This window comes from Notolabrus celidotus, chromosome 14, assembly GCF_009762535.1.
Source record: "Notolabrus celidotus isolate fNotCel1 chromosome 14, fNotCel1.pri, whole genome shotgun sequence".
Taxonomy (NCBI): domain Eukaryota; kingdom Metazoa; phylum Chordata; class Actinopteri; order Labriformes; family Labridae; genus Notolabrus; species Notolabrus celidotus.
Genome location: NC_048285.1, coordinates 24,729,078 through 24,790,025, shown reverse-complemented (window position 1 = coordinate 24,790,025; position 60,948 = coordinate 24,729,078). Strand labels below are relative to the sequence as shown.

General features: G+C 41.2%; 4 protein-coding genes and 1 long non-coding RNA gene across 6 annotated transcripts in view; 2 read left to right on the top strand and 3 right to left on the bottom strand.

Annotated features, from left to right (window-relative positions):
* Nucleotides 1–577: 577 nt before the first annotated feature.
* On the bottom strand, nt 578–38,011 carry nectin3a (nectin cell adhesion molecule 3a). Its single transcript, XM_034700993.1, has 6 exons — nt 37,589–38,011; nt 15,414–15,761; nt 10,806–11,105; nt 8,691–8,808; nt 7,350–7,501; nt 578–5,199 (listed from the first exon to the last, which is right to left on the bottom strand). Exons 1-6 carry the CDS (start codon nt 37,674–37,676, stop codon nt 4,544–4,546), a joined length of 1,662 nt encoding a protein of 553 aa, XP_034556884.1. The 5' UTR covers nt 37,677–38,011; the 3' UTR covers nt 578–4,543.
* A 5,692-nt stretch (nt 38,012–43,703) lies between these two features.
* On the bottom strand, nt 43,704–47,581 carry LOC117825741 (diablo homolog, mitochondrial-like). The gene is made up of 6 exons (XM_034701671.1): nt 47,448–47,581; nt 46,942–47,059; nt 46,723–46,845; nt 44,864–44,974; nt 44,590–44,686; nt 43,704–44,241 (listed from the first exon to the last, which is right to left on the bottom strand). The coding sequence occupies exons 1-6, from the start codon at nt 47,489–47,491 to the stop codon at nt 44,033–44,035; spliced, it is 702 nt and encodes a 233-aa protein (XP_034557562.1). The 5' UTR covers nt 47,492–47,581; the 3' UTR covers nt 43,704–44,032.
* Nucleotides 47,582–47,603: 22 nt separating this feature from the next.
* LOC117825742 overlaps nt 47,604–60,948 on the top strand; it is a 14,535-nt gene continuing 1,190 nt past the window's right edge. The window contains exon 1 of one of the 2 annotated variants that reach the window (XR_004633891.1): nt 47,604–47,753. This is a non-coding gene — a long non-coding RNA (uncharacterized LOC117825742). Of the gene's footprint in view, nt 47,754–59,092; nt 59,236–60,948 lie in introns of those variants that run through there. The other variant, XR_004633890.1, reaches the window with a different exon arrangement.
* Nucleotides 50,064–53,402, top strand: LOC117825740 (odorant receptor 131-2-like). The gene has a single exon (XM_034701670.1). It carries the CDS (start codon nt 52,037–52,039, stop codon nt 52,973–52,975), a length of 939 nt encoding a protein of 312 aa, XP_034557561.1. The 5' UTR covers nt 50,064–52,036; the 3' UTR covers nt 52,976–53,402.
* LOC117825739 (diablo homolog, mitochondrial-like) lies at nt 56,005–58,120 on the bottom strand. Its single transcript, XM_034701668.1, has 6 exons — nt 57,741–58,120; nt 57,468–57,591; nt 57,219–57,344; nt 56,964–57,074; nt 56,732–56,828; nt 56,005–56,480 (listed from the first exon to the last, which is right to left on the bottom strand). Exons 1-6 carry the CDS (start codon nt 58,100–58,102, stop codon nt 56,275–56,277), a joined length of 1,026 nt encoding a protein of 341 aa, XP_034557559.1. The 5' UTR covers nt 58,103–58,120; the 3' UTR covers nt 56,005–56,274.

The window sequence follows — 60,948 nt, the reverse complement described above, 5'->3', positions numbered from 1 at the left end:
AACTAAAAACCACAACATGCACTACATGCAAGTTGTGATTTTTTTCTTTGAGGTTTTGTGCAGTTTAGAAATATTTCTTTGTAAGTAAGCTCTCCCCTGTGTATCTGTAAATCTGTTCAAACACATACGTGTAAACTATTAAAAGCCCCTGAGGAGTTTCTAGTTGGTTATAAAACAGACTGATATTTACTGCTAAGCCTTTTTATGACCAATGAAAACAAACAAGACCCTTAGCAACAACTGAAAATCTCTATGTTGTAATTTTTAATGTCTGAAACCAACGCAAGAGGGTAGGTGTCGCACCAGATTGACACAGTTTTACTTTTTCAGCAGCAAATATTCACATTGGGCTGGAAAATGAAAGCAGGATTAGTTTTTGTTGCTCAGAAAACACTACCAAGGCATGTATAAGAAGAGCTCAGCAAAGAGATAAGAGGTATCCACAGGGGGCGCTAAAATCAACACAAACAGAAAGCCCTCCATAGGAGCTTTAATTAACGAGGTTCTCCTACAACAGCTGTTGTGATTAGAGGGAAATTAAAAACTCCTCTCTGAAAGCAGAGTCCCAGGACACGTCTGAGTGCAATAATGACAGTAATTTATTGCAAACAAAAGGAACAAAATACAATCTGTCACACTTCCATGTCTGATTCCTGCGAGACATCAATCATTCAGATAACAACTTACAAAATAATTGGTCAGAAACTCCCGAGAACAAATATAACAATGAAGTGAAAACAGCATCATCCTTTTTGTTTTCATGAGACAAAAGCTGCTCAAACGCTCGCAAGAAAAACTAATACTCTGTGAAAATTACAGACCTCATACAAAAAATAAGATTTTTTTCCCCAATAATAATAAAAAACAGCCAGCATATTTACAGGACAATAATATTTTCTATGAATCTGGCTTTGCGTAAAATCCCAGTGAAACAATTTTCTCAGTAACTAACTTGTTACACGTGTCCTTTCGAAGTACATAAGGCGTGACAATTAACCTCTTGTCAATTTTGATGTTTTGATACCAGCAAATCTTAAATATAAAGATGGAAGACTTATAAACGGAGCAGTCAGTCCTCCTCTGCAATCCTTTATATTAATGCTTTCAGTAATTGTCGTTGTCTCAAAGTTTCTGTGCATTTTTCAGCCCATCTAAGGCACCAACTATTCAGTAGGGGAGACCAGAACAAACTGTACACCAACATACAAACCAAAAAAGCTAATCCTACCTATTAGCATTATGTACATGAATATAAACATTAGTGATGAGAAAAAAAAATGAATGTAGAAAGTGGCGAATAACTTAATTTACATGCATAACAGTTGGTGGGTGACCAAAGCTGAACTTTACAAACACATTCATCAGTTCAGCTCGTTTTGTCAAGACAGCTTTAAGAGAAGAAAGATACTTTTGGGAGCAGAGACAGCAACTTTACCAAATTAGAAACAAGTTGACAGCTATGAATCAGCTGATTAGAAAAAAATGTGTGCATGCAGACACGGATAAGCTATATATCACTGAGCTCGAGCCATTCAGTTGCCAAGTGCGATGAGAGGAAAAAAATGAAAAGTTAATTAAAAGCTGAAGGCTTGAGGTGAGGGCTGCTCCTTGAATGTGGGCTGCAGTGGCAGATGTGCGGCGGGCGGGTGCGTGTGTGTGCGATGATGAGAGTGAGAGCGGGATTAAAGCAGTTTATTCTCAGACTTCCAAACCTTCGACCCAGCTTGGGAAAAAGAAGGGCGGAGAAGGGTTAAAAAAGGAGGGGGGGGGAATAAATATGCACCCAGAATCTATAAAAACCCCAATAAGAAAGACCTCAAAAATATACCCAACCCCCTCTGACTGTAACACACATATACTGTATGGTTCCGTCTCTGAGCAACAAACAGCCTGATTGACTAAGCAGGGATCTTTCCAGAAAGGGTCTGTTTCCCCTTTCATGTGCGGCTTTGCAGAGGTCGCTTTAATTCATGTATCATTCCTGAGGAAACAAAAAAAGAAGGAGCTCTAAGTGGAAAAGTGTAAGGTCAAATCAAGCAGTGAGAGATGAGCTCACTGATGATGTCACCTCTTTGTTTCAGCTCAACATCACTGGGTTTTGTTGTTTGTAGGAAAAAGGAGAAAAATATACATATCCCTTGGGGAGCCATTCCACAGACAGCTTTAACCTAGCTGGTTCTTTTCACTCAAGGATTAAATTTCTACTTTCCATGATCGCTGAATATCCTCAGAGACACTTGCCGAGGAGCCAAACCCCAACATTACAGCCGGCTCTGTGATCAGAAGTGATGTCAGCTGCTCACGATGTGTTCCAACTCTGCTGTGAGGTATCCGCGCAATCACACTTCAAACACACACACAACCTAAAGCTGAAGGATCGGTTTATTATTGCTCCTTTTCTGACCTCCTCTGTAGCGTTTATTTTGCTTATTTACAGTCATGGATCGCGACTGTGGAGTGTCAGTGAAACGGTCGGTGGTTTATGAAGCCACATAACTGGAGATGATGACAGCTGAGATAGTCACATATGGTATTTATAACACATTTCTTTGATCTTGTGTTTAAAATAAAAAGCTGTAATGACCAATTGGTGTTGGTCGTGCAGACAGAAATCAGAGGATACGGAGGAGGGAAAGTGGAAAAGACAGCGATGCAGCCTGTTATCATGGATAAGTGGAGAAAGCTGAAGTCTGCCTGGCTCTGTTTGATGTTTGCTGACAACTGTAATGACAGAGTTGTGCTTCTGAGTGGACTGACACTTTCTAGTAATGATCATATATTTGATTTTAGTTACAATCAGTGAAATCAGGTAAATTCACAGCCCACTTTTAACACTCTTCATGCTCTATAGCTATAGCTGTTAATGTTTCCCATTCAGCAATTATCTCTCTGTTCATTTTTCATACAAGTTTCAGAGCTCGCCATATAAAGCCGTGATCCAGATCACCTCCTCAGATTGAGGAATAGAGAGTAAACAAATTCCTGCTCATCATCTGGCACAGTTTCATGTTATTGCTATCAGCCTCACTGTTTACGGTGCATCATAAACCGGCAAGACACTTGATGGCTGTGTTATTGATCTTACTGCTACTACCGCTGCTGTGAGAATTCATCCAAAGTTTGTCCACAAAACAAAATATTCTCTTGCATTTCATGGAAGACAAAGAAGCAGCTGCAGTGAGCTGCGTGATGAAGGTCTGCAGACGGCACAGTGAGAAAATACTTGTGCTATGTACAGCATGAAACCTCATCGTGTTTTTAAACCATCATCCACTGATGTCTTTATTAAAACAAGGTGGGGTGCCGGTTAAGCTCAGCTTGGTGGAGCAGGTGCCCCATGTACGGTAGGCTGCAGGCTTCATTGCACCGGTCTTAGGATCGATTCCCAGTCCCAGCATGATTATGTGCACGTCATCCCCATCTCTCTCTCTCTCCCCCCACATGTCCTGTCTCTCTCAAGCTGTCCGATCTAATAAAGGCAAAAAGCCCAAAAAATAATCCTGAAAAAAAACAACAAGGTGAGAGTGTTCGGTTGCGCTGTAAACAGACACACCAGCTGTTCCTCTTTGTTTATGACAAAGCAGCTGTTGGAGGAGTGTTTTCTACAGTTATGAACAGCAGTTGCAGTTTCTTGACTATCGAAGGGTGTCAACAAATAAACTTGCACCAAAACTTCCAGAACAGAGATATCTTTGAATTAAATTAGCCAGAGTGAAGCTGAAAGTAAGAGCTCTTTCACAGAAGGAAGCAACCTCTTTTTTTTTTTTTTAACTGTGTGTCATTTTCTCTGTCGGGTTACAGGTTTGCCATTTTATTATTTATTTACAGAAAATACTAAAAGTTTGCAAAAGCAGCCAATGAACCTCCCCAGAGGTTTACAGGACAGGGGTGTTATGAAGTCACAAGCGCCAGTCTGTCTTTCCTCAGTAACAGTTTGTGTAATTCTCCCTTTGAACCACGTAACGGTCAAACCTTCCCTTTAACCTGATGGTGCGTTTTATTCTTGAAAAATAAATCATGCAATATCATTTGCATTAATACTGACTGTCATGATGATTGTTTCGCCTGTGCAGTAAAAACGCTGCAAGCAATCAAGATTGGGGTTTTTCAAAATGCCACAGAAGTTGTGAGGTTTTATGGAGAGCAAAGCTCAGACAGTCAGGGGGTATAAATACTTCACTAACAAGGGTCTGAATGCCTGACCTTTGACCTGTGTTGAAGACAGGTGCAAACACAAACAAGCAGAATACAAAAACCTCATTCACGTCAGTCAAAACTTCACCGTTATCAGAGTCTCTGGAGCCCACGCAGATAACATCAGGGGGGGATGTTTGTCAGCTCGTTTGTAGCTCCTTAAGATGCTACTGAAGTGTAACACATCCACATACAAATCCTTAAGGTAAAGTGGTTACAATCAAGGCAGAGCAGTACTGTTCAATGAGCTCACTGTGAAACTGAGCCGATAGATCGTCCTTTAACTGAAATGACACGATCTTGGATGATACTTCTTAATTTATTCTCAGTCTTTTTGTCTGCTTTTTCCTCAAACATACCACTCCCTGCGTGAGATCACAGATCCATCCATGTGGGACACGTAGTCGCTGTCTGTGCCATTGTCATAGGAGTCCTCCGGGAGGTAGGGGGAGCCGTTGGTCACAATGGTGCTGTGCACAGGAGGCCCACAGGGGTGCATGTTTTGGTTGTTGTAGTGATCAGGGTAGTAGTTTCCCTCCTTGAGGCCCCTGTGGTTATCCCCCCTGTCAGCCCAGTCATCCCTGTCCTTCCGCTCAGGGGTGTAGTCAGGGTAAATGATGTCCCCGCCCAGTTTGGGTTTCAGCTCCTGGCTGCCTTTGCTCGTCTTGTCGCCGTAGACTTCCTGCAGCTCGTGCGGCTGCAGCACATCCAGCTGAGACTCCTTCTGCATGTCAGAGGGTCCCAGGTACTGTTTGGTATAGTAGTCACCTCTGAAGGTCCTGCGCTGACGCATGAAGCAAGCCCCGCCCAGGATCAGCAGGAGAATCAGGAACAAAACTCCACCCACTGCCCCGCCTACTATGGTCCCCAGGCTGCTGTCGGGTAAGGAGGCCAGAGTCGGGGAGGTGAAGAGGGCTCTTTGCTGGTCCACGGCTGTACCCGCTCCAGAGGTGTCGTGGAGGTGGGATGCGGTGGTGCTCGGGGCGGCCGTGGTGGGGGGAGGATCTGCAGAGCAAACGTGATGAAAAGATTTAAACAGAGGGGAAGGACGGCAGATGGAGTGAGAGTGGAGTAATAAAAATAAAGAGGAGACGGCCCTCACTTTATGTTCTGTAACGATTGGCAAAGGAAGACTGAATGGTTTTTCGATTAATTTATAACAAAACTGCAGCGTTGGAGCGGAGACAAGCCTCTCCAGAGAGCGTGGAATCTGTTGAAAGCTACACGGTCCAGCAAGAAGCAGGAAGTGAGAGGGGCAGAGAGAGGTTAAGTGCTAAATGTCACTGTAAGTGTGGATGAGAGAAAGGGAAAGGAGGACAGAGGACATGCACTCATGAGCATCTGAGTGAGCGTGATTGGCTTCCCTCCCTTTCTTTTCTGAACCCTGCTGTGGGGAAGTCATGTGAGAAGATGAAACGCTGTGTGATCGATGAGAGGTTCCTGCATCTGATTTGTCCTCCGGTGGCTGGCGTTTGTGATAGCAGCCAGAGTCAGAGTGGGAAAAAAAATCAAGGCTGTGAGGGGCTCAAGGTTAGGATGAGTGTCTCCATTCTGACCTCCAGCCTCTGGGGCTAAGAGCAGCCTGATACCAAGAGTCGATCTCTGTGCAGGCACATCAAAGAGCCGACTACAAGCAATATGACTCACGTTCACAAAAGTCTGCATCTCCAGGAGGATTTTAAGCGGTAGTTATCTAAACTGGATTCCCTGTAGTGCTATAACTATTTCCACAATGTGTGTAACTGAGTAAGAATCCAATTACCTGCAATTATTCACTGTGAGTAAGCATGAAGGATCATGGGTAGGGTAAGAGCATGAGGGAGGATCATAGAGCAAATCAAGTTCGGGGGATTTGATACACTGGAGATCGTCAGTCATCAATCCAGCCCTGCAGCGCAACATCTTAACCCCATGTAGGTTATGAGTGTCTGCAAATGTAGAGCCAATCATCTTATAGAAGAGCAGCCAAAGCCTACAAAGCTGACAGACAACATGTGAAACGGCTACACCGAGCAGCCATAAAGGGGGGGAGGGAGTAAAGCTGAGCTCAACCTGGCTATCTCCACAGGGGAGGGATGTGAGAGGCTGCATGCCCGAGTCGTAATATCTGACAAGAGAAGCAAGATAATTGCCCAGTGTAAGTCAGTCCTGGACAGGATGTCAGCTGTGCTTTCGTTTGGAGCAGTACTCAGAAAGCCGGCCTGCACACAGATGGAGCCTGACAGGCCCTTTTTTTTGGGCTTTTCCATTTTTTTCCCTCCAGACAGTGAGAAACGAAAAGAGTCATGTGTGTGTGTAAAGTGAAGTACGGGTCCAAAAGCAGCAGTTGCTTTGTTTGGAGAAGGATTAAAAAGGAGCAGAGGAGGAATGAAAATAAAAAAGAGATGCAGAGTTCTCAGGGATCCACGCCCTGACTTCACCATAATGAACTTTAGTAGCAAACTGTGGACAGACAGAGGAGGAAGCAGACGGGAGTAGTTTACAACCTTGTGAGTTTTCTGACAAGAGTTTATGTCAACGAATCAACAACGCTGAGCAAATCCAAATGCGGGGACTCCCTCTTTGATAATCCAGGAAGTCTTCATCCTGGCTGATGAAGCTCTATGTGACGCTGAATGAAACTAAATAGCGGGATCACATTTCAAGCAGCTTTCAGGGCACAATTTACTGTGGAATAACAGATTCAGTGGACTACACACACATACGTCTGTGTACGGCAAATCTGTGAACATAATTCACGATGTTCCGCTGTGTAACCTGACCTTAAACAAAACAAAGAAAACTGCTACAAGAGTGCAAACTCGGCCGAACCAGCAGGGGTAAACACTCTCTTCCAATCTGACAAATCTAATGTTGCCAAAACCACAACAGTAGAAACGCTTGGTACTGATACTCTTTATCTGCTCTCCCTGCTCCTCTGTTGCCAGGAATGTGAAAGTGGATCTGGGCAGGGACATTTATGTAGCGGCTTAGCTCTGCTAGAAGTGTTGAACTGAGGGCCGATCGTACTGAGAGGCTAATCTTACATCAGAAAGGTTCAATGAATGTCAAGAGGCACAGATCTCGCTCTAAACCTCAGGGGTTAAAAGGTATTTTTTAAGTAAACAGATGGTTTAAAAAAAGCTGTTAAAGCACTTGAAAAAGTCAAAACATACCTTGTACCCAGAGGTTCACGTCTTTACTGCGGAGGCCGATGTCGTTGAGTACTTCACAGCGGTAAACCCCGGAGTCATTGCGCTCCAGCGGGCGAGTGAAAGCAAAGGTATTGTTTAAGATTTCAACACCCTCAGGCATCAATCCATCCAACCTGTGCAAAAACAAAAGAAGAATGTCAAAGTGTGCAGTTCATCACAAACAGAGTTATAAAAGCACACCTCTGTAAACTGTTTTGCTGGTTGTTGTGAGTCAAAGAAAGGCCTGCTGCAGCTATTCTATGATCACATGACTAAAATATGAGCTGACTGCGCTGCCATCAGTGGAGGGGAAAATCTTTCTACATTAAGAGAAGGTCTCAACGTCATGGAGGAGAAAAAAAAATAGGAAAACAAAGAGGCTGGGCTGTCTGGACTCTAGCAGGACTGTCAGCTCAATGAGACCATACTTCTAGCTTTCAAAGCAAGATGATGACAAAGAGCTGCCAATAGGCCAGTGTTGCTCTGATGAATGAGCCATTTGGAGCTATTTATTTATAGCAGCGAGTCGTCCCGATGGGTGCAGCAGTGCATTCGACAGCTCCAGTGTCCAGGCTCCCAAGTTATGCTGGAGGTAATTTATAGACAGAAGCTTCTCCACCTTGCTGCTTAATATAAGATTGTTTTAAACCCAGTTTAGATCCATGCAGCAGGACCAATCAGCAGCTCATCCGTCATGTAGTATTGCTACAAGGATACAAACTAAACATGCACGTTTCCTGGAAATGAATTTGATCTAATGACATATTTACAAATATGGAAAGTCACTCTTTGAGCAGCGTAGGATGTCTTTAAAATGTGTTACTACAGCCATGAGTGTGCTGATCATGAGTATTGATTTAAGACATTCGATGATGGCTTTTTTTACAGCCTAGATTATGTTGTATTATCTAACATTAGCTGCTGACAGCTTGATGACAGAAGTTCTTTCAAACTTTATAATAGAACAAAGACCGTCTGAAAGCACCTTTAAACAGTTCACTTCCTCTAACATTACTGAGAGCTGTGGAGGGATTTAGCAGCAGTATCCCCTTAACTTAGCACAGAGAATGTGGCCATGTTGACAGAATATGTCTGCTGGTTTTGAAAATTTCTGTCTTGAAATATGGACTTTCAGCAACACTAATCTGCAGCCCGAGAGCCTTTAAAGGATGCAAGCACTGATTTATGCTGAGCAGCAACCCGATGACACTAAATGTAAGGCTTTGCTTTTTTCATTTCTTTGAGTTATGAGCGACAACGTCTTGATCATGGATGAGATCTAGGATTTCTTCAAGAGAATGGCAGCTCTATAGGGATACTGACCTGATCCATGAGAAGTGACGGACAGGGGGGTTGGATTTAGCACCGCAGGTGAACTTCACACTCTCTTGACCCACATACCAATTTTTCTCTATTCCTGTCACTGATACCATGGGAGCAACTGTAAAACAAAATAAAACATATGTTTATGTTAAAGTCATACAAAATCATTTTTATTAACATATTTTTTTTTATCAAGTTTGTCCGCTCACTTGTGTGTTTTATTTCTATTTCACAGGTTAAAAGACTAGAACTCAACAATCAGTCACTGTGATCCCAGCAGCTTGATGAAAAATGAGCTTTTTCCAGGAAGAACAAAGCGTGCATTATAAGCACAGTAGTGAGCGATGACAAAAACAAAGGCTGTGCAGGACTGTAGCAGGGTACAGCATCTGCCGGTGAACCAGAGCCAAGAGAACAAACAAATGACCCTGGGTTGGTGGAAAGTTAGAAAATGACAGACTCAGACAGTGGATGCACTGCAGCTAATAATAAACTCTAGCGCCTCACCATGACAAAGAAAAAAAAACACAAAGGAAGGCAGGAGGATGCCTAAATGAAGCGCAGCACATGCCACTGTAATAAAACACGGCAAACACTGACTTGGATATCCAATTCTTCATTTTGATTTCTCTAGAGGACAAATGAGGAACTCATTACAGCTTGCAGGAAAATGCCTCGGCTCGTCGTGTCCACTGACCCTTTTCACGCAGCTCAATGTTGAGATTGTGCTTCTTTTGCACTTAAAATCCCTCGACTCGGCATTTGACATGATTTATTGAACTGAAAAGCCTCTTTCTTCCTGTATTAACCTTGGTCTTTCTGCGCCTCCATCCTCTGCCCCCCAACAACCTCCTGCTACTTGTGTTGCTGCTGAGGCCTAATCAATATTTCATAAAATACCTTCATTAGCCAGCACTCCCACAGTCCAAACACAGACTCACCCTTAGTACTGCTCACCAAGGAAGTATGCATCAATTATAATAACAGTAAGATGACTCTTAAATAGGCTCTTTATGGGTGGGGAAGAACAACAGAAAGGTAGTGATCAGGCCATCAACATGGGTTAATACCGATATACTGAACCTTATGGGACTGCTCCACTGGAGCTTCAAAAAAATCATAGCTATTAAAATAAAACGAATATGCTGGGCATTAAAATTCAACACAAACTCTTTAAGATAGTATCTAACATTTAAATTAAATGCTTAAATTCACCACTTAATCCAATCTGAAGTGAAAAATGCTCAAAATGCATCTGATGTACAACAGATTTAAAACATCTGGCCTTTATTTAAAGCTGCTGTTGGTAGGAATGGTGAAAAAAAATGTGCTTTTCTTTCTGCTGGGTTTGGAGAAAAGGTCATAATACCAATCGGTACTCATCTGTAAGTGTAGTAATTTGAGATTATAGTGAAATTTCTGGGTTTTCCAATGCCTTTGTATCAAGCAATGTTATTATTTCCCCTCGTTCCCGTTATCATGGACCAATCAGAGCTACTCCCCAACCCTCTGTCCTGATTGGTCAAGTGGCGGCCCCTACTACGTCGCCCTGATTGGCTGGGAAGCCACTACTTCCTCATAGAATGCGCACAACGATCTTTTGTGGGCGGGGTTACGACAGCAGAGAGGGGAGGGGTAGTGTTGACATTCGAAATCTCTCTCAGGAGTGATGTTTATATCACGACTACCAACAGCAGCTTTAAATGTCACTTGACGTCATTGCTGTAACAGGACTGTAGAGTGCATGAGTTTGGGACTGCACATGATAGTGCAACACATACGCACATCTCTCCTGTCCAGGTTTTGAATACACAAAAAAAACAGCTCTGATTTCTGCATCCCAGAGGCTTGCAGCATCAGTTAGTGCTCCCTTTGTGTATTTGAGGGAAACATCTTCATCTGTACCTGACAAGTAGTCAAGATGGGCACAAAATGTTTTACTATTTCAACATATATTGGCAGTTTTTGGGAAACAGTGGAACTCTGGCTCAAAGAAGCCATCTACATTCGCTTTGACTACTTATTGGGGTCAAATCTTGCTTTGTTCTCTTTATTTGGAACATATCAGGCCAATTACCAGTAAAGAAAACAGAGTTCTTATAATCTGTGACTTACACTGAACATTCAGTGAAAAGGGTATGCGAAACTCCGTCACCAGAGCCGGGTGGCGCACCACGCAGGTGAGCGTCTTCCCTTGCGCGTAGCTCTGTGGCTGCCACATGTAGCGTACACGCGTGGTGCTGGTGCCGTTGGCCTCATCCTGACTCTGCTTCTCACTTCTCCCGTACAGCTCCGTCTCCCAGAAAACCTCTGCGGCAGGACGGCCACGCTCCGCTATGCAGGTGGCCACCAGCGACTCGTTCCCGCCATCTAGCAGAGCTGTGGGGCCGGCGGACACGTGGACCTTTGGCTCCACTGTTTTAGAGAGAGAGAGAGAGAGTGATGGAGTGAAGGGGGGAGGAGAGGAAGTGACAGAACGGAGAAATTATTACAAAATGAATATTGATTATTTTGTGTATGTTTATGAATTAATAATGTCCATCATGTAGGTTATAGCCAGGAAGAAGGGGCCTTAGTAGAGTAGAATGACTTCTTCCATTTCACATATGCGCTTTAATAATTGATGAACCATGCTACTCAATCATACAGAAGCATTTCAGAGGACGATGCTGTCTTTGTTGTTGTTTCAAATATACAGCATATAATTCTATTGGTCCTGCTGTGTGCTTATAGAGAGCTTATCTATATACGATGTATGCATATGACTTTGGGGGGGAAAAACTTGTTATTGCAGAAACTGAGGCTACTGAGAATCAGCACTGTGCTGTGTTTGTATTTGACTGTGTTGTACTGGAAAATGAGGAGCCAAGTTACTGTACACTTGTCCGCGCTTTAGAGCTGAGGTAATGTTATACTGGCGTCCTGGGAATAACTGGAGGTTTTAATGTGACAAGGCTTTTCTCAACAGAAAACAGTAACAGAAGGGACATGACCGGAATAATGGAGCCTTGTACCTGGTATGCAAAGGAGTAGAAAATATTGGGATGCAGCAGAAGAAAGAACAAAAGGCAAACTTTTGAAAAAGGGAAAAATACCATCAGTCAACAATCTGCTGAGTGAGGGGAGGACACAATAGAAGGGTAGTGAAGGAAACTGGCTACACAGGTTACTCTTCCAAGTGCTGTGGCTAGAGTTTCCCTCTTAGAGTCATTTATTCCTCTTTGTATAAGAGTACACATCTTCCTCCCCCAGCTCTGTTCCTCTTAAAAGAACACAGCTGCTCTACTTTCTGCAATGGTGACAGTTTTAAAGGCAGCATGTGTGGGCACACACCCCGCGAATACACGAGACAAGGCTATCACCTTCAAGACACACACAACCCTACTCGTCAATAAGAGAGCAAGGGGTCCAACAACAAATTCGAATAACTCTTGGCACCCCGTTTTCTCCCAAAATAACCTGGCGTCTCCCGTACCCAGTGCCGGGGCGGGGACGCTGTTCCCCACCTCACATTCCCCTCTCAGTCATCTATGCCCCTCCTCACAGGCCTCTGACTATAAACAGTAGCTGCTCTATGTTAGGAGGCGAGCTGGCCGGAGCTTCAGAATAACTAAATCAGAGAGACGTGTTAATTTGGAGTCGCTGTCAGGAAGGGAGGGGAACACTTTGCATGAGTGGAAATGCTTCAGAGGAGAGGGTAACGATTTCCCTTCAGCAAATTGGCTGCACTGGCCCTTTCCCGCCCACGTACACATCGATGCATATATGCACGTTGGACTGTGACGTCAAAGTGAGAACTCCTAAAAAGACGAGATTTAACTGCATGTTCGACGGTTATGCATCAGGTTTTGACATTTTTACTGCAACGAGAATTCAGATTATTTAAATTATAGTCACGCTTGCATGACGATGTAAAGCAGCTCTGAAACAAAAGACAGTTTTTGTTTTAGATTTTTGGTGCCCAAATGCAAAAACTGATGCTTTGTGGAAGAAAGAACAAGATCTGTAAAGTCTTTGATGAAAAATAATCTTACTTTTCATTGTGCAAACGAAGCTACACATGGCAGGAAGTTCAATTGATTACTTTGAATGTGAATGAGCTAATAAGGGAATAAAAGATAGAGGGCTTGTTCATCTTTACTATTATTACCCTCCTGCTCAGCAACAGGAGGAAACAAACATTATCCAAACAGACCTAAAGAAGAAATGAAACAACTCTCACTGTGTGAAAACTCTGACACTCCCTGTCTTTTGGCTTCAGTGACTAAGCAACTTCGGCTATCCCTCTGTGGGGGCTGATTCCTCAATTCTATGACTCAGCAAAAAAAGATCTGCATTATCCAGCACAAACACAGAACTTTTAACAAAGCAGAATGCACTTCACGGTTTGGGTGATCAGCTCATATACTTTGAGCTTGCAAAGGTAAAGAAGAATCTGCACATATTTCTGCTTATCAGTAATATCTGTCTTGCCAACATTATGTGTGAGCATGTTTTGTTTCTGAGGAAGTCAATAGCTGTTCAGTACGTTTCCTGTCCACCTATCAGCACTTTCAAACAAAGGGTCATTGTAATTCATTCACTGTATGTGTCAGATTTTCCTGTTCTAGTTTCTTCCCTCTTCATACTGCGGTGGACTCTGGCTCGTGTACTGTATCTCGACTCCTGCTGAAGTGTTCTTTAAGAGCCTTTTCCAAGACAAGTTACAAACACAAGGGAAAACGCTTTAGGCCAAAACAAATATTGTGTGCCGAGAGTCTCATGATACTGATTAAACTCAAAACAAGGTTTGTATCAAGGGTATCACTTTGGAAATTAAGTCAGTGTCCACTGCACCTGTTTATCATTAGGATGTGTGTCGTGACTTCGGCCTATTATTCATAGATCTGATCCTTTTCATCTCTGCACTTTAGTTCACTGCAAAGGAATGAAATGAAGTCAAGTGCTCTTTCATAAACCTCAAAGAATAAACATGAATCAAAACTGGGAGCACTGAGTTGAGCTTTTAAAAGAGGATGAAACTGAGGCAACACATATTCTGTATATTAGAACAATATGTTAATAAGAGCTTGTTGAACTGCAGCTGATCTGTTGTGCATGATGCAAATTGTTGTGCTTCAGCCACCTTGTTCTCTTGCTTACAAAAACAGTGAAAAGACACCATTCAATCTGAAACAAAGCACAGATTATGAAGCCAATCCTGAGGGATGCCATGGGAACTTCAATCTGCTGACTTTAGGGTTAAGTAATTGTAACCTTCTCTGTTTTAGACAAATACCCTATAGAGAACCTAATGCTAATGACATGTATCAAATTGCAAAGAATGTACATTTTCTCCATAATTACGCCCTAATTACATCTGAATTGTAAAGTAGGCAGAGGCATGTATTTGTGAATGGGTGTGCACTGTGCACGTATGTTGGCTGAGAAACTACCATGAGAAGGAAGCAAGGTGTCGCTGAACTCTGTGAGGTCCCAGACACTGTGGCTGTCACAGCAGCATTTAATGTAGCACTCATTAGTCATCAATCTTCCTCTCTCTCTGGAGAGGAGACAAGCAACTGCTGCCTACAGAGAAAATCCTTACTCTCTCAGCTCTGCCTGAGTGCAACCCAGCCACCCATTTAGAGTTCAAAACAAACGGCAACCACAGAGAGCGCTCAACGTTCGTGCTCCTCAGAAGGAGAGCCATGTGACGATAGCGAGTGGAATATGTTCACTCAAGCTTCATGTGTGTATGAAATTCTAACTATTCTGGGCTTTTGTATATACTTTAGTATTATATTATTTAATTTTATTTGATCTTTCTTTTATTTCATCTTATTTGTATATATCTAATTTAACTCCTTCTATTGATATATATATATACATATTTTTTTTCATACTGTTTATAAGAGCTCTGTAATGACTGAATTTCTCTCCCCAGGATAAATTAAGTATTTCTAATTCTGATTCTGATTCAAAGCATATTGGTAAAGCGTATCAGGACTCGAGTTTAAGAAAGGACATGCTGCTGGATCTTATTGTGCAGACAGCCGCATCTTTAAAAATACATGTTTTAAACACTGCACATTGCCAAATTACTAATCTGCTTCCTTTATGCGTGTGGGATCTTCACAAACACCAATTACTCAGCGGGGGGTAGGATTTCATAATTAGTAACAAAGACTAAAGAGGGCTGAAATAGGAGCGATCCTCACTGCCTCCAGGGAAAGGGTTGCAATTCTTAGTTTTAAGACTTGTGGAAAATATGAATCTTTTTTATGTTGATGGTTACATGAGACTGAATGCTCATCCTGCTCATTAAGTTTGGATTATTTTTACACTGTTTGCATGGTTTCTACACGAGGACAGAGTCCACATTCCATACAAATGCTTCTGTGTGAGCCTTCTGTGCAGTGTGTCAGTGGACCCAATGGAGAGAGAAGTGATTTTAAGTTGACATAGCAGTTTTTCCTCAGTGAGCGACATTAGATAGCAGGACCACACCACAGCTGCAGATTCCTAATAGGATTTGAGTTTACATGGCCTCCGTCCAGATGGTAATTTAAAAAGCTATGTAGCCTCAGGGAGCAGTTCATTCCTCCAGGGCAACACTTAGCGGTCACCTAAGCTTTGCTTAATCACAACCAACGATGTCCTGTTTTAAAAAGTGAGGATTTAAGGACAGTATAAGAAGCACTTAAAACAAGAGAGAAAGGAAGTGACACAGCTCTACTTTACCTAATACATTAACAAAGGTGGATGCTTGTGTGTTGCCCAGAGGAAAAGTAGCCACTTTGCAGATATAGGACCCGACATCAGAAAATCCAGCTCCTTCGATGGTGATGGTGGCATCTCGTACAGAGGGGGAAACAAACGAGACGCGCCTGGCGTACTCTGGAGCGATGGAGGTTCCGAACTCGGGGTTAAACACTGCCAGGGTAATGGTGCCTGAAGGTAGGCGACGCTCCCAGGAGCTCTGTGTGAGACTGAGGTTGGAGCCCACCTCTATTCTGCAGCCCAGTGTGATGTTTTTCCCCAGCACTGCATTCACGTTCTCAGGAACCACCACCTGGTTACTGCTCACACCTGCCGACAGAAAGGAAGACTCAGATCAGATAAACGAAGAGACGCACGTCATTGTTGCATCTTTAATTGAGTTGTAGAAGTTATGTTGCTTGTAATGCCGTCACTTCAGAATATTCACAGATTATAATTTCTCCCAGAAGTAGAAAATTGAATGAAAACTGTCAATCAGTAATTTCTCTTCATCTGTTTTGAGAGCTTAACATCACAGAACATGTGCTTTTGCTAGATTAGAAATCAGAGTACAGAAGCCTCAATGGGACAATCCAAAGAGGTAGTGAGGAGGAAACTGCTGTTTCTCTAGAGAACTGATGATCATGAACCACAGTAACATACACATACATGTACATGGTGCAATGCAGCTATCTAACCTTCAGAAACATGCAGATGAAACCTCATGGAAGTGCATAGTTGCATCATTTGTAGGTGTGGTAATGCTGCTAGCATGCAACTGAAACCCTGATCAGCCAACAATAACTACAGTTGTCTTTACTACCGCCTTGAACTTTTCCCCAGCAGTGATTGAATTAAAGTCTCGATCAGCTTCAAAAGGTTTTAGTTTATTGTGTAAGCAGTTCATTCCTCTCTCTCATCATCAACTTCACTCGTCTTCCCGTCGTCTCATTAGCTGCCTTATTTTTTTTCCAAACATGTTCTTCCTGGGGGTAAAAAAAAAAAAAGACCAGACATCATGTGGGTAACTCAGAGTGCTTTGCTTTCCCTGTTAATAAGCAACACACTTTCACCACAGGACACTCAGACTGTCCCTCCTGCTAATCACCAGAGCACCTTTTAAGCAGGGAAGAAAAAAACTTTGGAGGGAGATGAAACAAAACGAGAGATTCAGTGGTTTTAGTCTCTTTTTTTATGAGGCTCTTAATTTGACTTAGAGCTCACCCCAGAGTTTTTAGGGTGTGAGTTCACTGAAGCTAATGCAGCATGTATACTGTATTCTGGGGTTTAAATACCAATGTATAGTGAGCAACGAGGGAAACTGTGCTGCATGTTCGTTTGGAGGAACAGGTTGCAAATTCAGAGACACAAAAAAAAAGTCCAAAACAAATACAAAAACAAGAATGTGACACAAATTAGAAGAATGTGTTGCAGAGAGCGGAACTAAAGACAACAACGTTAAAGCAATGCAAACACATAAGTGATGCAAAGTAAAACCATAACCCTGGAGAAGGAATGAAAAAGAAATATGCTGCTTATCCAGTCATCATGACAGAAGCGCTTGAGGGCTGAGGGGGTGGAGGTAATTGGAACTGGATTTTGGGAATATGTTTTCTAGTATTATTGCAGCCAAGAAGCCACAGTTTGCAGAGCAATTGCCTCTGTTGGTATAGAGTATGTATGAAGAGGTATTTGAATGCTGTGAGTTGTTATGGTCCTGAAACAAGACAAGGGAGAGTCACAACCAAATGTCATGAAGAACTTCTTTGAAAAATCAGCTGATGAAGTTTTGAAGAGTTAGATGTGGTGTTAAAGTAGAGCTGGGCGATAGTGAAGAAGTTATATATCTAATAATTTTTTCATTTAAATTTAAAGGCAGATTTTGCTCTGAGTGAATGTTGAATTTGGTTTTCTAGCTTGTATCTAGGTTTAGTTCTCTGATGAGCTTCTTGAATCCATCATTTCTGACGGTGCTAACAGGAAGCCGGTATTTTGTGTAAGATGAGATTTTTGTGAATTTTTTGTTTGTAGATTCTTATTTTTCTCAGGTTGAGGTAATTTGCACAATTTGATTTAAATTTACAACAAAGGTATATCAAATTGTAAACTGTGTATCAGTTTAGTAGAGTATTATTTTGAGTTGTGCCCAACCCTTTAAGGTTACTTAGGGTTATGGGTGGAGTGATATTGTTTCCCACAGTGCAGTGAATGCATCACGGTTATTCAGTTGTACTACAGTCGCTGTGGACTGAAGTAGAAGTTGCCTCTGTGCTCTTCCTTTACCCACATCCTGAAATAAATATTTAACTAAGTGTATTAACTTAATAGTTAAAGCTGCTGTTGGTAGGAATGGTGTAAAGACTGTTACTTTTTTTCTGCTGGGTTTGGAGAAAAGGTCATAATGCCCATCGGTACTCATCGGTAAGTGAAGTAATTTCAGACTATTGCGAAATCTCTGCGTTTTCCAATGCCTTTGTATCAAGCAATGTTATTATTCCCCTCGTTCCCATTATGACAGACCAATCAAAGCTAATCTCCAATCCTCAGTTCTGGTTGGTTAAGGGCGGCCCCTACTACATCCTCCGATTGGTTATGAGTCTGGCACTATCATGATTGCGCACACCGATCTGTGTGGGGGGGCTAAGAGGAAATCTGGTTTTGAGGGATAGTGTTGACATTCAAAGTCCCTCTCTCTGAAAAGATGTTTACCCCGTGACTACCAACAGCAGCTTTAATGCAGTCTGCAGTGTTAGACTAACGATTCTGCTTTGAGCTGGTAGGTTTTGCCTTTTCTTCCATGTTGCTGTCTATCATTTCAGTTGTGTTTACATTCCGCTCCAAACGTCTTTGAGCCCCGCCTACCTCTCACCATGCAACATGATTGGCTGTTCAATGCTGTCTTCTTCATCTGTCTAATGTTGGCTGGCAACTAGCGTTTAAGGCACAATGGCATCCCCTCCCTTTCCAGTGATTTGGGGATGTAATTACAGGTTTAAATATATCATATTTTTATTGAACATTTGTTGTATTTATATTGAGAAATATTATATCAAGATAATTATTGTTATCGAAATTATCACCCAGCCCTATGTTAAAGAGCAATCTGTATGGGCGGTGATCACTGTCACAGTTGATAGTCACACTACTGGACTGTAGCAGAAAAACAGAAACAACCGTCTCAGTGGGAATGAATGCAGAATCTTGAAAAACCAACCTGAAATAAATCCTAAATTACAGGTTATGGCTTCAGCTCTGACTGGAAAGAAATACAATCCAGGACTCACTTTACTTGTGAGTGAAATCACACAAATGAGTCATTGATAGAGACGTGTTTGCTTTGACTTTATTAAACGACTGTACAATTTCAGCAGTGAATTATAGAGCAGTTTCCACATTACACTGTGTTACAATGTTGGTCTTTGAGATAAAATGTAAAAAGTTGATTTCATTCAAAACATTGAATCCGCACGAGTCACTTTTTTTTTTTTGCTGTTGAAGTAAGTTATATTTGGGGGTCATAAATTTTCACTTTGTACGTCGTCTCGGATGTGTATGGAGTAGAGCTTATAAAAGTGGTCCATTGGCTGGTATTTTCAGTCTCTGGCATGAATGTGAGTGGTAAACCACAGCAATGCTATCTTGGTTTGTGAGGAATAAAGCCAAAGGAGGCTGAGGCTCCCTGTGCTCCATTACGTCCCCTGTAATTTCAGTGATTATACACACACATCCAGAGTTTCTCTCTTCCAAAATAAGGAATAAGAGTTTGACCATGTGCGTACGAGTCAGGCGTTTTGTTTGAATGGCTGCTGAGTCCTAAATGTATGTTGCATGGTGTTGTGAAGCTTCTTGCTGTGCGATAGTACTTGGTCAGGCTTTCCTGTTTGTTTTTTTTCTTTGCTGACCCACATTTTCAAAATATTTTCCTTGTGTCTCCTGCCTCACTCTGAAACTAATCCAGCAACGTTCTGCACTGTATTTAGACGCTTAACCTTTTAACCTGCAGTATTTAACTCAGCCTGCGTTTCCATCATTAACTTGAGAATGCCACTCAGGAAAGTCCTTTTGGATTATTATTCCATTTCTCCACAATCATTACGGGATCCATGTACATCCCTTCCCCACCTCTGACTCAGACGCTTTGCAGGGCATGTGCTGTTTGCATTGTGCTTGCCACAGTCCTCTGGGGGTACTGGTGTGGGGGAGAAACAGGGTCAGATCGCTGTGAGATTTGCATTCTCTACTTCACGGTCATCTGAGCTGACAACAGCTGTTTGTAGTCACCTTACTCTTTCAAAAAAATTATAAGAATGAAGTGATATGAATATGACACGAGTGTGACAGTGAGATAATGTTTGCAAATATAACTGGATCAAGAACGCAGAAGGCAGACTGTTAAAAGTCCTCCTGTAGGACTTGTTGTCTTAGTAGTAAACCAACATGCTTGGCATGCGTGACATTGCATTGATGCATGCCGACACGTGTCTCAGAGCACCCTAGTACTCCCTAACATGCTCTACATACTGCGGCTACCTGACACGACACCCCAACTGCTACCGTACGCAGTATGTCTATCTCAGTGTGTCAGCTTTCAGGCCTGTCAAAGCATACAAAGAAACAAGACTCCATCCATGCTATGTTCTGTTTGTTTTACAGTGAGCATTTGGGAGTAAGTAGGAAAGGAGGGAGAGAAAGGGGGGAAGTGCCTGAAGGAGGACTCCACCCTTACCATTAGGGGAGGAGAGACAGATGGCCTCTGCATGGGATACCTACAGCCAGGAGGAGAGTGGGAAAACTTGGCACCGCTAGCTGGGACCGTGAAGAACAGGGCCAGGGCTTGCAAACTAGAGCACAACGAAATATCATCTAAAATACTGCAGGCAAATAAAATGTGAGCAGTGCCTCAAACAAAACTGTCATGCTTTTGTGTAGAGGAAATAGAGCTGCAGAGCTGAGACGCAGCGGTCATAAAGTTCATAACCAGCTATCTCATCTAGCAAACAAATTAAGTACAGCATTTCAAAACTTATACATTAAAAGAGTAGTTTGTTGGAAGTCTTTATGCTGTGACACTGTTCTGTTTAGTCAACTCAAAGAGTGACATCCTGCACCAGAGAACAGAATGAACCCTGGCCGGCAAAACCTGTGACCGAAAAGCAGTCAGCTGCACTTTTGCCCTCTCTTCCCTGAGAAATCCATGGAAAGAATGAACTCATGGGAAGGAAATGCTCGCCCTTTGAAGAAATGCTTCATATTTGTTTCTCTCCCTCCTGACATCACTAATTGCGACAAGCTGCTCGAGAGACGCAATGGTAAATCAAAACCTTCCTCTTTGCCTGGCAACCGGCTCAAACAGTCCACGTCGGCCACTTGACGGGCCAAAATCTCCACCTCCTCCTCAGACCTGACCCAGCGTCAGCCCCGACCTCTGCAGTGGAGGCTGTCTCCTGGCTCCAGATCCTCGCAGTGCATGTCAGGAGTGTGTGAGACGAGAGGTGTCCAAGGCCAGAAACATTCATGAGCAACAGCAAAATAGACAATATGTCATGTTCATGTAGACAAACTCCATGCATAGATTATCATGTCAAGCAGCACTCATGAGGGACTGATCTAAAGACCTCACAGGAGAAGAATGCAGACATGAGATGTGTGCAGAAACAGAGTGTGGTTTGGGACTACAGCAGGAGGAAACTCTGACTGCTCAGCATTCGGAAATGAATACAGTAAGGCAGAAGAATAAGGACACAAAGACGGATACAGGGCAGTTATTGAGAGGAAGAGAGGGAGTGAGACGGACAGAAGAAAAGAGTTGAACAAAGTGTGTGAACTATGGGAGGACATAAAAAAAGACACAAGGCTGGGTCAATCATTTTTACAACTCTTCAGAACATGACAGACAAAGACAGTCTGACTGAATAAGACCACCAAGTCTGCATCTGAACCAGGTCAAAAGTCCACACTGAAACTACAATTACAAACACATGTACAGATGCAGAGATGCAGGAAGACATGTCTGCAGTTACAGCACGAGATCTGTGTTAGCTGACAGTTCTCTTCAGCAGCAGCAATCAGATCAAGAGGTTGTTTATGGTCTAATAACATCAAATTAAAACAAGATTGTTTCTCTCCCAACTTGAATCCTTATTTTGAGTCTTTACATTTCTACTGTTTATGAACACCTTCTTCTCTGTTCTTACAAACTGACCTCAAATATTTTGAGATTTGTGTCCACCTGAGTGGAAACAGGAGCAGCCACGTCGTCAGACAGGTTGGAATCCTGCCACAAGTGAAGACATATTATTTACAACTTCATTTAAAGGTTGAAAAAAGTCAGCCAACCTTTAATGTTGGTAATAATCCCTCACAGCATGGGAAACAACGCTAATGGTTATAACCACTGAACCAGAAAATTGGTCTGTGAACTATGATGTTTTGAATGGACATCATTAGTCACAATTAGTCTGCTTCTCTTTATTTTTATCTCCCACCAAAGTTTGAAGGATCATCGAAAACCAGGGATATGTGTGACCCTTTTACGTACAGTTTAGCTGTTTTTCATCATCAATGAGTATGAAGCTAGAAAAAATGTTAAATTGGCAGCGAACCAGAATTATTGTGGCTTTTTTTATTGTAACTCAGTCAATTTTTAAATGAACATTTAAAATAGAGCTGGGCGATATTGAAAAATTGTTTCATATCAGTCGATATCGATAATTATCATGATAAATAAAAAATCATTATTCCATTTAGGAGTGAAAGTTGAAGACAGTTTGTTCTCTGATAAGCTTCTTGAATCCAAAATTTCTGACGGTACTAACAGGAAACTGGTCTTTAGTGTAAAATGACATACTTTTCTGAGGTTGAGGGAATTTGCATAATTTGATTTAAATTTACAACAAAGGTATACTAAATTGTATTCTGTGAATCAGTTTATAGAGTATTGTTTTGAGTTGTGCACTCCCCTTTCAGATTACTAAGGGTTACGGGCAGAGTCATGGTGTTTCCCACAGTGCCGTGAATGCATCACAGTTATTCAGTGTTCAGTTGTACTACGGTCGTGCTGGACATTAAACATGTTCAAAATGCGCAGCAGAAGTTATCTCTGTGTTCTTCCTTTACCCACATCCTGAAGAATATTTAACTAAATGTATTAAGCTGATAGTGAGCGCAGAGTCAGCACAGTGTCAGACTAACAACTCTGCTTTGAGCTGCTAGGTTTTGCATTTTCTTCCGTGTCGCTGTGGCTCGTTTCAGCTGTGTTTACATTCCGCTCCAAACATCTTTAAGCTCCACCTACCTCTCACCCTGCGACATGATTGGCTGTTCAGTGCCTTCTCCGTCTTGTGTCTAATTTTGAGTGGCAACTAGTCTTTAAGGCTCATTAGCGCCCCCTCCCTTTCCAGTGGTTGGGGGGTGTAATTACAGGTTTATATATATCAAATTTTTATTGAACATTTGTTATATTTATGTTGAGAAAAAATGTATCACAATGATTATCGTTCTTGAATTATCGCCCCGCCCTAATTTAAGTATACATATAAAACTCAAACTCTCATTGTTGTGTCTTCAAGCTGTTACATTGGTAGCAAAGCTTAATCCAACAAAAGAAGTCAAATCAAAGATGTTAAGGAGGTTTCAGACAAAACTTTCAGAATAAGAGTTTGAACCAAATAACTGATACAAGGAGGTTGTGCTCCTCCTGTAATTCTTTTCAAGTGGTTAGCAAGCACCAAGACTAGCCTGTTCTTCACCCTCTTTCCTGCTTCAGTAATTTTTAAGTGCGTGTAGGAGGTGGTGGACACAGGCTGAAGGGCAGTGTTTCATTACTGTTTAATGAGCGTAGTAATTCACAGTCCTTTCAGGCACTAAAGCCTCTTAGTCCTGTGTTGGCCAATGGCAACATTAGCTGACTATTAAACTTCCATCCTACTCGAAAGGTCAATTTTCAAAAAATGTTCATTAACATGCATTTGAAAACTGCTTTGGTGACATGCCAACCTAAAAAAAAAAAAGACTATCCAAATCAATTTAATGTTTGAATATCTGTTGTAGATGAAAAAAGTCCCCCAATGATGACTCACTGGACTCTGTGGACAATGAAAAACTAATTCCTTGTGTGGAAAAGCAAGCTTAGATGAACATCCATCACCCCACATCTCCAAGTGTGGGTTCTCTAACAGTAGTCTGTGCACTCTCAAAGAAGTCAACAGGCAGCGTGGAGCCATTTGTTTGGTATTGTTCCTCTCCAAAGAAATGGCCACGGGGGAAAAAAAAAACAGACAATGCCTGTACGCCTAACACACACCCACAGACCCTTGCTTTATTTCTGTGAGGCCTATAACTCAGCCTCAATCAGTTGGAGACAGGACAGGTCAAGTAGTGAATTACTTGTTTTATAGCTCGCCTTTATCATCTGAAATATTTGTGCAGTGTGAAAAAAAACATTAGTCTCTACACCAGCTAATCTACCCCCTTTCCTTCCTTGCTTTGTATCCTGTGAGGGCGTGAGGCTTTTTCAGTGGGCTAATTCACAGTGGAGACAAACAGAGTCTGACAGGCCTTTTAAAAAGGGAGCAGGCAGGCCTCCCTCACATGTCACTGTCCTCTTGAAAACCTTTTTCTCATTCCTCCCACTTAGCAATATGGGCTTGTGTGTCCTTCTCATCCAGGTCAAATTTGATTAAAGCTCCATGCTTAAAAAAAAAAAAGGAGATCAATGATGTTGACATACAAAGTGTCGGGATAGGTTACAACCTCCCCAGCCGTGGCAACTACAGCCCTGCTGTGGAACTTGTAAAGGACAATGTCTGCCACTGTGTATCAAAGCAACACAAACACTCCTACAGCATCCTGGATCATTGTGTGGGATTTGTTAGCTTGTGGAGGGGGTTTGTGGTATTTCAGTGTTTGAACACAATAGTGTGGATCCAGACGTGGGCAGCAATGTTAGTTTCCTGTGCAGGTAGTTAATCTACAACAAAGTGTACATTTTTCTAACACAAGAGACAATTGGAAGAGTCTGAGGAAAGGAAGAGCATGATTCAATCTCTGGTGTGAATAAGCAACTTCATTATGGAGCTTTCTTTTTTAGACTCCTTCTCTTGCAATTAGAGCTTCAGTGCACAACATCCCTAACATGTTGATGCTAATGGGAACAGCACTACACTTCAATCACTGCATTGTAGTGTTACATTTACACTGGGGTAGAAGTGTTGCTCATGTTTAACTTATGGAGTGTGTCTTCACTGTTCCTGTGCTTTTAATAGAAAGCTGAGAGGCTGTTTACAAAGAAAGATACTCAATAGGAAACAGAAAACTTTGGAAACAGGGTCCCAGAGTGCAACCTTTTGAAAACGCCGCCCCCTCTGTCGCTGTGTGAACTGGCAGTATGCTGTGACACAGTAAACTCACAGTCCCAGGACACCTTTATGCACACTTGGTGTTCTTCAATGGCGTTTCATTACAAAGTTATACCGCCAATACTACCCTGGCATGCATACTCTAGTGTTTTTAGTCCTTTTTGCTGATCTGTGTGCACACAATAAACAATTAGCCTCTTTTACTTTCAGAACAAGTGTTTTGTTATGTTTGGCTAATTTGTATTTTATGAATTATAAATGGGTTTTAGTCAACTCAACACAGGATCCGCTGATATCTATTATAGAGCCAAACAAAGGAAGCACAGACAGGCTACTTGTTATATAAGAGGTCCAACCCTCAACAAGAAAAACAATATGTTTTATTTTTGTTTCAAACTGGCATCTGTTCAACTTCTACCAAACACTGTTTCATCTTGAGCTCTCAGTCTTACAACAAAGACACGAACAGCATGCAACAAAACTGTGCTTTCAGACTGTTACCTGACAGAGAAATCAAGTTTTCATTCTAATAGTCTCCTCAACAATGCTTGGTTATAATGCAACACAGCATTTGTCCATACAGGCAACAGTTAAGACTCAAACGCCTGCCATTCAACAATAACACAGTTAGCATTTTCTACCAATGCAAACCTGGTTGTAGTTCCTGGCTGGTGCTAGCACTGGTTTGGAGTAGGGACGGACAATGATTTTCAAATATTCGAATATTAGTTCACTTTGAAAAAATTGAAGAGTTACTTTGAATATTTTTTAATTTTAAAAGTACAATTTTTCAATGTTTTTTCTAGTGCCTGGTTGTAATACGCCACGTCATGGCGTCACTTTTATGTGACCGCTTTTCCCAGCCGCACTATCGTGAACTTTTCCTTAGAATCACAATGATGGTGGACCACGTAGCATGCTTCATGGTGTTGCTCCTGGCTTTTTGTAATCACATGTGGTCCAAAGAGAACTTATCCAACTTGACCAACACTTCTGTGCTACTTGTCGTGCTTTAGATGGACGGTGACTTTACCCCTCCCCTCAGCCCCTCAGCCCCTCACCCCTCGCCCCTGACGTAAGCAGTTCAAGACCAGTAAAGAGTTGGAGCTGCTCTGGAACCATAGACTGTAAAAAATATGGACGTAGTATCCGTGACGTCACCCATCTGTTCCTGAGAGCTGTTTTGAAGCAAATCGACGGCGGCAGCCATATTGGTAATGCGGAACTCAACTAGGCAGAGTGTGACGTAGTGTGAGTCTCTTAGCCAATGGCTGTGTGTTCCCGACCGGGAGTCACGTCAGTCATGTCCTTATTTGGGCAAAACTCATAATCTTAATATCTTCTTAACCGTCACGTTAGAAAAAAATTCACCCCCCGTACAGTGTATGCCATTAGAGAGATTAGCGTTGTAGGGCCAAGACGTTTTTTGAACCAGGCTGTAAACATGTTTATTAATGCTGCAAAGATCGTCTTTTTCCCATTCATATCTATGTGGTTTCCGGTGTTTCTGCAGCCAGCCTCAAGCGGATTTTCGATGTATTGCAGTTTTTTGCACTTCCGCATTGGCTTCATCGTTTGAGACCGGAGTTTGCCGCTTGTCTGGAACCTGTTTTCCTGGCCGGGAGCCAGTTCTCTCGTAATCAAACACAAAATAATGGTTCTCAATTGAGCACCGTCTCCAAACCGGCTCTGAAACTGCCTCAGTGGAGAGGGTAAGTGTAGTCTTAAGACTAGATTCACTACATTTATGTCGCTGTCCTTTGACAGAATCCTGTAATTTCCTGATGAAAGGTCGTACAAATGAATTATCTTGCATTAGGGCAGAGACACATCCTTGTTGGGTGGAGTTGAGTGAAGCTTTGCAGGAAACAGAAAATGAGTTTTGTAGCAGTAATCACAGACTTCACTGCCCCTGCCTGTAAATGGCTACTGTACTTTCATTAGGCCCATCTCTCATAATGGAAACTTAGTTTCCCACATGCCACGGAGACCCCAGAGGAATCAGACTGTTTTTCTGAAATGATTCCCATCATTGTACAATTTTAGACTCATTGTATGAGGCCTTCTTCTACCAATAACCAGCAACAACATCTTGCTGTTTTGTTTTCTAATGAGATCTACATGATGTCAGCGACTGTCAGATGCAGGGTATGCTCCCTGGACCGGTATTATCTGGGAATGTGCAGAAGTCTGTCATCTGTTTTGGTTTAACAGAGATAGAATGAAGATGATATATTAATACATAATTGTAGTGCATTATGAAGTATGATGCATGATGACTAGAAGCAAATAACCCTAAGTCTCAAATGAGCTGTTTAAGCACAATTACAGGCCTTTTTATTGGTAGAAGAGAAATGGTGAGGCTTTGTTTTAAGTGCTGGATCTGCACAGAGAGCATCTCAGTTTATTTATGCCCTCTAATGGGGCTAAGGATTTATATGGGATTATTTGCTAAGTTTAATATATTAGTTTATTTGGCCATTTGTTGAAAAGCAAAAGCTTTGTTCACTTAAAACTATCAAACTTAGCTGCATTATCAGTCTATGGTAATGGAAAGTGTGTGATATTGATTTTAAATGTTTTGTTTTATAATCAGTTCAGTTAACTTTATTCTCCTTAGCATAGTTTCTCTATTTTTCCATCTTGGTGAAATGATGCATGTTCAGTAAAGAATTACACTGATGCAGGAAGCTTCTGTGGACATTCTCAAGCAATTAGCATCACTGCAAATGTCAGCAATCACCGCTGAACAACAGGAAAGCAACTGAAGCAATCCAATGAAAAGCTGCCTCTGTACTCTTTGTATCCAGTGGTCAATAAAAACAGTAAGTAGTGTGGTCACTGTGGCATTTCAGCAGCATTATCCTGGTCAGAGGGAGTTCATTTTCCCGGCACAACAGCCACTTTTCCCAGCACATTACACTCTCACCGTGTTTCTGCAACAGATTAAAGCGGCACCGTACTCTTGATTTACTCCACCACCCACTTTGAGCAGTGAGAACAAGGAGATTTAAGCGCCTTCACTTGGGGCGCCTTTTTAAAATATGAAATCACAGCTGTCAAAATTACATCAATGAAGGCTATAATTCAGAATACATACAAACTGCACCCTGTAAAGCTAATTCCAGACTTTATTTGACATAAAATATCAACAACACCCCTTTTTGCGAGGTGCAACACAACCTCTCTCTCTCACTAGTCCAGAGATTCAAATCAGCCAAAAGAAGCCTGTAAAACAACATGAAGTGTGTTTTTTCAGGGACTCATGTTACATGTCTGGTTTGACAAACTGTTCCCATAATATGAAGCTCACTTGGATGTTAAAGACAAATATTTTGAGTACATAAGGCAGGGGTACCTCAGAGTAAACAAACTGTGATACCCTCCCCTTAAAATGTAATGCAACCTATGTGATAGCGCTCGCACTGTGGCGTTGTTTTTTAAGCCTGAAATAGAAGTGGTCACTTGTTTTGTTATGATCTTCTCACAATCCAAGTAGAGGCAAAAAATAGCGACTGCATTTAACTATCATGTTTGTCAGCAGTGAGCAGTAATCTATGACTTGTCCCCTGTGTGACTGAGCAGCGAGCTACTGAAAATAACACTGCATGCTTCGACTTCCTCCATCAAGTTTAAATCCTTGAGAAAGCTTTGAGATGAAATGCAAACAACTTTAAGGTGAGCATCAGAAACTAAAACAGAGTCTGCAAACTTAACTTTAGGAGTAATGTGGACATTGGAGGTGGAGCAAGGATGCCAGGGGAATACAGAATAATTTGGCTGTAAACCAGCAGGGATATAAAGGCGCAAAATCCTCTGCATCCCATCACTGCAGCATATCTGCATCCAGGACCAGGGCTGCTCCACGAGCCAAATAGGGGACCTGAAAGAGAGTAGAGGACAGCTCCTTCCTTCCCTCTGTTTCGTTATCTGATATAATCCCACACACAGTGAGGGCTGAAGGCGGTGCTACAACCTTGTACTGATGTGTGATACCATAAGTTGTAAAACACAGAAAAACTGTCTGCCTTAAAAGATCTGAATGTTCCTGTGACTCATAAGAGGGTCTACTACTTGGGATGTCCCGATCAGCTTTTTTGGGCCCCAATAGGATCCAATTTTAAATGTTGAATACTTGCCAATACCAAGTCCTGATCTGATACTTGCGTTTGACTAGATAATAGTTGCACAAGAGATAAGAGAGTTGAGCTTCACGCTGTTTTTTTTCCTGTAACAAAAATAAGTAATTAAAAAAAGAACTAAAATATGTCTTATGTTTCTTCCATTTAACTTAATCCAGCTAGCATTGTTGTAAAACTCAAAATCTGCAAGATCCAAACGTGCCCAGTTGCACGCCACTAGCCACGGCGAGAGATGCCGGTATAGAGAATGGCAGCTGCCGCTAGCCACGAGTTTGCTAATGCTAATGTGACACACTGTCCTGTGCTTGGTTTATGTTTTCGCCTTTTTGAACCATATGTCCCTGGAGAGCTACCGTAGGGTGCGTATAGCAGGTGTTTTTTTCTGTGGTGTGTTTGGCGGTGCACACGTGAGTTCTACAATAAAATTGAAATGGTTTGAGTTCTATCAATGTCCCATTTATTATTTTCTCATTATGTAAACACAGTAAAGCAAACTCCTAATGCTCAATTACACTCAAATTGCAGACATAAATGATCAGATGAGATGATCGGCTCAATTGCCGATAACTGATCAATTAAAAAAACGTCCAGATCGGCTCCAATTCGATAGTTGAGATCAGGATCGGGACATCCCTAACTACTACTATTAGATAACAAATCCAATTTTCAGATCTGTGTTCAGTGATTTTAAGACTAAACTTTGTATGTTTTCACTGCTAAACTCAGTAATATCTCATTGGTTATCTGAGCTGCTTTGATAAGATGTAGCAATAGCAGACAGTGAGTACTAAAAACTTTGATACACTTCAGAACTGTTGCTGATTGACTTTTCTGAAATCGACAAAGTATTTTAAGCCGAAGTCTGTTTCCTTTTTAACACCAACTGCAGTCTGAGCAAAAGATAAACACAACTCTGTTGGTGGGTGTAACACAAAAGGATCAAGCTGCAGGTGTGATGAAAACTTTGGCGGAAACATAAGAGATTATTCCTGTTAGCCACACTATACCTCTTGTGTACGAGTAAACAACACAGCAGGACTGATAACTTCCTCGCTACAATCAGCACCCCCCAGTATTTGACTGGTGGGTGTTAATAATCTCCCACTTGGGTGGTAGTGGGAGTGTCAGTGTATACAACTGACTGTGTGCTCATCCCAAACATCATAGCCACCTGACAGCTGAATGAAACAAGAGTGAGTGGTGAACAGCAGCCACACCTGTTTCCCATAACCCCGGCACTCCTTTCCTGGGGGATTCAGCTGCTGACTGTGCACATCCTGCATGTACCTCTTTAGTATGAGCTGTGGAGCACAGTGTATCCAAGTGACCCTAGCCTCAGTCGCATACTGGGATCTGTTGTTTCAGGGGAAAACCCTGACTCCTGAACACAGCAGGCAAGAAAGGCTTTTAAAAGGTCTACCTCTGTTCATTCACAGTTGGTAATTAACCATGGAAATATCTGGAAGCCATTTTTACAGTGCAGTTTCCTCTGACTCAGTGATTAAACAGTCAATTCCTGTCTATACGAGATTTAATCAGCAGACAAGACATGCACGCTAACACACTGTAAAAAAAAAAGTGATCCCTAATGTTATTATTTTCCATGCATTTTGCATGTTCCCTCTTTTCCTCACTGCTTTGAGTGGCTGGTTTCCAATGAGCTGTGGTTATAATGAAGGGTAACTCCCAGTGTAGCCCCTGATAGGAAGTACAAAATTATGAATGCAACCAAAACACTGGCATTGAAACCCAGACTGTTGGGTAAAGTTTGAGTCTGCTGTGATTCTATATTTGTGTTGTTATCGTTAAATCAAATGGAAAGACTAATTCAACGAGTTAGTCTGCATCTCAGCGCTTTTCAACTTCCCCATCCTGTCTCTGCCACTACTTCAATTGTCCATTCATTCGAAAAAGATCAAAAGCTTCATGAAGTATCATTAAAAGCTAACACAGGACTTCCACCAGATCCTTGTCCCGTCCGTCTCCGTGCGCTCTCATCCGTCAACACCCACCGGTTGCGTTTTTGGAACGCAGCACGGAGCAGGACCACGGGACAGCCGGAGTCATGTGACCAAGGTTTTCCCACGATAATCATTGAATCAACGATCATCCTCCTCCTCTCTTTATTGTCCTCTGAAAACCTCTGACCTTATTCTGGCTCCTCTCATCATGACCCTTTGTTGTCGTAGTTAAGTGGAATATGATCTGGCGATAACACAGAGTGTTTTAATCTGAAAATTAACCGGATGTTTTCATTTTGTTTGGTGTCTGACTTCCTGTCCCACTCGATCTGCTCTGTGCTGATTGATGCATTGTGCTCCAGCATTCGGCAAAAATAGAAGTCTTGCATTTCTGATCCGGAAACGTGCTCCGTCCTGCCGGATCAGAGACGCAGCCTGAACACAACGAGGCGGATCCAGTGGAAATTAACACATCAGAACCGGAGCCGTGACGGATCAGAGACGGACCGGATCTGGTGGAATATGGCCGTTTGACATGTCCCAAAACACTTGGGAACTGTATTTCTTAACAAAAATTACCCACACAGGAGTTAATTTATTGTGCTTGTGTTGGTGAGCTAGCTAGTATTTATGGTGCAGCATTGTCTACATTGGATTGACTGAAAATAGCCTTCAACGGACGGTAATGGTGACCCATCTGACCACGGCTGCGATAAGCGTGGCTCATTGATTAGTTCTTGTCAGCAGGAGGGATGGAAGAAGAAATAATCTTATCACAGGTCACTTAAAAACACTCAAATGTGATTATAGTGAATCAACAACACGAGTAACAATGACTTTCCTGACAAATTACTATAGGGTCATCTTTCTTTCTAAAAAATAGTGTATGTATTGATCATACATTTATTAAGAGAACCTGAAGTTGTTTGTGCTTATTCTGTAAAATACCTTTATTTCCTAACAAATGTGGGCAGGAAGAGTTTTGAAACATAATTCTAGACATTACCATGAAGTGCAATTTTTCTTTGGCAAAGAGGATGAGACCATAAGTGCCAGCAGGTTAGAACAGGTTTGTACAGCAGTCCTACGCGGGCTCGTGAAAGAAGTGGGCTGAGAGTGAACGAGCCCAAGGATGAGCTAAAACTGGGGGTTACAGCTCTGAACGCACTAATGGACCACAAGGGAACAGCTTGCCACGCAAAGCCTCTGAAAGTCAGTCACATCTGTCGGGGGAGAGGAAGCAAAGGGTGGAGTCAACAGAAGCTGGTGACCACAGGCTGCTCCCTGAACCCCCACACACACAGCCTCCGTGTCCCACAATAAAGCAGCCAACTCATCTGCTGATGGCGTCCCTTCAAAAAGAAAACAGTGCGTGCATTTAATGTGATTAGGAGCTTTCCGCCTGCTGCCTCACAACTGAGATTTAAGATTAAATGAGAGGATCAGATGAATGCTACAGCTGAGACCCACAGATGTGCATCCAAAAGCCTCTATGAAGCCTTTTCTTACAAATCAGTTCAACAGCAAGTTATAAGCCGGGATCATTAACACCAGTCATCATTGAAAGGTTTGCTTATGCTGGTACATTTAGTCGGTCAGACTTTATTTGCTTAATTTTTGCAATGCATTGTTTAATGTCAGCTTTCTAGGGAAATGGTAAAAGTATCGATTGAATTGAGTTGAATTCATTTTCACAGAATATTTCTGAACTGGACAAAACGGTGTGGTTTCCTGCAGAAAAGCATGACAGGTTGGGAAACTCACTTCTTTCTCTACATCTGTACATGAAGTGATGTTCAGGGAGGGTAAGTGAATCACTCTGAACCACTCCCCCTAAACAAAAGTTAAAATAAAAAGTCTTGACCTGATGTGCCCTGTTCCATGTGATGACAAAACTGTTACTATACGAATTAACTCAAGACTAAAATACTTTCTTAACTACATCTTGTCCTCAATTAATAACCACTGAAGCACATTAACATCAACAAGATCCAAATCTGCTCCGTCAGTGCTCTCCTTCTTCAAATCTATTTCTGTTTGGGTCTGTAATTTAGGTGGCTCCATTACAACATTATTTATTTAGATTATGAATCATGCAGCCCCGAGAAGAAGAAACCTCAAAACTATGGTCTTCAATTACAGACCTGACTGCCTGCAGCCACGCCTTGAATGAATCCCCTCCTCACAGCTCTGTCTCCACTACAGGGAGTCTGAAAATGACACAGTAAAGGAAGTTGGCATCAACCCTGTTTTTGTCACAAAGTCCTCCCCGCTGCACACTGGTGCTCTGCTAAAACACACAACAGCAGGCTAGGCCACATGGGCTCTAACCATATGTTATGTAGAGTCAAAAAACCTGCACGCGTGCCTCCCCCAAACACGACACTGAACCTAACCTTTCTCTGGTTAGTTTGTCCTCTGTGTTAATCATCAGCTGATTTGGCTGTCGGGGCAACCAGTTCGACTGAAAACCTGCACACACAAAGCACCGCACACACAGCACACGTCTCTATGCTAATCAGCTTAGTTTGCGCCTTGTTTATCTGAAGCCTGTGTTGATTTATGAATGGGTGTTTAGTGGGTAGACACAGAAAAGGAATGGTATGAAGAAGACTCTGTAGAAGTATGTGTCGCAACTTAACCTTGACAGATGAATCAGCTAGGCTGATGCTGTTACTGGCTCTGTTTGTTACTGCAGATATAAGGATATAGGCATTACTGTGGGGGGGTACTTCTACACAGATCACATTACTCCTCATGACATAGTTTGTCATCAAACTATGAAGTGTTTTTTAGATAAGATCAAAATTCATTCAACAATTGTTAGCCATGCTTATTTGGATAAGTTATATTTATGAAACCATGGATAATATTATGAAGTCTCTTCGCAGGACAAAATCTAAAAAATTACACAATAATCCAGCACCAGTTTGGTTATACTAAAACACTATTGTTGCATGGGAGATTAGCTGGTGGATAAATAAAGCAAAGGAATACTATAGGGAGTTTTCTTTGTTAATTTTTGAGTAAATATTGCCAAAGAATTTCTGTGATTTCCCATGTAATGAGAATACACACTGATTTCCTTCCTGTCACTGTAAGGGGATCGCCTGAACTTTTTAGGTTGTTGGTCAGACCAATACAAGCAGACCCATACTTGTGTTTAAGTACTCGCCAATGTCAGTGTTTCAGATGTAGTTTTGTGACGGATATACTTTGAGGTATGTCACTTATTACAGTTATTCGTGCAGTAAATGTTTTATGGTGCTCTTTTAGAAACTGCTGCCACAGCATCTCTGAGCTTGGCTTTTATTACCCTTGGAAAAAAGAGAACCCAAAACAAATGGTGCATTCCTGGGCAGTATTTACGTTAGCATCCATCAGTGTTTGTGTCTTCTTTTGTCTAAGCAGGCCTGTCGGGCAGTAATCCCAACAGAGCCCTCCAGCTGCACTTCTCAGGACAGCACAGTGACTGGAAGGTGCTCTCTCTCTCCGGCTGTTCTGGCATGCAGCCCAACTGCAGGTCAATACTTCCAGAGACTGTGCGACTGCAGTGCCTCCCTTGAAATATGTCTTCATTTCCCCTGCCACCTCTCACGCCCAGAGCGGAGCAGTCTGCACTGCCTCTCCTGTCCAGTATCACATAACAGTTATCCCCCCCATCTGCATCCAACAGCTTGGCAAACTTTTCACAAAGGAGCTCCTCTTCACTCGACACAAGTGACACCCCGAATACTCTATTTCATTACTATTTCTGTACGCCACGAGTCACTGCTGCTCCACAATGACTTTCAGGCCAACAGAGTGAGACAGAAATCAGTCACAGGGGGTTGTCCAAAGGGATGGCATGGCCCCCACATGAAATCTGATTGGCCACCTCAGGTGCCTTCCTTAAATTGCATACTATCACTGGATATTTGCCTTGACAGGGCATGAGGACTTATGTCAAAATCAACTATTTTGACTGTGCTGCACTCGGCTACTGGTCATTGCATTTAAATGAACACATTTTACATACATGTTTGTGTTTATTTACTTTAATGTAGTATATGTTTCTAGTCTATTTCATGAGGAAAGTGAATCAGAGAGAAATCAGTCCATAAAAAATTGTAAGTACACTGTCCAATGGCCAAACATCTCCAAGTTCAGGAGCAAAACATCGCAACTAAATCTAATTTGGAAAGTGTTGAGGTGTTTTCTTGCAATTGTTAAGTACTTTAAATTGTTTATTTGGGTAAACATGTACTTTATGAGGCCTTACAAACTGAAACTTTAAGATGTATACCTTGCCATCCTGTTATGCAGCTTTCTGTATGCTGATTTAATGTAGAAGTTAAGATGTCAGAAAAGGTAAACATATGCTATTCATGTGTAAAAGCCACCCTTAAGAAAGTCTGTGCTCCAGTTGCAGTGATGGAGAGTAACAAAGTAAATTTACTTGAGTACTGTACCTAAGTACATTTTTTGAGTATCTGTACTTTACTTGAGTATTATTTTTTGGGGGGAACTTATTACTTTTACTCCATTACATTTCCAGCAATACTCTAGTTACTCACTATGTTTGCTTTGACATCAGCTCATGATTTTCCTTCTCTTTTCTGAAATCTGATCCCACAGTTGAACGTGGAGCAAACGGAGCAAATTTCACTCAGATCAGGCCATTCATTTCGTGGTGGTAATGATGGCTATAATTCTCCACCTGAGCACTCATGGCCAAATCTTCAGCGTGTGTTAGAGGTTTTTAAAATGAAGAATGATAGGTATCGTTTGAAATGTTCGTTCACCCTGTTTCCCACTCTGCCCAAACGTACAAACATTCACAGTCCAACCTGAGAAAGCGTGTCGAGCTGTAACATTTGTTTCATTCCAGATGAACATTTCAAACTAAGGTGTCTGTGCTTGGAGTAACTTAGTTGCTGTTTTTATTCCATGGTATGGTTTTTAGAGATTTCAAGTAATGGTTTCTAAATAAACATGATGTAACCGAATATACTCTTATGTATTCTTGACTTCACTTATGTATTGTGAAAATACAATGTTTTGAGATTTTTTAAAGCTGCTGTGAGGAACTTTTGATTTATATCAATTTTGGCGCCCCATTGTGGACAAAGTGATACCTCTTATCTCTTGTTCTGTATGCAAACGTAGTGTTTTCAACAAAAACCTCACCCTGCTGTCTTTTAACAGCCAGATGTATCACTCAATGTGATTTTTTGCCATGAAAACAGCTGAAAAATTATGTTTCTAAAGCCAAATGTCAATAATGTGGTCTGACACCTACCCCCTCTGAGTGGTTTAAGGCATTAAAAATGCCAACAGAGAAGGTATCAGTGTCGTTGCTTATGGTTTTGTTTGCTTTTAAAAGGTCATAAAGAGGCATCGGTGTTGGTTTCAGTCTGTTTCTCAGGTGGTGAAAAACTCCTCATAGTGCCTTTAAGAAGTACTTTGAATGCTTAAGTATTTTTAAAAGAAAGTACTCCAGTATTTTAACTCAAATAATGATTCGACTGAGCAACTTTTACTTGTATTGGAGTAATATTTGACCTGGAGTATCTATACTTTGACTTAAGTAATGAAGCTGTGTAGTTTGTCTTTCATTGCCCAGTTGGGCCACCCCCAATCAACAATAGTCTGGACACAGTCCTGGTTAGAGAGCGGTCGGTATTTCCCTTATACTCCCTGAGTAAGAAAGCGGGAGTCAGGATGTGACTAACTTAGAAAAGGTTAGAAAATGTGCCACCAAATCAGTGCTACGAGGAGTTATATCCTGTAGATTACATGGCAATTGTTGGTTAAAAAGCCATGTCTCCTTTGGAATAGTATTGTACATTATATGGCAGTTGTTGGTCAAAATGCCATGTCTCTTTTTGAATATTATTGTAGATTATATGGCAGTTGTTGGTCAAAATACCATGTCTCTTTTTGAAAATTATTGTAGATTATATGGCAATTGTTGGTCAAAATATTGGTCAAAATGCCATGTCTCTTTTTTAAATATTATTGTAGATTATATGGCAGTTGTTGGTCAAAATGCCATGTCTCTTTTGGAATTGAATTGTAGATTATATGGCAGTTATAAGCCTAGTAGTAAAGTATAAGCCATGAGGGAGTTACTGCCATGACTTAAGTGATGAAGCTGTGTACTTAGTCCACCACTGCCCAGTTGGGCCACCCTCAATCAACAACAGCCTGGACACGGTCCTGGTTAGAGAGCGGTCGGTATTTCCCTTACACTCCCGGAGTAAGAAAGCGAAGTCAGGATGTGACTAACTTAGAAAAGGTTAGAAAATGTGCCACCAAATCAGAGCTGCGAGGAGTTATATCCTCTCACGTGTACAGTCATCAAGACTGGGAATGTAATTTCGTTAGCTTGTTCTCATAACCTGTAAAAAGTGACCGTAAACCTCCGATAGAGACGTTACAGTTACAGAAGTTAGATTCAATGAGACTCAGTTAACGGTGATCTGACGCAAACCGACGTAACGTGAGAATAACTGTCCAAACACAGAACCGTTAGCTTCAATAAAGCTAGCTAGTTTCTAACGGGACACATTCAACTCCAACACAACGAGGACCAGCCGGTTTTCCGTTTTGAATCAGTGCCTCTCAAAGACCGCGAGCTGGTCCACTGCAACTTCTTTCAGTCCCCCCCACCCCCCTCCAAAAAAAGTAGCACAAAAGAAAGCGTTCAAACTCACAGGTTAGCCCGAATAAGGTGAGAAGTGACGTTAAAAGTCTCAGTCCGTTTGATGGTAAACTCCTCCTGAGTGGGGATCTTTTCTCCATGATTCCTGTGTGTGTTGTGTGTGCGCTGTGGCACTCTCGGGTCCGGGTCCGTCCGCCTCCTCTCTCGTTCTGCTCTCTTCTGTCGCTGCCTGGCTGGTGGGGAGCTGCTCTCCATAGCGACCGATCCGCGTGGGCTGTACCACTTCTTCTTCTGCAGGACAACAAAGTGCAACTCACGCAGCCTCCGCACGCACTCACGCACACACACGGTCCCAATCACCCCCCCATTTGATTAGATTTGTCCTTTAATACAGGACACTTCTGAGATGTAATGAGTAACAGTATTATTGTTATAGAGGGTTTGATATTTACTTGGTGTATTGGCTTGAGTGGTTGCAGTTGTATTCCTGTGCCTACTTTAAAAGTTGTTTTTCTGTTGGTCAAAATGCCATGTCTCTTTTTGAATATTATAGTAGATTATATGGCAGTTGTTGGTCAAAATGCCATGTCTCTTTTTGAATATTATTGTAGATTATATGGTAGTTGTTGGTCAAAATATTGGTCAAAATGCCATGTCTCTTCTGGAATAGTATTGTAGATTATATGGCAGTTGTTGGTCAAAATATTGGTCAAAATGCCATGTCTCTTTTTGAATATCATTGTAGATTATATGGCAATTGTTGGTCAAAATATTTGTCAAAATGCCATGTCTCTTTTCAAATATTATTGTAGATTATATGGCAGTTGTTGGTCAAAATATTGGTCAAAATGCCATGTCTCTTTTGGAATATTATTGTAGATTATATGGCAGTTGTTGGTCAAAATGCCATGTCTATTTTTGAATATTTTTGTAGATTATATTGCAGCAGCCTTAAACAGGGCAGGTGGGCTTTTTATAAGCCTAGTAGTAAAGTATAAGCCATGAGGGAGTTACTACCATCAGGCAGGTGTAAAAGCCCCACTGACCCGCAAAATCATCTACAAGAAATCCTTTGTTTCATTTGCAATAACCACTCTGAACAATTGAAAAAAGACACTTCCCTTTTTTTAAGGTGCCACGGCGTCTGTTACGTGTGTTTTGAATTATTTTATTTTTTTTGGCAATGCTTTGCTAGCAGTGCAAAAATGTTTACAGATTTTGTCAAGCTTTGCAACGTCCCCCCTGTCACAACTCTGCCTTCCCCGGCCTCCAGGGGTCATGCCCCCAAGTTTGGAAATCACTGAGATTGAGTGAATTAATAACACAGTACACCATAGCAGTAGTATTAGTACGGCAGTAGCTTCAGAGGATTACTTCTTAAGAAACCATTAGAGGGGGGTGGAAAAAATAGACAGCTGCCTTTGGGCCCCGACATCTCAGGGGGCCTGCGGGCTTTAGCGGCAATTAGTGTTTGGTAATCTAATTTATTGAGCATTTATTTGGTTAATACTGTTTGCAAAGCTAACACACAACACTGAGTGACATGATAAGGGACCTTAAGTGACAGTGGCTTTGTTGCCTACATGTAGGGCCCTCAATTGTCATGGTATCTAGTGTAAAGCATTTTCTATTTCAGTTTATACTGCACTTAAATTATGCATATTCGCTAATGAAAAGTGCTACATCATGTTAATATTTAACGCTTAGGGAATTTACAGAGAGTGGGAGATGTATGTTTGACAGAGACATCTAAAGGGTTAAACTGATCATGTTTAGAACAGAGGAAATAATTAGATACCACATAAAATAATGTTTTTAATGTGATTATCTCTCTGTGAAAAAGATTGAAATAAGAGTGACATTTGCTTTGGATCCATGGGTAATCCCCTCATTCAACCACTGCAAAACTGGTATTTTCCAGCACATTACACGGCAATGAAACCATAATTGTAAATAACTGTTTACTTTTAAGCATGATTATATTCTTCACAGCAGTGGCTGAACAGATAAAAGGCTCATTGTCTTGCTCAAGGAGACACTGAACATTTATCTGTTTTTGGCCCTTCCCATGGGTGTTTCAGCAATCAGGCCTTCAACTAGTTACACAGTAGCCTCCCTGAACAATATGTCCAGTCTTTTTAGAGGTGGAGGTTCTTAATCTTTATATGTTTGGAAGGACTCTCTGGCTCATATGAAAAAAAAAATCAATCTTCAAGTTAATGGTGGAGTGAAAAACAGGTTTACAACACATAAATGTTATGTGAAGAAACTACTACATTTAGTACATGCAGACTGCTAAATGACATAAAATACAAATGTTCTGGACATGTAAAGACTCTACCAAGAAATAAAACAATAAACATCCACAAATGAGAAATACAAACATTATTTATACCGCAAGGCAGTCCAAATTCTACCAGTATAGTGCTACAAGTTACACTTAATACCTTACAATCATGATGATGATAGCCATCTGTTAAGTCGATGATGTGTAGCCAGTGTTATATACTTTATTTATAACTGTGGGGGAAATAAAAGGAAGTGAATGTGAAAGTTAATATAAACCTCAGGCAGCTACTGAAGGACAGAGCAGTCACATGCAGCTTACTTGCTTCACGGTTCCTCTCCCAAGCTTTAAACACAAACACACTCAGACTCCTCTGTCCTAAAACAAAGTGGTAATGAAACTCTCTCTTGCATTGTTCTTCTTCTTCTTTGAGATAATTACAGCTTTCACAACTTCAGGAGTCCTGTGCTGTGTGCAGCACAGTATTATTATCGTGCACTGAACTGATGAACATGCTCCCTCAGCAGTTTCAGGTGAACATCATAATTTTTTTCTGAAGATAAGCAAAACATCTTGTTTCAATGTGAGTCCCTCATGTTGAGCTACACGTTTCACTCCGCAGTGATGTCTTCATCGCCTGTGTTAGGGTCCTCACCAGGTGGATGTGAGCTCTCAAGGGAGCCTCCGTCCCCCGCAGAATTTAACCCACTCCTCCCTCCAGCTCAGCCTCACCGTGATTAAAGCATGACCCATGATGTGTCACCACAGTATACCCCCTGCCTCTTTACCCTCTGGTGGTTTATTTATACCCTCAAAGAGCTATAAATCCCCAGGTGAAAGTGCTGCCCTTTTCACCAATCAATCTCCCTCCTGGGCTACTTTGCATTGGAACCGTAAAGTCAGGGCAGTCTGCAGCCATGTGTGTTTACAAGATGATATATCACGTCTTGTTTTCTCCCACAAAAACATTTAATGTGTTAATGATATCACCAATTTGGCTGATCTAGTTGCAGAGAGGGTTTTGTAAAACTATTTGGCATAACTGGTCCTCTTGGTAGCACTAAATAGTTTATGAGCATTTATGGCCCATGACCTTTCTAATTGTGGTTACCTCACTGAGATTTTATGCTGCATAAATACTCCGTAAGCAGCATTACTTTTTCCTTCAGGCAGGCGAAGCTGCACTGGCACCACCTCCCCTGTGACCAGTGGGTGCACGTCCACACAGACTGTCTGGGACATTTGGTTTTACAGTCTGTGAAAACAGCCTTTGTTAAACACAACATTCCTCACTAGTCACATTGGTGAGCTGGTCTTTGCACACCTCAAAACCCCCTCCTCACCCCCCACCCTCTCCGTAGATACTCTCATGGTCCCATCCCCTGCCAGGGCTTGACCATCTAGCAGGGAGAGGTCACCTCACTGCTGACGCTTCACACTCATGTTTGCAACTTTGGTTGGTCTTTGCTGTAATGAGCTCCCAATGAAATGACCCTCTGCAGCACACGCTGACCTTTAGGAAGGCAGACGTGAACACAATTAAGACGGTGTACCTGTTACAAAGCAAACTCACGTCACTGGATGAGTAGATATGGTTACAGACTTGTAAGTAAGATCCTTGCATTTTGATTGTATTATTAACTTTCCCTGGTATTCTATGATGGCATGAACTAAAGTTGTAACAGAAAGGTGTTGTGTTATACTGCAGTGTGTCTGGATACACAGGTGCCAAATTCAAATGTAGGTAAATGCACCAGTGTATGCTTAATACTCGCATTTAGGATTCTCTGACGCTTTGGGTATCTAGTTATAAGCAATGCTTTGCACACCAAAGAACATAGTGAAGGTCACAGCTATGCCAATTTAAATACAAAGTAATTACAGGGAGAGATAACGGCTCAAATACAATCATTTCAGAGGGGTAGAGCTGGAACTGCAAAGCAGGGCATCAAACTAAAGCAAGAAAAAAGTGATCTAATGTATGAAGATCGCCACCTGCTGGAGATAAGATATACATTCATCCCAGAAATACAGAGAGTATAATGTACATCTGATGTCTGTAATAGTGTTTTGAAGGGAAAACCATCTCAGATTCAGCTGGAACTAATGACAGTTAAGAAAAAAATCAAGTCAAATTTGAATTTCATTGCATAGCATGATGACTGTGGAGTTCACCCCACACAATTTACGCTGAATATAATAATGTGGGGTCTCCTAAAAAACAATATGAACAATTGCAAAGGCAAAATGACAGCCAGAAAACCCTGTTTCACTGTGTATCGTTGGAAAAGCGTCCAAATTCCAAACTTGTCTCATCTGTGGAGTTCTTCACTCTTGTAAATGGCATTAGACAGTCTGCGTTTATATGTTTGACAATCTGCATACACTTTAGCTCGGGCTGAATCTGAGTCAAGTGCATCAAAACACATCACAACTCAAGTTTTTAACGCTGAACAGAGAAAGCTCGGTTTGTTTCCTCTGTGATGGTATAGAAAGAGCTGACACTTAAGGATCAGTGATGACATAAGGGGAGTTGATAAACGGCCTAAAAGCTCCATAGGGGAGACCCAGGACATGGGTAATTTGCAGTGAAAGTGAAGTTGTTGAGTGAAACAAAGAGACACAAATAACCTGTAAAGCAACACCAAACTGAAGATGTTCTCAGGGGATCATGCGTGGGAATCAGTGGGGAGTTAATCTGAAGATTCACACGCGTGTGGATGGCATCTTTATGATACATGAATAGACTGAACCATGAACAAATAAAAGTTTCCATCAGCTAATTGTCTGTGTTTAACTTTTTTACAAAGTGGCTTCCAGTTACTTCAGCAAACATATTAGTCCTACATGATATTAAAAATGTGTGATGTGTTTGGCACCAAATAACCTGAGGAAACATGGCTATTTTACTCAGGCCTGCATCCAACAGGTCAAATTTAACTATCTTGAGTGAGAAAGGTTTGCTAGTTTACATAAAGTATTTTTTATTTATTGCAATAATGTCTGACTTTAGCAGTGTCTTTATTGAGAATACTTTTTTATCAAGATTATTTTTTGAGCTTGTGCCTTTATTTTGATAGGACAGCTTTAGAGAGTAGAAATGTTGGCAGAGAGAGGGGGATGACATGCATCAAATCAAGTCTGGACCAGGAATTTATCTCACAACCTGTACGAGTACTACAGCTTCTGTACATGGGGCACCCGATCTACCAACTGAACTAAACTACAGCGCCATGTTTAGTGTGAATACTCGTATCACAATAACAATGGTAAATGGACTTGTACTTATATAGCGCTTTGGTAGATAGATAGATGGATAGATGGATGGATGGATGGATGGGTGGATGGGTGGATGGATGGGTGGATGGGTATAGACAGACTTTATTGATCCCCACATTCACCCCTTCACTCATTGATGGTAGAGGCTGCTATATAGTAGGGACCATCAGTATTAACTAATCTCATTCATACACATTCACACACCGCTGAAGAACAGCAGGAGCAATTTGGGGTTCAGTGTCTTGCTCAAGAACACTTCAGCATGTGACTGCCGGAGCTGAACCACCAACCTTCTGATTGATAGACGACCGAATCTCGTCACTGAGCCACAGCCGTCAAACTGTGATTATTTTGCAGCATGATAGTGATATCTAGCAAGTTGAACATCCTTTCAATATTTAATTTGGAATCTGGTGAATGCCACTTTTAACTCTTTTTTATACAACATTACGAAGTGGAAATATGGTTAAAAATATTATAAAGACATATAAATCAACATGTTTTAAAAAAGGCCTGACAGTATTATTTGACAAAAAAATTAATATTGTTAATTCAAAAGAAATAAATTCTGCATTTAAAAAAAGACAAAAAGTAAACTAAATGGTGTTTGATCAGTGTCTTGTCTTTATTCTGTGAACTTTGACATAGAAAAAACACAAAAGATGATACTGCACAAAACACATAATAATCACATTTAGAGAAAACAATCCTCTACGCACTGGAAGCAGATGATAACCAATATTCAAATAAATAGTCACTAAAGACCAAACCCTTATGGATAAATTGGCCCAAAATCAGCGATTCACTTTTTCAGCATTGCAGCGTAAGTGCAGATAAAAAGAGACATATAAGACTACATGTCCCACAGCCAAACATGTAAAAGAAGGAAAAAACTTGGACTTGGTTTTCTAACACCTTAGTGCATGTGTCTCAGTCTTCTCTCAGATAAGCCTCAGGCACCTCTTCCTCTTCATTAGTATTCTCTAAGGATGCAGAATACTGTGTCATCCTCTCAACCTCCATTACTTTAGCCGCAGCCAGCTTCTTATCTGCATCCGCTGACAGTTTCTGTGCCTCCTCCACCTGCGTCTGGGCCACCTGCATGTTTGTCCTCACTCCGATGGACGCGTGTTCAGCTCCTGGAGACACACACGTGCAAACACACACAGGGGCATTGCTGAAAGATGTTTCAAAGGTTGACAAAACACCACCTCAAGTTCAGACATTAGGTGTGGTCATTAAGCAGACACTGCAGTCCATCACCTCCATTTTGTTTTACACAAAGGCCTGCTGAGTGACACCAAATGATCCACACACCATTCAAAGTGGGACACTGACAGCAGCTGAATAGGAGCCAGCACACACGGCAACATACAAAGCTTAGAGAGGATGATTCAAAGCTAAACATTTGTATTTACAGGATAAGACTTCTGAGAAAAACTCACATCCTGAGCATTCAATCACACAACTCAGACAGTTCTACACACCTGATGTGTATGCCGCCTCTGCTGCAGTTTCACACAGCTTGAATGCAGTTATCCAGGTTAACTCGAAGCGCTTGCATTCGTCTTGTCTGTCACTAACCTGTCAAGGCAGAAAGAGTCATAAAACCTGAGCTGGATTCAAAACACCTTACGACATTGTTTCTCTGCTGGGTCTGCTGACATAGTTATGTTGCGGTGAATGATAAACAGAAAAAATAAATGCTTTGCTCAGCTTTGTTTCTAGAAGTTCTTACTAACAAAGACAACACAAACTTACCGCCGCACGCTGGCTAATGATCACCTGCCAGATTGTGTCCTCTTCTCCTGGAGTCATTTTACCCAAAGCGTCCAAATATCGCCGTTGGAGGGCGATGAGTGTGTGCACAGCCTGTCAGCATGCAGAGGGAGGACGTAGAAAATATCAGAATCAGAATCAGAATCAGCTTTATTGGCCAGGTATGCTTGAACACACAAGGAATTTGACTTGGTAAACTGTGCTCTCTTTGTACAAGGCATAAGAATAAGACATACAAATAAAAATAAAATATAATAACAATAGAATCAGCTATAAATACAAAAAAACAACAAATAGACATGACTAATATGTACAGGCTAAAATAATATGATAATAGTGCAGTGGTGAGTAGCTGAGGTAGTTTTTACATTAAAAAAATAGTAGTTAAATAAGAAAATAAAAAGAAATATGGAATTCTGCTTGGAGAATTGTTGCATTGTATATTTACATGTATATTTACAGAGAGTATTGATCCAACAGGTATGACCTTGTTATGTTTTAGTTTTCATCAGAGTGACAGCCTGGGGGAAGAAACTGTTCTTATGGCGGGTTGTTTTGGCACACAGTGATCTGTAGCGCCTGCCAGAGGGGAGGAGTTTGAAGAATTTGTGTCCAGGGTGTGAGGGGTTTAACTTCAAATACTAAGTGGCAAGTGACTCAGAAAAGAATCATGAACTAGTCCTCTTCTATTATGGATGATAAATTCACAGAAACAGGTCTGTAGATGCGAGAAATGTATTTTCAACACTTTAAGTACCACACTGTTCCATATGAAACTAACTTTCTGAGTAGCTATTCCTATTGTGTTGATCTACAGCAGATGTAGGCATAAAATGCAGTCTCTTTATAAATGGATACATTGGCAGCAAAAAGAGGTGGCATAACATTTTTGTGAGACTTTTTTTGAAGGTGCATGCTGCCACCTGCTGTATCAGAGTAAAAAGTGAATCTCTGAATAGTAAACCTGGGGGGGACAGAGCATTCTCCGTAGCCGCCCCCACCCTTTGGAACTCACTTCCCTCTCATATCCAAAACTGCTCTGACCCTTCAGCATTCAAATCTCTTTTAAAAACTCACCTTTTTAAGTTAGCTTTTAATTTGTGATTGTATTGTTGTTTTGATTTGTTTGATCTGTGTTCCTTGTTTGTTGCTTGTATTGCTTTTAACAGTTGTACAGTGTCTGTGAGTTCCTGAAAAGCGCTATATAAATAAAAAGTATTATTATTATTATTATTATTATTATTATTATTATAAACTGCTCACATTGAACATCTGTAGTTTAAGCCTGATCTTATCAGCTGAATGTGTATTTGAAATCCTGATCCTGGCATTTAAAGCTGATGTGAGGAACTTTTGTTTTGTATCGATTCTGGCGCCCCCTTGTGGACAAAGTGATACCTCTTATCTCTTGTCCTAAACATGCAAAAGTAGTGTTTTCAACAAAAACCTCATCCTGTTGTCTTTTGACAGTCAACTTTATCAGGCAATGTGATTATTTTCCATGAAAACAGTCAAATAAAGGCTGTTTCTGAAACGAGATGTCCATCATCTGGTCAGACACCTACCCCTTCAGGGCGGTTTCAGGCGTTAAAAATGACAACAGAGAAGGTATCAGTGTTGCTGCTGATAGTCTTGTTGGCTATTGAAGGCCATAAAGAGGCATCGGTGTCATTTTCAGTCTGTTTCTCAGCCAGTCCAAAACTCCTTACAGGGCCTCTAATTTAAAAACTATTTGTTTTTCCAATGATGGTTTTCTTAAAATCCCTTCAATATATTTGAATAAAATCTTTCTGAAACAGGATCTGGAGATCCTAGAACAGGAGCTTGTATCTCACACTTACCTTTGCATATTCTGTGATGGCATCTATAAGAGCGAGGGTGGTCTGAGAGAGATAGGTGCTTGAACTGTCGGTCACCAGAGAAGCTGCTCGTTTGATCAGAGAATCATGTGAGAGATTGTCAACCTGAAAAAGTGAGTAAATGTATTATATGAACTGTATGCTGTTGATTTTTGCTGCATGTGTTAAATGGGTCTGGGCCCCAGTTGGTGTCGGACTCACCTGTCTAAAAGGTATCGCACACAGCCCACCGCCGACGGTCATAGACGCTATACTGGTGTACAGAACATTTGTCCATGTCCCCGGTTTCCTGCTTCTTGTCAGGACACGAGCAGAACTCCTGGACAACACATATAAATCACGTATATTAAAGACACTTATACGCCTAAATACATGTGTCGTTAAGTTTCGGGGCATTGTCCCATAAAAAACGATTCAGAAATGTTTGAAACTTGTTCTCAACTGACAGCTGGAGCTTAACAACGTGACAATGATCGCTTTGGGATTGTTTATTTAAAGAAATGAAAAACAAGTTTGACATGTATTCTGACATGTTCCGGGGTTCTTGTCGTTAGCGCTGCTTTGACAAGTAAAACTCTTTTTCCACATTTAATTTATTAAATTAAGCTACATTTTTCTATGTAGGGAATGTTAGTCAATCATAACTTTATAAATTTGAAGACAAACTTTTTAATTAGAACGCTTTCTGAAGAGAGTAAACATCCTACCTAAGGAGACGAAGGTAGCTTGTTACCGTCCGCAGCGCGGCCATCTTGGTCCGCCTCAATAAAATGTTCCCCGTTTTTGACCAAAGGTTCCACTGACGATTTTTTTTTGGTATTATTCCCAAAACTTTATTTAAAAAAAAAAACTCGATTACAAACTGTTATGTCTCCCTCTGGTGGTGAATAAAGCAATACAACCATGTGCTTATATGCTCATACATGATTAATGTGAGACAATGATAGTGGCTCCTAAAATCATCCTTTAACCCAGGGGTTCTCAAACTGTTTGGAGCCAGGGATCCCCTACAGGTGAGAAAATTGTCCAAGGACCCCCTCATAATTGTAACAGGTTAAGCACATTACTGATGTGATCAAAAGCTGCGGCTCTGAGAGCCGATGCTTTATAGTGAATCAGAAGAGCCGGCTCGCATCGGGAGAGAGCCGGCTCCCAGTTTTTTCCTTTCGCTGCTTAGCTCTCTCAGTGCTCAGCCCCTGCTCTGCTCACAGCAGAACTTTGTTTTGATTGGTCAGCATGGCGGCCATGCGGTCAATCACATGTGAGGATACAGGATACAGGTGATGGAGGGGAGGCTGTGTATCGTGGCTTCATCTGTTCCTTCTGAGGGTTAGGGTTCTTCTCAAAGACAGGGCAAATTCTCACTGAGAGGAGAATTCGGATCAGCCCATCCAAGCTGAGGCATCTGATTTTTCTCAATGCCAACCTGAGGACATTAATAATGTTTGCTCCAGTTTGGTTCTGGTTCTGTTTGCTAGAGTTTTGTTATTTTTTCTGTTTATTTGAGTTGGTTCTGGTTCAGTTTGCTTAAGTTTGGTTCTGGTTCTGGATCTGTTTGGTTGAGTTTGGTTCGGTTCTGGTTCGGTTTGCTCAAGTTTGGTTCCGGTTCTGTTTGCATGAGTTTGGTTCCGGTTCTGGTTAGGTTTGCTTGAGTTTGGATCTGGTTCTGTTTGCTTGACTTGGTTCTGGTTCTGCTTGCTTAAGTTTGGATCTGGTTCTGGTTCTGTTTGCTTGAGTTTGGTTCTGGTTCGGTTCTGGTTCTGTTTGCTTGAGTTTGGTTCTGGTTCTGTTTTCTTGAGTTGGTTCTGTTTGCTTGGAATTGGATCTGGTTCTGTTTGTTTGAATTTGGTTCTGGTTCTGTTTTCTTGAGTTTGGTTCTGTTTCTGTTTGCATGAGGTTAGTTCTGGTTCTGTTTGCTTAAGTTTAGTTCCGGTTCTAACCCTAATCATAACTCTAACCCTAACCCTAATCCTAAACCCAACCCTAACCCTAACCCTAACCCTAACCCAACCCTAATCCTAACCTTAACCCTCATCACAACCTTAACCCTAACCCCAATCATAACAATAAAAGCTTGTTCATGAAGATAATAATAATGATAAGAATGCATTGTTCCAATATTTTTTAAATTGTGACAAATTGTAAAAGTCTTAGAAAAACTTTTACATCATCTCTTAGTTTGTTTTCCCCCCAAAGTTTGATTTGTTTGTGATGTCTGTTCTCATTTACTGGCCAAGCTGACACAGAGTTATCATGAGGGAAAATTAGCGTGATGATTGCTCTCCGCAGTCAGGGTTTGTTTTCCTAAGTGTATTTAAAGTCAAAACAAGCTGTTCCTCACAATCCTCCTCTGACATAAACTCCAGTGTAACTCATTAAAGGTGATGCTTAATGAGTTCATTAATTATTTAAACTATCACTGTTAATGTTGGTTCTGATTGAAGTTTTTTAACCCAACAGTTAAAAACAAAATAAAAAGTTAGCTAACAGAAATGTATTTGTATTAGGTATTTACACTGTAAAAAGTATGTTAATGTTAATTTTCATATTCACCATATGTCCTGACATATTTCAGTTCCTTCGGATAAGATAAAAGGTTAAAATTGAGCTGGAATGCATTTTGACCTTAAATGATGACATCAAATGAAAGTTCGAGGACTCAAAGGTTTAAGAATCATTTGATGAAATCCAAATGGCAGAGTGTAAGCTTACAGCGAACCATCACATCAATATGAACCTGTTGGATACCTCTTTTTAAAACTAAAGGCATCAACTAATTACCGAGTAAAATCTGTCATTTACAAGCTGCTGACAGTGTGCTGCTTGCAGAGACACGTTTCTAAAAGTTACATGTTACATATCAGTCATGGTGAGCAACTATCACTTAGTCCAATGTTTTGGCTTATGCAACTTTGAGGTAACCATGTCAATAACAAGTCCATTATCAGTACCCCTGTGTGGTATAACAAACTCCAGTGAAACCAATTTAAACTGTTCATTAATGGAATCATTAATTATGTAAAGACTGATCCTCTGGGGGTCTGTAGTCGGTAAACATTTCATCATTGTTGATCAAACTTGACATAAATCTACAGTATAATATGAGTTTCTTAGTTGTGTCCAAAATAAGATTTATGGTCTTAAAAATGTTTGATGTGCACTCAAGAAAGTCATCAAAGTGGTGTTGAGTTTTGTTGAAGTCAAATACTTTAAATATATAGAAAATGTGTTTAACTTAATACCATCAACACATGTAGAAATCAGTGCCTGGTGTGTTCACCATTGATTTATGTGTGCTGACCTAACAGAACTCAGTGATTTGTTAAATATGCTTAAAATGATAGGAACTATACCGAATGATGCAGACAAGCTTATGAGTCTACAATTTTGGACATACAACGCGGAAGACCATTGTTCACCTCCAACTCCTTCCTTACCTTGTTGTAGCACACCAATGTGGCTTTAAGGCTTGTTGTGTGAGTTCCTTCAATTGAATCTTCTTTAAGCCCTGCTGCAGAGAATCTGGGAGACTCAGCCGGTTCTGGTGGTCCCTTGCTAACCTCAAATGTTGTGGTTGAGAGGAGCAACACCTTTCTCAGTTGGAGACCATGGAAGCATTCAGTTCAAAGGACTGTCTGAGTCAGGTGCAGGAGGGCTGTTCCAACCTGTTATACAAGAGCTAAAGCCCTGGGTCTGGATGACACAGACAGTCTGTAATACACAGTCAGACAGTCTGTGGTTCAAACTCTGCAAGGCTCAAGGTAAAATATATATGGAGATGCACCGACTGTGTCAGCCTGGGAGCTAATTCTGTAGCAGGCACTGGGGTCGCCTTTATAGATGCAGGTACTGGGGTCAACTTCTGGACATGGGCACTGGTGTTGCCATTCTGGCTACAGGTGCAGAAAATGATTTTGGAAGGCCCTCCAAGTGAGAAACTGGTGTCAGCAGGGCCTCTGAGGGAGGTACAGGAACTAATGGCTGACAGCGTTCTGGAGCTGGGGCTGGTTTTAGCCCGGTTAGCTGACCATTGAGCCGGGGCAGGTATTGGCCTAGGAGCCACCTGAAGAGCAGGCCCCTGGATCACCATTCTGGGTCTAGCAACAGGGTTGTGTTTCTAGGAGCGGGCACTGGAGTAGCCTTTCTGGGTGTGGGCATGGTGTACACTTTTTGCGCAGGCACTAGTGTTGCCATTTGCGGTGCAGGCACTTGGAGCTGACTGAAGAGCAGGCGCTGGGATCGCCATTCTTGACACAGCTACTACTGTAGGGTCCCCCTATGGGTGCAGCCTATTGAGCCGATATTGGCAGGGCCTCCATACGAGGAACTTGTGTTGGCAAGTCCTTCGAGTGAGTAACTGGTGTCGGCTGGGTCAGGGACAGGAATTGTTGAAAGATGGCGCTCTACCAGGACCGATGACAGACGGTATCTGATGTAACATGGATAAAGGTGAGATGCTTTAAGACACAGTATAAATATCGACTTCTGACAATTGGTAAATGGCGCGTTATTTGCCTGTTAGTCTATAGTGCAGAAATTGGCCGATACCAATGTTCAACAGATACATCTTTAATCTCGGGCCACAATCTGGCCTTTAGTGACATACCTCAACAGTTCATTAATTACAGTGAAATTTGGTTAAAAAAAATCCATTGTGCCTTAAAATAAAGCCCAATAACTTCAATGATCCAAAGGTTTATGGGCCTATGGGTTAGCTGATAACAGCAATTGCCATTTAAAAAAATCATATCTAATCATCTTTTTAGACTAACAGTCTGTGAGAAGAAATCCAGAGATGGTAAATGTTTCTTAATGCTGTTTGATGACTATTTCCAACCAAAGTCAGCCAAAAAAGCGATAACTCAAAGTGTCCTAAGGGGTTTATTAGTGAGGTAACAATGAGGTCATGTTGGCTTGTTTACTTCAGCCCACAACCTGGAAAGGGAGGGCCACTGAGGCGGACAAACAGTGAGTAGCAACAACTGTACAGCTTTGCGAAAGGATACATTTGCTGTGATTTTGCCTCTATCCTCGTCACTCATACGAAGTCATCATGCACAACACTTGCTCCGACAACTTCCAGGAGGATCGTCAGTGCTTGGAATCATGAACCACAGTGCTATGTCACTGCAGTAATTTTTTGTTAAATTGCTGTATGTAAATCTTCATCTTAGAATCAGGAAGAGACTCAAGGTTAACTTTCGTCTTTCTAATTCTAATTTTTCTTTCGGCACAGGCTTGATTAACACAGTTTAAGATTTTTAAGCAACTCATCGACTACTTGCTATGAAAAGTGATGGCTGGTAATAACTCATCAGTCAGTGCTGCGCTTTTGGTGAGGATTATGACTACCAATTTAGTTAGTGTTGTGCAGCCCCTGGTGCTGATTTTTCTTTCCATCAACATTTCACTCATTATAACCTTTTTCCAGAAGGAGTGCTTTAACACAACTGCACGCTACATTTTATTTGCTGTTACTCTTCTGTCAGATAGTGTGTTGTTAATCATCTCTGATATCCTGCTCCTCTTGCAATATTTAGGACTAACAATGGAAATAAGGTTTTGTATCATCATCTGCTCTGTGGTACTTCATTATGTAATTCTCACACCAGTTACTTTGACAACAATGACCTTGGAGCGCTATGTAGCCATTTGCATGCCCCTGCACCATGCAGAGCTGTGCTCCACACGCAGCACTATGCGCTGCATCCTCATCATTAACGGCCTAAGCATTGTTCCCTGCATCATTTTTCTCTCTCTCATCTTTGCGTTCGCCCCACTCAGCTTTTACTTTCAGTACAAAGTGTGTGTTGTATCAGTAGTCCTTGTGTATAGTTGGCATGACTATGTTCGTTCAGGGTTGTATCAGTTTTATTTCTTGATTATGTGCATCATCATTGTGTTCTCCTACATTAAGATAATGAGAGTGGCAAAAGCTGCATCAGGAGAGAGCAAAAAGTCAACAGGGAAAGGACTCAGAACTGTAGCTCTTCACGCTTTCCAGTTGTTGCTCTGTCTCATCCAGCTGTGGTTTCCGTTCATAGAAGCTAATGTCCTTCAAATTCATTTCAAGTCATTTCTAAATGTCAGGTTTTTTAACTATGTCATTTTTTTTCTCGCTCCAAGATGTCTGAGTCCTCTAATCTATGGCCTCCGGGATGAAATGTTTTTCCATGCTCTGAAATGCAACTTTTTCTGTGGCTTGTATAAAAAATCACCAGCTAATGGTTTATAAATCCAGCTCATGATGTTTTTCAAAAAGGAGTGCTTAAAGATGGCAAAGCTGCACAAGGAAGAAAAGAAGAAACTGGAAAGTAATTCTTTATGCTGTTCAGCTGCTGCTCTGTCTCATCAGATGTTGTGCACCCTTTATAGTTGTGAATTAATATCAGGTACTCAAATGTAATAATGTTTTGTGTTACTTTAAGATAACTGAGTCCTCCTGTTTATGGCATCAGGGCTGAATCACTTTTACTTAGTTATACTCAGTGTCTTATTTTAACTGACTGCTGTTAAAGTAACATTTCAAACATCATGGCTCATTGTTGATGACTGTACTCTTTTTTTCAGCCCTCCACCTTTAGTCAAATGTAACATCAGTTTTAGATTCTTGCAGCATGTAAACAGTGAATGACCCCTTTATATCTTGTGATATAAACTGTGAATGGTGTAAATGTTAAGTTTTTGAGTGTTTTTGTTGCTGAATTAACATTTAAAGGTGACATATCATGCAAAATTGACTTTCTAATGGTTCTTTACCTGAAATATGTGTCCCTGGCATGTCTACAAACCCCCCGAGAATGAAAAAAATCCATTCTGCCTCTGTTTTGATTTCTACACCTTTCTGTAAATGTGTGTGAAACGAGCCGTTTCAGACTTCCGTGTTTTTGTTACGTAACAACAATATCCGGTCTGTCACGAAGTCAGAGCTCGGAGCTTGTTCAGCCCATAGACTGTATAAAATGATACTGAATCCCTCCCCCGTTTTTCATTAACTGCACAAATGTGTGCTAGGTGCTAACAAGGAGCTTAGGAGGGAGGCATGCTAGTTGTAGGCTGTCTTAATAAACACAAAGGTCGGTTTTACTCCCCACGTCTGCAGATTTGAAGATCTAATGGATGATTTTTATTTATCATGGATAAGTGCTAGCGCTAGTTAGCATAGCTACATAGCTACATGTCCTAGCTGTAGCTGTGTACCAAGACACACGTCGACATACTGACAAATAAAACAACAAGAAACACTAAATCTGTGACCAATCCTTCAGAAAGGTCCCGCTGCCTTTCTGGCAGAGGTCGGTTTTACTCCCCACGTCTGCAGATTTGAGGATCTAGTGGATGATTTTTATTTATCATGGATAAGTGCTAGCGCTAATTGGCATAGCCACATAGCTACATGTTCATAGCTGTAGCTGTAGCTGTAGCTGTGTACCAAGACACACGTCTACATACTGACAAATAAAACAACAAGAAACACAGAATCTGTGACCAATCCTTCATAAAAGGTCCTGCTGCCTTTCTGGCAGAGGTCGGTTTTACTCCCCACGTCTGCAGATTTGAAGATCTAGTGGATGATTTTTATTTATCATGGATAAGTGCTAGCGCTAGTTAGCATAGCCACATAGCTACATGTTCGTAGCTGTGTACCAAGACACACGTCTACATACTGATAAATAAAACAACAAGAAACACTAAATCTATGACCAATCGTTCAGAAAGGTCCTGCTACAGGCGCCTCTCCGTCAGGATCAGATTCAGAGGGTTGAAGTAACGCGATCTCTGAGCAGCCGTGTATATTCAGCCAACATGTAAACATTAGATCAACGTGCTGGAGAGCCGAGGCACATCCACTTCCGGAGGGGGCGTGGTCAGAGAGAAAACAGAGTGTTCTGATGAGGAATGAAGAAGAGGACTTTTCAGGCATGCCAAAATCTGATTTCAAAGTGTTTTTTTGTGTGTGTGAGCATAAACTTTAAAGACATGTTTTGGGGACCTCTTAGACCAATATATATTGATGAAAAAAGCGTGATATGTCCCCTTTAATGGTTGTGTTGTTGCCCTGTTGATTCAATCACAGGAATGGGCTCTTCTTCAGTCTTAATTCAGAAACAATGACAAAATTGAATCTTGAAGAACACCTGCTATGACAGTATAGAAGAACTGCAATAAAATGTTTGTTCAAATCAGTAGGTAAATGCTGGCCTTTCAATATACTAGACTATTATAATTATACACTGGTTTCTATCTGATCAGTTAGGGATCAGGCTAACAGGAGGGAGTCCACATAATCACTGTGCCTGGCCCACACTAAGTCCAGCACACACACCTTGTCTGAAGGGAAAGGGTTTTTCTATTCTTTTGTTTCTCATTGTTTTCTTGAGCCAGAGACAAAACATTATGATGGAGCTTTCTCTGGAGAACATCTTTATGTGTTTACCATATGATTATTTACATGGCACAAAAATCTCAGCTCATATATTTGATTTGCATCACAGTTTTGGCACAGTTTGGCTTCCGTTTGCATTTATGTGGGTAACATGTAAGCTCTAGGTTGCTTGATAAAAGCTTTTATAGTCAGATCAGAGCAGCAGATTTTTTTATCTTATATCTGTGCTAGTTATGACTGTGTTGGCTTTAAGATGATTCAGAAGTATAAGTTCAGCTGTACAAGAAAAAGTCTGCACAATCTGTTATTTTTGGGAAATTAAGACAATATTTGATAGAAATGTTGTAGAGTCAGGAAATGTTTGGGAGAAGTGAGTGGCATGACAAGCAGCAAAAGGCTGTGGCTGAGAGTCAAACTAGCAGCCACTGGGACAAGGACGAGGACTGTAGCCCCTGTACCCGAAGCTGAAGTCAGAGATCAGGATAAGACTGTCTCATCAGTCTTTTGGAGCCTTTTGATTTTGTTTGAGAAACTCCATTAAGTTACACTTAAACAAATCTTCATTATTCTCACAGAGGTGAGCTTGAGTCCTTTGAAAACATTTACCTGAATAAGTACTGCTTCCTACCTCCTCGTTGTTATGTATGCGGGAGCTGCATGTATCTATCCAAGCAGACCAAGAATAAAAACAGCTGTTCTTGAATTATGCTTAATGGTGATTAGGTCATGCTGCCATCACAACACTGAACAGGAACACATCAACACCTATTGCACATTACATCCAATATGAACCATATTATCTTCTTCTATTTTGGGAAAATTAATAATAAATAATGATGCAAACAGGAGGTTTTCCTTAAATACGTTTTATTGTCACAAAAACTCATACAATAAACAACACTGTGATACAATGTTGGATAAATCTCACTGCCAAAAACAAGAGATCCTCTAATAATTGTCCAGCAACTCCAAAGCAGCTGAAATCCAACAATCAAATAAATAGTCATAAATAATACTGAAACTTTAGAGGATTACAAATACTCATATTTAGTAGATTCCCTCTTTAAATATTATTTTAGGGTTCACAATCTTACAGGCTCTTTAAAGAACTTGTTAGCTCTGCATTCTCATATCTCTGTCTGTGTGCCTTAGTCCTCTCGGAGATAAGCCTCGTGCACCTCGTGCTCCTCATTCTCCCATCTAAAGGAAGCATACTCGGCCATTCTTTGGATCTCCTCCACCTTAGTCTCGGCCAGCTTCTTGTCTGCATCCGCTGACAGTTTACGAGCCTCCTCCACCTGGGACTGGGCCACCTGCATGTTTGTCCTCACTGAGATGGACGCGTGTTCAGCTCCTGGAGACACATGCAAACAGGCGTTTTGTTAAATAAAGTTTGATGATTCAAATAACACCAAGTTAAATTCAAATGTGGACCTTTAGAAGGCCATTCTGTCAAATAAATCCATTTCCTTTTGAATTATGTTTTTATAAGAACACCTGATCTGCACACTTTCCTTTTTTATTCCATTATTACAAATATAACGCCATTTCAGCACTGCATCAAGCTTCAAAAATACAGATTAATTCATACAAACTCAAAATTACCTGTGGAATGTGCTGCCTCAGTTGCCATTTTGCACAAGTTAACTGCATTGATCCAGGTTGACTCAAAGCGCTTGCAGTCCTCCAGCCTCTCACTTGCCTGTAAAAACAAACATGAGACAGAATAAATAAAAGGTTTTTTTTTTAGTTTGCAAATTTAGAGCTGATATTAACTGCAAAAGCACAATGCTAGAATACATTTCTGTGTATCTTTACTTCAAAGAAGAAAACCTACCTCTGCACGTTGGACACTGATCACCTCCAGGAGTGAATCCTCCTCTGCAGCGGTCAGTTTTCCCAGCGTGGCTAAGTAGCGTCTTTGGAAAGCAACACGTGTGTGCACAGCCTGTTAGCAAACAGAGAGACGACATGCAGTCAGGGACGGTGTAAGGTAATCATTTCACAGTTATAGTGTTACAGTAGTTTTCTGTGCAGTCTGACATTCTGCTCATAAAGCATGGATGATGATAGTCTAAGCAGAAGAAGGTACCTTTGAGTAGTCTGTGAGGGCATCGATGAGAGCCAAGGTGGTCTGTGAGAGGAAGATACTGGAACCGTCTGTCACCACTGAGGCCGCTCTTCTGATCAGGGAGTCCTGGGAGAGGTTCTCCACATGCTATAAACAAGGGGAAAATATATTTATTTAAACTTTATCTCTTTAATTTCTCAACTAAATAGAATAAGAAAGGATTTACTTTTATTAAATAACACAAAAGTGTCTGGTAGGAGATTGACATACCTGTGTGAAAGGGAAAGCGTTAAGTCCACGAGCAGAGCTTGTAGATGTAAGGCTCATGGGTGCAGTATTTGTCTTTTCCTCCTTCTTCTGGACTCCAGACTTGAACTGGCCACTCTCAGAAATGCTGCAGAAAATCAGAGGCAGTACAGGTTAGTATGACCATGATAAATCATATTTAAGCTCAATGTTTAAAGATCTGTGAGTTATAATCTTCAGGTGATGCCTAAGAAATCAATTCAACCTAGAATCCTTCATTTAGCATCTTCAACATACCTGAGGAACCGGACACAGGTCGCTCCTCTTCTGACCACATTCTTGTTGGTCCGCAGAAATGAAAAGTCTGTCTGGTTTCTCAGAAGTCCCCCAGCAGCTCTGCTGGTACACACTGAACACTGACGAACGGCTTGCATTTTGCAGATTAGTTGTGCACTGAGACTGTGCTCTATATGATAGAAGTATCTCTGATAGTTGAGTTTGATCTGCAATTTAAATAAAGCTGCTGTCCAGTCACTTTTGTCTTGTCTTCTTAAAGCAGAGGAAATGTTCCTGTTGTTTGCTGCTTGGAATCTTTCAGTCTGCTCGATGATGATGTCTGACTGACGTTCCTGTTCGTATTTATAAGGCCCCAGATCCATGTCATTACGTAAAAGGCATTGATCTGTTGACTCTGCCTGCAAATGTGCGTATTTGGCTTTATCTGAGCAGGGCCAAAGGGACACATATTACGTCCGGGCCTCTCACTCTGCCGTGCCGTGCTTTATTGTGCGCATGTCTGAGTGGGCACCAGAAAGAGGGTCAGATGCAGTTAAGGACACAATTATCTTTAAGAGAAAATAAGACTTGTTCTGAGAAGTTTAGATTCATGTTTCAAAAACCCAAATAAATGCATAATAAGATAGTGTAAATAAAAAGATAACTGATGATAACTTCTCTTTATTTATTCCCATAATTAAATGACAGGAAACTGGCTATAAAAGTATTTATCTCTGTCTCTATGCAAACAGCATTTCAGCTTCATTCTACATGAAGAGCTGAAGATGCAAACCATATGTGTTTAATGTAGGTGAAGATGAGTCATATATATCCTGGACAAAATCCTCCACGTTGACAAAGAAAACACATGTAATGGAATTTCCAGACTCCTGCTGATACAGAACAGTAACAGAAATGCCTCCAATGCAGCATTAATGCAGTCTTAGTGTGAGTGAGTACACCTGTATATGCAATGATTCAACACCATTATTCATGTTCCCAACAAAAATATCAACTTGTTTTATTGGAGATCACTTTTTCTGCACCACTCCTGACAGAAAGTATGGCTGCTGTCAAAGAGCAGCGAAGGACTTTGTATGTGCTCACTTCCTGTTTTATTTTGTAATTCTTACCTTGTGTTTTTTGTGTTGTCTTATGTTCTTGTCTTTTACAGTCATTTGTTCTGTTCTTTTTTTTTTCAGTTGTGGTTTCTTGCACTGTTTTGTGAGCCAGCACCCGTGTTTCTTTCACTCCTTTAATGTCTCATGCTTCCTGTTTTCCAGTTCAGTTGTACTTCCTGTGTTTTCCCTCCAATTTGATTGCCTCCAATTAGTTTCACCTGTGTCTCGTTGTCACACCTGTCGTTGATTGCGCTGTGTGTATTTAGTTTCCCTGTGTTCACCTCTCTTTGTTGGTTCATAGAGTCATCTTCATCTCTCATTCTAGCTGAGGTTATTCTTGTGATTCTGTGATCTTCTGTTGGAATTTTTTTGGATTGATTTCATGGACATTTTTAGTAAGACTTTCTGTTTGCTTTTGAACTTCAGTTATTACTGTATAAAGTATTTTTGTTGGTCTGCTATTGGGTCATCAATTTTGTGTTTTTACTCATGTCATGACACCTGTTCACCTTGTCAGGATTAAAATTTTCACAACCATCTGTTCACCATACATTATCCCCTATGATGGGTAAGACAATAAGCTGTGTTAGTAGAAAATGGAGCTCAAGACAGACTTTGTGGAGGAAAATAGATTCACATACAACAATTGGTGTTTCTCTGACACCTCTGCAGCACATCTGAAGAGCTGCGAGCTAAGAATGTTTCTCAGTGTGCCTCGTTTTTACGAACGGATTCCTTTACTGTTAATTTTTCACAGTTACTTATGGTTATGTTACTTATGGACCAGCTTCTCTTAGTGACACTCTAATGCAGACACAGAAAAGCCTTTCACCAGGTATGATGATTTCCTACAAGATGAAGTCACTTATGCTTTTTAAATGAATGCAAACGTTATTCTGTGTCAGTAATGCCATTTATGTAAGAGATACTGCATCAGAGATTGTTGGGGCCCAGTGGCTCTGATTGCTGCACTCACATCTGTGCCTGGTAACTGTCATTGATCCCTGACTCTCAAGACCTGCAGCCTGAGACTGATGCTGACATTTTTGCCACAGTGTCAACAGGCAGTGGTGAAATGCGCAGAACTCCTTTAAACAGACTGATTTGACATGATGTGTATCATCATGTTGTGTCTGGTGCTGCTTTTACTTTTGAGAGTTAATTACTGTTGTCATGGGGTTTTGACCAATCAGAATGAAATATTGGCAATAATACATGATATTGAACAGTATACTAGAATACTAGCTAGTTTTCTGGGGGTAATATTGGATTTGTACCAGTGAATTTCAGGCATCAGAATCATCAGGAAGGAAAAAATGGTATAAATAAGATAAAAATGCCAAAATGGGTCTGCTTCTTTCAGCTTCTCTTTATTGTTTTACTGAAACTCTCTCAGTTCCATTTGTCCCTTTTTCATGTCCTTTAATATTTCACCAACATATTCTTGCCAAAAGTATTGCAGGTGGCACCTGCAGTGATCTGCAACAGATAGTTTGTTTTGGCCTTGTTGTTCCTCTGATCCCTCTCAGTCCTGTCTACTGACGTAGGAGTTACGCAAAGAGGGGGATGAGCCCCCTGGAGCTGCGCTCAACAGAGTCAACTTGTTTGGCAAACACATGAAACTTTCAGGTTGTACGATGAGACTCTGGAGCTTCATGTTAATAATTAGCCAGTCTGCTAGTTACTAAGCAGGAGATTAGAGATCTGCTCCTGAGACTCCATGCAGCACATTACTACACTGCTGCGCAGGTAAGTAAGTCCCCACAGAACCACAGACGCATCACTTTGTGGGTTTCATCATGATCTTCAAAACAATGCAGGCGCAACATAAAGCCGCTGATTTCATAAGGTACTGTAAAAGTGTGACACATGTTTTGTTTTCGAGGTGTTTTTTGTCCTCCAGTACCTACAAACATGGTTTAAATTCATAACAATAAACAGGATGTAGGTTAACTCTGGTATTGTTCAAAGACAAAACCCTTACAATACTTGAGATCCCATAAGGTTTTCTCCAAACTCTGTCTTTAAAGTTATTGACCACAGATGTCTTAACTAATAAATTGTAATCACCACTGTGTTTGTTAGGTTGATATTAAGATCCTCTTGAT

What these genes read in the sequence shown, in the direction of transcription:
- LOC117825740 (XM_034701670.1), top strand. Translation starts at nt 52,037, where the DNA reads ATGGCTGGTAATAACTCATCAGTCAGTGCTGCGCTTTTGGTGAGGATT.
- LOC117825741 (XM_034701671.1), bottom strand. Translation starts at nt 47,491, where the DNA reads ATGGCCGCGCTGCGGACGGTAACAAGCTACCTTCGTCTCCTTAG. An exon ending in CCATCACAGAATATGCAAAG is followed by an intron (nt 44,975 to 46,722) that starts GTAAGTGTGAGA and finishes GCATGCTGACAG; the next exon opens with GCTGTGCACACACTCATCGC. An exon ending in TCATTAGCCAGCGTGCGGCG is followed by an intron (nt 44,687 to 44,863) that starts GTAAGTTTGTGT and finishes CTGCCTTGACAG; the next exon opens with GTTAGTGACAGACAAGACGA.
- nectin3a (XM_034700993.1), bottom strand. Translation starts at nt 37,676, where the DNA reads ATGGAGAAAAGATCCCCACTCAGGAGGAGTTTACCATCAAACGGACTG. An exon ending in CACCTTTGTTAATGTATTAG is followed by an intron (nt 11,106 to 15,413) that starts GTAAAGTAGAGC and finishes TCTCTAAAACAG; the next exon opens with TGGAGCCAAAGGTCCACGTG. An exon ending in CTTTTCACTGAATGTTCAGT is followed by an intron (nt 8,809 to 10,805) that starts GTAAGTCACAGA and finishes TTTGTTTTACAG; the next exon opens with TTGCTCCCATGGTATCAGTG.
- LOC117825739 (XM_034701668.1), bottom strand. Translation starts at nt 58,102, where the DNA reads ATGGATCTGGGGCCTTATAAATACGAACAGGAACGTCAGTCAGACATC. An exon ending in ACCTGTGTCCGGTTCCTCAG is followed by an intron (nt 57,592 to 57,740) that starts GTATGTTGAAGA and finishes GATTTTCTGCAG; the next exon opens with CATTTCTGAGAGTGGCCAGT. An exon ending in TCAGTGTCCAACGTGCAGAG is followed by an intron (nt 56,829 to 56,963) that starts GTAGGTTTTCTT and finishes TTGTTTTTACAG; the next exon opens with GCAAGTGAGAGGCTGGAGGA.